General features: G+C 45.2%; 3 protein-coding genes across 3 annotated transcripts; 2 read left to right on the top strand and 1 right to left on the bottom strand.

Annotated features, from left to right (window-relative positions):
* Window positions 1–4,559: 4,559 nt before the first annotated feature.
* Window positions 4,560–5,465, top strand: TMEM158 (transmembrane protein 158; the record flags this gene model as incomplete). Its single annotated transcript, XM_079538237.1, has 1 exon — window positions 4,560–5,465. The coding sequence occupies one exon, from the start codon at window positions 4,560–4,562 to the stop codon at window positions 5,463–5,465; it is 906 nt and encodes a 301-aa protein (XP_079394363.1).
* A 30,771-nt stretch (window positions 5,466–36,236) lies between these two features.
* Window positions 36,237–57,502, top strand: CDCP1 (CUB domain containing protein 1; the record flags this gene model as incomplete). The annotated part of the gene is made up of 9 exons (XM_079538338.1): window positions 36,237–36,312; window positions 46,799–47,002; window positions 48,398–48,751; window positions 50,047–50,415; window positions 52,371–52,598; window positions 53,399–53,782; window positions 54,202–54,567; window positions 55,801–55,882; window positions 57,055–57,502. The coding sequence occupies 9 exons, from the start codon at window positions 36,237–36,239 to the stop codon at window positions 57,500–57,502; spliced, it is 2,511 nt and encodes an 836-aa protein (XP_079394464.1).
* An 8,140-nt stretch (window positions 57,503–65,642) lies between these two features.
* CLEC3B (C-type lectin domain family 3 member B) lies at window positions 65,643–70,644 on the bottom strand (the record flags this gene model as incomplete). Its single annotated transcript, XM_079538350.1, has 3 exons — window positions 65,643–66,043; window positions 67,220–67,318; window positions 70,539–70,644. 3 exons carry the CDS (start codon window positions 70,642–70,644, stop codon window positions 65,643–65,645), a joined length of 606 nt encoding a protein of 201 aa, XP_079394476.1.
* Window positions 70,645–71,651: the final 1,007 nt, after the last annotated feature.

Raw genomic sequence — 71,651 nt, 5'->3', positions numbered from 1 at the left:
GACAGAAGGAAAAAAAAAAAAGCTTTGGAAGTCTATTAATACATTCCCTTTAGCAATCTCTGCATATATTTCACACCTAGATTTGAAGCAGTCTTTTCAGTCTGTGCTAGTACAACAGTCTACCAGAGCCTGGATATGAGCTCTGAAGTACTCCTGAAAGCTTAGAGAGGCCTCATCCCGCAGCCCCACTATCTTACTGATACCATTTCATGTTCTGAACAATTTTTTCCTGATTTCTAGCAAATGTATTTGCAGCTGGGTTAGACCTTGCAGTAACTGCCATGGCTAACTGGATAACTCTCCATCGTGGATTTGGATTTCTGATGGCAGTTGCTTTCTTTCAGTTCACACATCATCAGCTGTGTGGTTTGCACGGAGCCCCACTAGAGCCCATTTCCACGTATGCTGGCTGAACACCCCTGGTCAGGCCCTCACTGCTGACGCACCGCACTCCCTCTTATGCTGGTACAGGAGTTGAGGGTTATCTGAAAAAAGGGCTTAAGATGGAGCTGAAAATGCTTACCATACTTTGATGAAAAATGGCATGTATTCCGAAAGTACGCAGAAACAGCACCTCCTGGGACAGCTGTGTTTGCTGAGAGAGTGGTGGGGAAGTTTTATCTGCTGCACATAGACATGAGTTTCAGATGGTGAGCATTTCATACAATGAGCATTGCTGAGACTGTGCGTGCTGGCTCCTCTGGAGGGATTATGCCCTTGTTCTCAGCCTGCTTGCCAACTGGCTGCTCCCCCTGTCTGGGCTTCTGATAGCCACGTAAAGAGTGCTACGGAACGCTGGCTTGTTTCATGCAGTGCACAATCTCTGTTTTCTGCAGATAAATCTGACATGATGTAGCAATAACAAGACACTTGTTCATCCAGCTTCTATGATGAGTTTCAGCAGCCTCGTTGCAAATAACTTCTGACAAATCCACAAGAATGCCAAGCGAGCAGAAAATAAATGAAGGTTCCAGTACCGTCCCCACCAAAAAAAGTAACAAGCAGTAAGGAAACGTTCCTTAGCTCCTTGCTCAACAAGCAAGCTATGTTTTCTCAACCATTGTGCAACGAGTATATCCCACAACTATCATAAGATCAGCTCACTCACATTACTCTGAGGTTCTCCCCCCACATTCACTACAAAACTGTTAGCCAACCAAGCCTCCTAAATTATATCACAGAAACATTTTTGCTCTGCTTGGCATCTCTTAAAACAACCTCCAGGATGACTGGATCCTACTTTCACAGAACTGAAACTGCTCTTTTCTGAGAGGAGTCAAGTACCAACTTCTTCCTCCCGACTGCTTCCCTCTTCAGCTGCTGACTGTGAAATTCTCCTTATTTACCTGGCACTTTCACACAGATTGGTAACACACTGCTCCTATATCTACTTGCTCCTAACATCTTTTTTTTCCTATAATTGACAGCACGTGTCTTCCCACTGAAAAATACGCTCAGTAACATTATGTCTGATATCCAAAACCCCTTACTCTCTACTTTCCCATCTTCTCTCCCCTTTCAGAAATGACAGCCTCAAAAGAGCACCCTTTGTCAATAAGAGTTCCAGTTCTTCCTTTTCCTCAGATCAGGGTAAGCGTGTCCAATTGAGGAAGAACACCTGCGATCACAAACTTTCCACTTCAGTGCAATTAGGGATTTGCCACTGGAATCTGTGCCTTCTTGGGGTCAGCTTCTACTAGCTGCAATGAGATCCTCATGAGACACAGTTTTAATGCCACTTGGGCAGAAATGGTCCTGATATCATTTCACAAGCATTGCTTTAACAAAAGTCCTTTGCAAAATCGTTATTAAAATGACTCTCAAAGATTCTGATTGTCCTTTGCTATTAGCCTTCATCCTCCCAACAGCTCTGTGCTATGTCTCATGACACTCCTACTCCCTTATTACTCTACTATTCCCTTCTAAGATTTCATGGTTATAGGCCACTGCACACCCTCTCTACCACACTGACAAATGCTGCGGTGACCTCTGGCACATATTGCCATCATAGTTACATCCACAGCATCAAACCTGCAAGATCTCCATGATCCGTCTCTGACTTGTGGGTCACCTTTGGCCACCCAATTTCTTTATGCTTCTGCCTTCCCAGCCATAAAACAACAGTGTTCTTTGATATTTATGGATGAAAACCACAGAACAGAGTGTACTACTTAGAAAAAGTTTTCAAGAGTGCTGCAACCTCACTGAATGACTGAATCCATGCCAAGATTAATTATATCTGATAGACCTATCAATTAAATATTTGCAAAGGGTCCTGCTGGATGATGGCTATCAATTACTGATCTAACACACTTCATTCTTGTACCTGCTTGCTCAATTATTCCTTGATGAAGAGGAATAGATCTGAAGCACCCATGCATCTCCAACCTCAGGTAAACGGTCTTGTTTTAATTCTTCGCCATTGTAGTCCAAGTGATGCTAAATGGATCTAACATTCCTGGGGCAAGTTATATTTCTTTTCATGAAAAGAAATATAGCTCAACTCTTCCTTCCCAAGCATCCTCTCAAATACCCCTGGCAGCATTCAGTTGGGTGCTGGGAGTTCTGACCAAAAGAGCTGAAGCTCTGCCTGAGAATGTTTCCCACCCACACACTGCAAGTGTTCAGGAGCCAATCTTATTTATGAAGTTTAGTTTGATTTCCAGTCCCTTGTGCCAAAATCCCAATGAGATGTGATTTATACACAGGAGTGGTTGCAGAATTTTGGTATTATTTGCTACAGACCAGTACACTCGTTTCAACTGTTTTGGGATCCGTAGACAAGCTACGACATAAAAACTGGTGGCATAGAACTTTGGATATGACAGAGGGCATCAAGAGACGCAGATACACATTCAAATGACAACAAAAAGTATCAGAGATCTCTTGAATAAAAGACATTGAAACAGAACTGAAAATTGCATTAACTGCATTGCCACAACTGAGCAAGAACCCACTGGAATCAGACAGCTTCCTTTGGATGCTTCATCAGGCACACTGCTCTGCAATAAGCCAAACTAAGAACCCAGACAAACAATAAATATCTCGTAGACAACACCCTTTGGACTGATCTGGAATCAAATATGAATCAATTCTGGTGCTTGGGTCTCTTTTGCATAGAAAGCAAGCAATTCCATGTTTTCTCATGATATATCAGGAATGACTTTGGAGACAGAACTGATTCACTGCATTCATTCATGTTGAACTGCAGCAAATGTAAAATTTACTTGCCAGTCTCATTCACTACCCTTGCTCAGTTGAAATAGTTGGGGCTAATATTGCATTAACTCTTCCTCCACGTAAGAAGGTGCCCGCGTGCCCCCTCACCGTGACTCTGACAGGGGACCAATGCCAGCCTGGAAGGAGTGAGTGCCCTATGGAGTTCAGTTCTGTTGTTTACATCAGTTGTCCCATACATACTCGGAACCTGTTTTCTGTACTGATTCCTCCACTCAGTTTCCATTTCTGTCTAAAAAAAGGGGCTACAAAGGCAAAGAAAAGAGTTGTAGTCCTGAACACTTGCCAGGAAAACGTAACTATCCCCACCTCATAGCCCGAGGTAAAGGCTACGAGCGTTCATCGTTTGTGACAGACCCGTTGTGCCCCTTTCCAAGGCTCTGTGTCAAGAGTAACGCTACAGCAGCACGGAGTGACAAAACAAGCCGGGGTACCGAGACTGACTGCAACCTCCCGATTACAAAGCAGCCTTCCGAACAATGCACACAAGTCCCACAGCTAGCTTAGCTACTCGCTGCCTCTGTGCTCCTCGGGACGCTCTTACACGCTTCAATCCGTGCGGCGGGGCCCGGCAGGGCAACACGCGGTGATGGGAGTGCCACGGCCGCCGGCTGCGGAGCGGCTCCCGGTTCCGAACCTGGATCGCCACAGCAACGCGGCAGGTTCCCGAACACCGCACCGTATCCCACGGGTAAACACCGCGTTTCCTCTGAAGCGAAAAAGAAAACGTGTAAATTCGATTCCTAGATGCGATTCCTTCCCACCTGCTGCTCCCACCCCATCGTTCGCGTAGCAGCCTTTTTCCCCCTCCCCTGGCTCCGGAGCAGGGAAGAAGACGCCAGGCAGGGCAGCTCCCGCGAAGCTGCCCTCGGGGCCGGCAGAGGAGGAACGAAGGGGCCCGCGGGCTCGGGCACGGCGGGCCGCTCGCTCACTCGCCGCGGCCCCGCTCCGTGCCCCGGGCCGGCGGGGCACCGGGAGCCTCGGCCACCCGCAGCGGACGAGAAGGGCCGAGAGCCGCCCCGGTCCGCGGGCGCCGCCCGCGAGGCTCCTCCCGCCCGCCGGGAGCCGCCGGGCCGGGCCGGGGGCGGAGGAGGCGGGGAGGGGGAGCCGCTGCCGTCACCGAGGCTCCCGGCTCGCTCGGCTCGCCGCCGCGGCAGCCCCAGCCCCGCTCCCACCCCCTCGCCTGCCCCCACCCTCCTTCCCTTTCTCTCGCTCTCTCGGCGAGAGCGGCGTGCTTCTTCTCGCAGGTGGCGGCCGGCAGCGCCATGCGACCTCCTGTTCCTCCTGCTCCTCGCCTTCCTCTCCGGCGCTAAGTCAATGCCATGCTGCCGCTGCTCCTGCCGGCGCTGCTGGCCGCCTGCCTGCCGCCCTGCCAGGGCTGGAGCCCCTCGGCGGCCGCCGGCGGGCAGGAGGAGCAGGAGCTCTTCTCGCCGCCTGCCAACTCCTCCTCCCGCTCCCCGGCCGGCCTCGAGATGGACCTCGACGGGGCAGCGAGCAAGGAGGACGGCGGCACCGCCAGCCCGGGCACGCCGGCGACCCCCAGCCGAGAGCCGTCCCCTTCTGCCCCCACCTCCTCGGGGCAGCAGCAGCAGCAGCAGCAGCCGCGGCTTCAGCAGCCTCAGCTCGCCGAGGACCCGCACTGCAATATCAGCGTGCAGCGGCAGATGCTGAGCTCGCTGCTGGTGCGCTGGAGCCGCCCGCTGGGCATCCAGTGCGACCTGCTGCTCTTCTCCACCAACAGCCACGGGCGGGCCTTCTTCTCCGCCGCCTTCCACCGCGTGGGGCCGCCGCTGGTCATCGACCACCTGGGGCTGGCGGCCGGCGGCGCCCAGCAGGACTTGCGGCTGTGCGTGGGCTGCAGCTGGGTGCGGGGCCGCCGCGTCGGGCGGCTGCGGGGCTCGGCGCCCCAAGCGCAGCCTCAGCCCCAGCCCGCCGCCTCCTCGCTGTCCTACCCGCCGGCGGCCGAGCCCGGCCAGTACTGGCTGCAGGGGGAGCCGCTCAATTTCTGTTGCTTGGATTTCAGCCTGGAGGAGCTGAAGGGCGAGCCGGGCTGGCGGATGAACCGTAAGCCCATCGAGTCCACGCTGGTGGCGTGTTTCATGACTCTGGTCATCATCGTGTGGAGCGTGGCCGCCCTCATCTGGCCGGTGCCCATCATCGCCGGCTTCCTGCCCAACGGCATGGAGCAGCGCCGCAGCGCCGGCACGGCCGCCGCCGCCAGCAAGTAGCCGTCCCGGGACCCCCATCGTTCGTCGTGTGCTGTGAGGGACGCGGGCGGGCCGGGCTGTGCGCGCTGCCCCTCCTGCCGCGTTTGTTCTCGTGTGTGAAGCGTGTGAAGGTGCGCTGCGCGAGCGGCCGCCGGAGGGGATCCGCTGCCCCGCGCCCCTCGGCCCCGCCGCCGCCACGACCGCATCCTGTGTGCTCGTTTTGTACCTTTAATAACCGTTTTAAATCAACTTTTTAGAAAAAAAAAAAAAAAAAAGGAGAAAAAAAAAAAAAAAGCGTTCCCCTCCAAAATCTACGCGGAAAATAAAAGACCCTCCCGTTCAACCGCATTTTCTGTAGTCGGCAGCTTTTCTTTGTGTGTATGAGCGCAGTCTGAGCGGGTCTTCTCGTTACTTACAGCAAGGGACGTCTCCTGTTGGCGGGTCTAGAACTGAAGCAGTGTGTCTGTTGTTATTGCTGAAGTTGAACGAACATTTTCCACTGTATTTCCCTGCTGAAGTAGTGTGTGTTTATTACCGTATCTCCACGTTATTTGGCTTTTAATACAGAGGTTTCTTTCAAGAACCTCCTAAGACTTTTGTGAGTCTGTTTCCACCAGGATGGATGTGAGAGTTAAGCCAACCTGTCTCCAACCTGTCCTCAAAGCTCATCTTTCCCCATGAGAGGCTGTTAATGGGGTTGGTGGTGAAAAGGGAAGCTGTAAGCCCTTTCTGAATGGTGTTTATTGTATCTTTGCAGTACGTTAAGGTCGTATAGCTACATCAGGGTGAGGTGGGATGGAGAACGTCTGTTCTGGAGGTCCTCCAAGGGTATTTGCTTGGCTCGGCTCAAGCGCTATGGCTTTCTCACCAGTTAGAGGTTGGGTGGTTTTGGTCCTGGGAAGATCATTGTAAGGTCTTTGAGACATTCTACAAGCAGCACAGTGGAGAATCTCATCACCTCCACCAAGTGCATTCCACAACAGCAGCTCAGACCCAGTGCATGTGCTGAAGGGATTGTGATGTGGTGCTTCTTTCTCAGCTCCAATTCTGTAAGGTTGCTCACGGAAAGTCTGTGGGGTGGAGAGTGAAGAGAAACCACGGGTTCACAGCTAGATTGTGCAAGTGTGTAAGAAAGAAAGGTTTGCAAGATTTCTTCTTCCCTATCCAAGCAGGCAGTTGCATAGTGTGAAGTGTCGCTTGGTGCATGCTTGGAATTCTTCAGCCTTACCAGAAGTTGTTTCACTTGCCTTAGACACAATTAGTCCAGCTGAAGTTTCTGCAATCAATATATAAGCTAAATGAGAAAGACTTGCAATAGGAATTCTCCTTCCTTTGTCAACATCAGTGTCTTTAATTTGTTGGAAACATACAAACTCACTCAGAGGCTAATCTGGTATATTTGTAATGCTTCCTTCCCCACGGTCTGGGTGGAAATGACTGGATGAAAAACCTGGAAGGATTGAATTTTTAGGATTCTCTTGATCAAGGACGTTTTTTTCCTATATTTTTTAATTGAGAACAAAATAACAAAAATGCATGCTCCGTGTTTGCAATATCTGGAAGAAAATGCAGATAAAAAACAGATTGATAAACTGCCTAAATAAATGAAATCAAGATTTTAAAATCTTCCATGTCACTGTGCTACCTCAACACCCACCGTTTCTCCTGTTGATTGCATGTCCCTGGAGTAAATGTAGGCACGGGGTTGTTTGGGAAGCAGAGGGTCTGCTTGCCACGAGAAGTTTGCTTTTGACCTGTTGAAGCAAAGGGCACAATGCACTGTGTGTTCTGTCTGCATCTGAGATGAGATGCACAGAAATGCATCTTGCTGGAGTGCGATTATTTGCCTGCAATGACCTGTGTGAGATACAAGCCTTTTCATAACGAAAGGCAAGGCTACCGAGAGAATCAGGTCATGTTAAACACCTTCCCAAAAGATAAACCCTCTGCATACTCAATAACTATTGGAAACGTGGCCGTGACAGGAAAGCATTTCGTGTTAATGAGGTGCATTTAGTCGGAGTTAACAACTCCTGCTGAAGTTGTGCTGTGGTGCATAGTACTCAAGGTTATAATCTCTTCCTGCTTATCCTGGTTTCACCGGTGATGTGCCGATGTTTTCTTTCTGAATTGCATCAGCATAAGCAAGGGAGTGATGCTGCTGTCAGGAGCAGGCAGCTTCAGTTATTAAAGGCTTTTTATTTGCTGTTCTTATACACCTACTAAGAACTCTAAAATTGGTACTGTGTCTTTGAACATCTGCCAACATCAGCTTGAATACAAACCGCATAAATAGGCACTGCCATTGTGGGAGGCATTCAGGGACTACTGATCTTGGATACAAAGTGTAAAGAGCACGTCTCAGTTAAAGAAAGCATTTTCCTTAGACTGCAGAAGGATTGTGCACATCCCCTTCACAGAGGACAGGTGTTTCTGTCCCTTGTAAGCAAGGACTGCCTGGCACAACAGAGGGCATAGAGTACTGCCTGCACCAGGCGTAGACTGACATCTCCCAGCCTCGGCTGGCAGTGAGGTGGCAGCAGTTTCTCCTGAGGACAGTTGCACAGTTTGGCACCTGCAGCCATTCTGGAATCCTGGTGATCGCTGATGGGCCAGAGTTGACCCGGCAGTGAGTATCAGCAGCCATGGGCTGGAGTGGTTGTTGTGGAAATGCATTACACAGAAAGTCATTTTTTTCTGGGCACTGCTGTGGTGCTCCAGCATCAATCAGTAACCCTGCTTCCCAAGCTGTGGCTGCTGCTGTGCCTCTCGGTAACCACTGCTTTGGGGTAACAACAGATGGTGTCCTTTCTATCACCGCTTTCCTCTGCATCCATGGCAGTTTGGTCTGAATTAAACCTGGAAGATTCAAACCCAAAGTGATGTAAAATGATAGAACGCCATGCCAGCTAGTTTCAGCTTCCAACTCCAGACACTGAAATGTCTATCTATTTTCTCTTTCAGTGGCAGTGGAGTTTTATTGTCACTTTACTGAGGATGATTCTAAGCCCTTTTTATTCATTTGGATTTATTTTTGAAGCCTGTTGTCAGCATGGCCAGCATCAGAGCAGAGCCATCCATATATACCCCTTCATATACTCAGGGTGGACCTATGTGTACATATGTATTCATATGTATAGATCTGAGAATTTATTCAGGTCAGAAAAAGGGTGGTGAGAAACAAATAATACTGAACAAGTTGTACTGGTTTTCCTTTACTATTTGTCTGATCGCGTTCCCTGGTACGTGAGCCTGACTTTATTTATGTATGTGCTTACTGGAAGGTAAGGGATACCTAGAAACAGAGGTAATTTGTCAATTTCCTTTTCATGTAATTCAACTAAATTGGATTATTGTGTTTTCATTCCAAGAACCAGGAATTCCCTCTAGAGAGATCTTCGGCACTTGGAGGTACTCAATGGCTCAAATGCTGCTGTTAAGACTGCCATACTTTTATTTCCTCTGTATTCTGACACCAGAAATATGTTTCTCTTTCTCACATATTTGCTTAGTTCTGTTTTATAGGCATATTAGAAGCATAGAGATGAATATTAGTTTTAACATGGATACAGTTTTGGTGTTATTTGATTTCACACGCATTCCCATGATAAAAAGATGAAGATGTCATGCAGTGCAATTGCAGTTGTATAATATGCAAGTATATTGCAGTTCAATAGGTATTTACTAATCAAGAGCAGTTTCTATATGTCAGGATATATGTGAATATTTGGGGCACTGATATCCATATTTGGGTAAAGACGAGAACTGTCGTTTCTTCAGGGCTCAGTTCATTAGTGCTTTCAGTGATTAACATGCGCTGCAACACTACCATTTGTGCAGTAAATATTACTCAGTGTGAGTAAGGGCTACTGAACCAGGCCCTAAAAATTTTAATTAAATGCCTTGCTTGTCTGAGTAAGTATTATTCATCGTGACCTCAGCTTGCTGAATAGAAGTGTCCTCAGGGCCTACATTACACGATCCCAGGGGCCGAACAAAAGCCCAGTGAAATCAAATGACGAAGTTAATTGAAATTTGCTATGACTAAAGATCAGAGAGTCTATTTTAAAGATGTGTATCTAGATGCAAAAGTAGGCAGTGCCTTGTTGTTCCTCCCTGTTTCTTACACACATCGTTTCTAAGTAAGTCTAAAGCTGGGATTTCTTGGTACAGTGTAAAGTTTTGCTGGTTTGAAAATCAGCTTCTTTCTGAAGCTGGTTTGAAAATGCCAATGGTTTTTCAATGCATTTCATTGAGTAAATGTCACTTTCTTTCACAGCGTATTTCAGGGAAAGGCCTTGATTTTTCAAAGAAATGCTCCACGATTATGGGGAGATATGGAAACATCCAATCACAAACAATCAGATTTAAAAGCATAAATAATCTTTTAAAGCTGTAACTCACGTTTAAAAGCATGTTTTAAGACAAAAACATTGTTTTCCATTTTTCCTTCAAAACTAGAGTATCTCTAGGAAGATCAGAAGTGCATATGAGTCAAAAGTGATTTTGTGAGAAGAAAGATACTTTTGTAATCCTCTATTTGTAAGCTGTTCTAATTACAGCATTCTCTCCAGTGATCAATGACAGATGAAAAACTGAATTTCTTGATGCTCCTTTGTAATAATTCAGGCTTAATAAATGTTCCAAACTTTTGCAAATTAAAAAATAATCATAATCTAGCTTAGCCTGTTTGTTTGGTTCTCTTCTATATGTAAAGGGAGGGAGCAGACAGCAGTAACATTTGGGATTTACTAGAGATGTCTGCATCATGTTTAATTAGATTTGTAGCCAAATTAGATCTCACAAACCAAACATGTTCCAATAGTCATCAGTATAACAACCAGAGGGGTCTGTTGATGTGCTCGTTGGCAAAGCCAGTCACCAAAACCTTACTTCTGATTTTGGCTTTCTTGTTGTGTCAACAAGCTACTGGTGTCAAAATAAAACTGTGAGATTCAAATATCCTGTGAAACTCCCTGTGTTTCTCTGTGTTTGACTTGTTCTTAACTTTCATGGAAAAACACCTGACTAATGAAGCGAATTGTAGATCAATGCTGTTCTGAACCAGTGTATTTACAGGGGGTGTGAAGTTAAATTATGTTTTTTGTTCCTTGTATGATGAGACTTGCTAGAAGCAGTGGGACCTTACCTTGCTGGTGTCATTCTGGGTGTTGCTAAGCAACATGAAGTGGTTAAAATGAAGATGCAGAAGAACACCAAAGAATAAAGGAAACCAAGAAATAGAAGCATAAAAAAATGAGTAAACGTGCCAGTGCATTCTGCAAACAAGTTGAGAAATACCAACTGGGGAAAAACAGCAATTAAGATAATAGTGCAAAAAGGGAATGAAGAGCTTGATTCCGTGCTTTGTATTCTATCAAAATGTTCAGTGTTTTACCTGAAGAATGGACTGCAGTTTTGGCCAAATGACAAAAATGATGGTGAAAGAAAATTGGAACCTGTGAAGAAATGGGAGACTAAAGGAAAATTAGGGGTGGAACCTCCATACTGTAGATAAAAAGAGGAAAGAAATCACTCTAGATATTGCTGGAAACCATACAGCAAAATGGCAAGGCACTCTCTTGCTCACACTCTCCAGTCTAGCATTCTTCAGATGTTCTCTGAAGTTGTAAGGAAAACGTGCTAAATGCTGTTTTTATTGCATATGTAAGTTTCTTGCATCACATCTTGCTTTGATCCATGACAGGCATGTGTTTCTTTTTGTCCAGCACAAGAATGCTCACTAGAATTATATTAAAGTTTTTCACTTGAACTGAAATAGTGCTGGTGTGACTGTATTTCCCAGGCCAGACCGCTGCTGTTGACTAGACTACATGCTGGTATGCTGTTTATGGCGTGTTGATGATCTGTATTGCAAGTATCTCATCACTCATGTATTTGAAAGAATGCTTACTTTATCTTCATTTCTTATAGTCAGTGTACCCTGAGTTTCACTCAGTTTTTTCTTCTGTCATTGAAAATGAACCATTCTCAAGATCTGCTCCTTCTTATTTACTTATTTATTGACTGCAGTGCAGGATGCACCTCATCCTTCTCTCTCTTCTAACCAAGCACAGGTGTCTCCCACCTTGAGAAAGCTCTGCACAGCCAGAGAAACAGTGATCTCACTTAGAAGAGCACCAACAAGAAAAGCTGCACTGAGCTCAGGCACGCACGTACAGTGTCAGAAACATTACGTTTCAGTTGAAGCTTGAATTCTGCAGAAGCGGAAGGCCCTTGCATGGATGGTAGTACATGGAACAATTATACAAACAAAGGGCCTCAGTGAATTCTTCCAGCGCTGGTCCAGCAGCATTCCGGCTTTACTGGTGTGTGACTCCAGCCAGGACAACACGCTGCAGCCCTCCTTTGATGAAGTGATATGTATCTACAATTCAGGCTGATGTCTGTGAGCGCTCAAGCCTTCTGAAAACAGCAAGTCTGTCTGTCTCTGTTTCTCTATCTGTAGAGGAAATAATATTCACCCTTCTCAGACTGGTAGCGAATGGATTAATTTGCTGAATCCCATATGGCATTTTAAGCATGCAAAGGACAATAAAAATGCAAAACATGACCGTGATTTTATTCCTGCCCTGTTCTTTTTCTCACCAAAGAACAATGTTTCAGCCTCAAGTTGTTAAATTAATTCCACACATTTTTATCCACAATTTAGCCAGGCAATAGCTGTGCTCTGGAAATGCTTTTCCCACTGAAAGGTGCTGCTGTGAGATGATATATTAAAAACAAATCATTACTACATGATGAATGTTACTGGAAGAGATTCTCATTAATCCACAAGTATATGAAAGAATCCCCCAGTGTGCGTGAAATACTTTCTAGGAGGTAAATATATGAAAAAAATGGTGTGGAGGTAGCTTGCAGAGATTTAATCATGGGGCTATTTCATTTCTTTTCTTGCACTACTTGTTTCATCAGTTTCTCTGGGGAATGTCAGTTGAGCCTAATTATGCCAGCAATATAGTTGCTTCTAAATGGAAACTGGAAACTGTTTTCTTCAGGCAATACATACCATGAATTCTTCAATTTTTTTCTTTTCCTCCAGGACATATAAAACACTTAACAATGTCAGGACAAATCATTTTCATAACACAGAGAAACCCACTTTTGGAACATGAGCATCTCCAATTCCGTCTTGCAGTACCCTATATTTTCATAGAATGAATCACAGCACAGTAGAATGGCCTGGGTTGAAAAGGAGCACAATGCTCATCCAGTTCCAACCCCCTGCTATGTGCAGGTCACCAACCAGCAGACCAGGCTGCCCAGAGCCACATCCAGCCTGGCCTTGAATGCCTCCAGGGATGGGGCATCCACAGCCTCCTTGGGCAACCTGTTCCAGTGCCTCACCACCCTCTGTGTGTAAAACTGCCTCCTAATATCTAACCTAAACGTCTCCTGTCTCAGTTTAAAACCATTCCCCCTTGTCCTGTCAGTATCAACCCTTGTAAAGAACCCTCGTTCTCCCTCCTGTTTATACGCTCCCTTCAAGTATTGGAAGGCCACAACGAGGTCTTCCCAGCACCTTGCCTTCTGCAAGCTACACAAGCCTAGTTCCCTCAGCCCTTCTTCACAGGAGGGGTGCTCCAGCCCTCTGATCATCTTAGTGGCCCTCCTCTGCTCCAAGAGCTCTGCATCTATCCTGTACTTTCGCCAAGTCTGAGAGTTCAGACACTACCCCTCTAACTGTAAGGAGCACTTAGTAGCTAAGAGCGTGAAGACAGAGGCCTCATTCCTTCTCCAGCCATGCATGGCCTTTCCTTCTCTCCCTGGAAGAACAATTACAGTGGATATTACTGTGAATAAATTTACAGCAGCTCCAAACAACAGTTTCTCACAAAAGCTAGTGCATCTGTGCTGGTCACAGCTTATGGCATCCTGACCTGCATCAGAAATAGTGTGGCCATCAGGTCTAGGACAGTGGTTGTCCCTCTGCATGCAATAAGCACTGTGTTCAGTTTTGGGCTCCTCACTCCAGGAAGGATTTGAGTTGCTCAGGTGTGTGCAGAGAAGAGCAATAAAGCTGATGAAAGGACAAGAAAACAATATATGTGAGGAGCAGCTGAAGGAATTGGGGCTGTTCAGTCTGGAGAAGAGGAGGCTGAAGGGAGACCTCATTGCTCTCTACAGCTGCCTGAAAGGAGTCTATGTTAAGGCGGATATCAGTCTCTTTTCTCAGGTGACAAGTGATAGGATGCGAGGAAGTTCTGAAGTTAGGTCAGAGGAGGTTTAGCTCAGATATCAGGAAGAATTTCTTCATGGAAGGCATTGGAACCTGCTGCCCAGGGAAGTGCCGGAGTCCCTGTTCCTGAATGTACTTGAGAGACGTGGAGATGGTGCCTAGGGACATGGTTTAGTTGTGGAAACTGGCAAGTAACGTTAATGGATGAACTTGATGATCTTGAAAGTCTTTTCCAACATAGTTTATTTCAGGATTCTATGTACTGATATCTTTAATGTGTGAGACAATTTTCTAGGCCCTTTTGGTGTGTTCTATAATTTTTTTTTTCCAGTGTTTTACTATGAAAAGTTGATACTACCTTGGGAATGCTCCTATGCCATGCAGATAGAATATAATTCCATAGGATTTGCTCTAGCTACAGCAGTGTGAGAGTGGATTCCCCTGACAAAAGTGATCACTTACATGCAGTTCTTAATTGGAGACTTACATCCTCTGATCCCGGCATTGCGATCGTAACACTCACATGCACTAGTCCATGCTGCTTTGAAGCAGAGGGATGCTGCTCTCATTTTCTTCCTACGACTGGAATGTTTTTGTGCCTATGGCAGTTTAGCGTTCCTGTCCCTGAGTTCAGCCAGTGAGACTGATAATGGTTCTGCCCAATGCTAACTGAAGTTCAGTGGGTGGAATGGGTCACAGCGATTTACTCTCCTCCCACTGCTAAATCCAGAAAGAAAACAACATTGGCTAATCTTTTTCCCTACATGTGCAGGGCACAGTGAAGCAGACATCAGTGGCTTTGCCATTATAAGAAAAACAAAAGTCCTGAAGCATAAACTGAATGAATTGGTTTTTTAAAAATAAATCTGAGAACTGTGCATGCAGCTCCTGCTGATTGCCATGAGAACAGCCCCAGCATAGCTGTAATTGGAAGGTCTTTTACCATAGTGACAGGAATATGATCACTTTTTGAACATTTCCTAATTAAGTTCATCAGATAATCTATGATTCAGCTGAAAACAGCACTATTTTTAGTATCTTCTTGGCTGTCATATTGTCTCTATTGCTATCTTTCTTCTATCATATAAAAAACGTAGTGAGAAGCCTATGGTAATGAATAACAGAAGTTAAGGTCATTTCCAATTAAAAAGCTGCTTAAATTCCCAGTTAAGTCATTCTAACTCTGATATTCATGGAACTGGTAAGCTGGAAAATATGAAAGAGTTAATCATGTCTGTAATACATTCAAATATCAAAATCCTCAGTGTGGAGGACTGCAGGTTGGCTGTAGCAACAGAGAACATTTACGCCAAGATTCTCAGCAGGTGCTGTCTGCTGTTATTTGGCAAATGATAGTTATTCTTAGCTACTTCCCAATTTTTTCCAGTCCCATATTCACAATAAAACCAAATATTCATGAGAATGTGTATGAATTCCTCAATGATAAAAGCATACTTTATCTATATGCTTGTCTGGAGTATTAGAGTTAAAAAAAGTCCCAAACATTTTCTCCCTTAGCACATCTTTATTTTCTTTCTTTCCTACAGCTGCTCTACTGCCTGTTTTTGCTCAGTATGCTTACAGGTTGTGATTATCTAGGCAGCAGTGTAATATGTGAGCAATCCAGCAAAAACTTGCTACAGGCAATGCTAATCCTTCTAGGCTTGGAGCTCGCACATGGACAAAGAGTGATGAAGGTTTCCTTACACTGACTGCAGTGAGTGAAGTGTGGAGCAAAGGAATGCACAAAAGAATTAAAACTTTGTGTACTGCAGTGATTTGAAGAAATGGATATTTCATCATCAGTTACAAAGCACTGAGTAGTGAGAGTCTGGATGCAGTGTAAGGAAAGGAGGATGCACCAGCTCCTCTGTTTTCAACACAATCTATTTGCCATTCTATTGGCCATTGGCTATTTGGCTTTTAGCCCCTGCCACAACTTCATGGTTCCCTCTTCTCACTGACCAATGCACAGAATTCTCCATGCACAGTGATTTTGAACAAAGGCACGTTCCCATCATGTCTCACTGCATATCTGGAATGCTCTTCTCTCCAGACTTCTGTTGGAAGATGAAAACAAAATAAGCCAGCTATTGCTGTTGTCCTCACAGAAGACCCCATTCCTGGCTGATAAGGCAACTTCACTTAATGCTGTTAGGTGAGAGCTGCTCATGACCAAAGGTCTGAGAGATTAGCACTAATACAACTGATATCTTAATTTAGCAGTGCATTCGGTTATAGTCTTTCTGCACAGATATTTATGCCTCTTGTTATTAATAACCAGTTACTGTATCTGATTAGCTTATGCTTATGCCTAGAATATGCAGAAAATAGTATTTAAAAAACAAGCCACATCTTGTTCTAAAGGCCAAAGTTGCAATCAGATTACCATCTGCATATTAAAGACTGAAAGAAAAAAAGAAGCAAAAACTGCATGAGACATATAGTAAAAGCCTGTGTTTGAATAATAACTAATAACTGCAGACAGTCCTGGTGAAAATTGGATCTCTGCTATGAGCAACAAAATATCTTGATGGTAACATGATTCACACAGAGCTGCTCTCTGAGAAGAAAAAAAAAAGAAAAAAAAAAAAAAGAGGATATTACTATAGATTTTGGAAAAGCTAGCATGAGTGCCCTCTTTTTAGAGCTCAGTCAGCCTGTTCAGATAGGCATGACTCAATATCTACAGCCACGGCCCCAGCAGTGTGCCCTCCACTCTGTCCCATGCCTGCTCACAGTCGGCTGCAGTCAGTCCCTAAACCCTGGACTGTTCTCAGGGCTGCTGGGCTGCCTCTCAGTCTGGTTGGGTTTCACTTCTCTTGGCCCCTCAGCTCTCATGGGCTCAAACTATCTTTTGAGATGGGAGACCTGGAGATGAAAAGATTTGTGTCTTCAGTCCAAATAGCTGAACCTCTGTCCAAACTTGTCAAGACTCTCTGTAGGGATTCATTTTGGGGGTAAATAGTTCACAAAGTTAAAAGGAGCAAGCACAACGTTTAGGCAGGCCGCTACAACTAAAGTGTGTGAGTTCTCTTAAAGTACAGTGAGGAAGAATGGGACTGAATACAACCTGTACTTTTAGGGGACTCAGATCCTCACAGACACGCAGGTATGTGCAGGGTGTATCCGTGTTCGTTGCTCAGAGCTGGGGACTTGCTTTAGCAGCAGTGGATTTATGATATAAACACACTGTCTAATGGTGCTATCAAATTCTGGCCTGTGCAAAATGAACAAGAATGTCTCATTGATAGGTTAGATCACAGAAATGGGATGCATATGCACATTCACTGTCCACCCCATTATTACACAGTACTATAAAGTGCCATTAACATTCAAGCATACCCAGGAAGAGTGGATTTACCCAAAGGAGTGTAGACGTACCTGCTCTTGCTTGTCAACCTGATCACAGTGCCAGCAGTTTCCACTGGAAGCAGAGCCATGTCCTGCCAGAACAGCATGGGTGGTTACGCCAGTATGTCAGCATCCAGAAAGAATCACCTATTCGTCTTTAAGGACTGACTTCTCCATGATTTGTAGTGAATTAAGAAATGATAAATGTTGTGAATGTGTTACAGTGCTACCAGCCTACTAGGATAGATGCTAAAAGTGGCCATACATCATCTGTTATATGGTCTTAGGCTCTAGTACAGTCTGCATTGAACATTTCTTTCTTTAGTGAAATGTCCCTCCTACTCTGTTTAACTCTGCAGCACAGCAAGAAATGAGAAGGAACTGATTCCCCTGTAGCCACTTTGACTCTAATGCTGCCACCCCTTTGGTTTTAGCATCATTTCTCCCAATTTACATTGGGAACATGAAGTCAGGAGCCTTTTTTCTTCTTCTATTTTTTTTTTTTTTTTTTCAGGCAAATATGAGGAAGCTCTTCCAGAAGTAAAATAAACTGGCACTGTCTGTCTCCAGGAATTGCTTAAAAGACGACGGATAAGCCTGCAGAGCAGACCCAGCAGCCTGAGCAGGCCTGGAGGCAGCTCCAGCGAGGAAATCCTCTGAAGAGGAGGCTGTGGGACTCCTGCTGACAGCCGTCCATCACTCTCCTGCTTTAGGAGTTGGCCAGCAGCAACAGGCAGCATGAAGTGGCTCTGAGGTGCAGACAGCCAAGTGACTCCCATGGCTGAGCTGTAAATTCATCTCTGTAGCTCACCAGCATGGTCTGCCTGCTGATAGCTGATAAATAAGTCAGCTGTGGAGGGAGGTTGGTATTTACCTATGTGTCTCAGGCAGGTTGAGTTCTGAAGATGGGAAGTGTTACAAAAGTACATCATTAAGCCTCTATGCTGGCATATTTATTCACCTGTAATACAATTAAACTAGAAGTTATCTATAGCAACTTGTCTCCTGATAACACCTTAACTTCTCAAGTATTGATTTAATGCCTCTGCTGGCGCTGTAGCAAATGTTAGCTGTGTTGTACAAGTAGCAACCTAATTCCTGTGTACTGACCCTGCTCGTTTCTTTGGTTGGTATTTATTTATTGTATCTGATAAAATATACAGGAGCCTGCAGAGTTTCAAAGGCAGGGTGGTTTATCCGTGACTCAATGTTCAACATGCTTTTGTAAGTAAAATGTGCTTCAGGATTGGACTTCCTTGGCCAGTAAAAATGTCCATCATTACATTTCATCAGGAGACCATTAAAGCAGACCTTTATCCATTTTCAGTTCTGTGGTTTAGAGTAGAGGTGTGCATAAGACATCGATTTCCATTTGTTGTGGCCAGAGAGATTTTTTCCTTGTGTTACAGCTGTTGCTATTTATTTTTTTTCTCTAGAGACAATAATAATGCACAAATGTGCTCTTTTTAATACTCCTGCCATTAGCTCTTACCAGCATCCCTGCATTTTTGTTGTACGCTTATCAAAGGAAAAAAAACAACAAGGAACACATAAGGAGAATGTGGAGTGTTGGCTCTCTGCAAGGTACAAGATTTGCTGCTGGCCTTTCACATAGTCAATAACGAAATAAAGCATTACAAAAAAAGAGAAGTGGTGTTTGTGTCTCAGAAATCAACATGGTGAAGGGAAAGAACTGTTTTGAGAAATGTAATCATTTAATTTATTCCCTTCTGACAAACTCACCTAAATTTTGCATATGAATCACGGTCATCACATACTAATGCTTCACATCTCTAAAGCCATGGTGCTCACATGGTGCTCCACAGACACCTGTGCCATGCAGTCAGCTTGGAGAGAAAACCTGTTCTTTAGCACTGTGACATTCCCCCTTCCTTTCTCCTCTTAATGTTCATGGAAAGACACACAGAGAGCATGACATGACACAGGGTCGATTCCCACCAAGTGGCAGCAGGAAACAGAGACTTTTCTGTTCTGCATAGAGTGTGCAGTCTTACTAACCCAGCCGTTAGGGTTCCCAGATACGTGCTGCAACTGCTAAATACAGGCTGGCGGTTGCAGCATTAGTTGGATACAGCAGCTCACCCTGCTCTTTATCTTAGCAAATTAGGATAAGTGGGGTCAGGGACCCCCAGTGAAAAGTTTTGCATGCATGGCAGATTTGCAGACTTGAACAGGTAGGGATGTGAGAGCAGGATGCAGCTCCAGAGGAACGGCGCAGAGGTGATCAGAAGGCTGGAGTGCCGAGCTTATGAAGAAAGGCTGAAGTTCAGCCTAGAGAAGAGAAGGCTCTGGGAGGACCTCATGGTCTTCAAGTACTTGGAGGGAACTTACAAAAAGAAGGGAGACTGACTTTCTTCATGGTCTGATAGTGACAGGACAAGGGGGGGGAGGGGGGTGGCTTTAGACTAAAAAAGAGGAGAATAAGATTAGATATCATGAGGAAATATTGTAATATTTAATCAGAGGGTATTGAGGCACTAGAGCAGGTTGCCCAAGGAAGTTGTGGGTGCCCCACCCCTGGAGATATTCAAGGCCAGGTTAGATGGAATCCTGGACATTCTGATCTAGAGGATGGCAACCCTGCCAATGGCATGGGGGTTGAACTGGGTGGGCTTTAAGGCTACTTCCAACTCATTCTATGATTTTATGATAAGCCTAAGTGGTGTATTTATACAGCTGGTGTCTACATTTGCTTAGATGAATCCCACATCTAAAGCCAAAATCTAAATTTTGCCACCTATAATTTAAACCCGCTACTTCTTGTCATTCTTACAACCTCCTCCCAGCAAAACAGCCCTTTCCTGCTTATATCTATCCTTGAAGCATCTGAAGACCCTTCATACATCACTCCCCCATGCTCTCTTTGGCCAAACAACCACACATCTTTCCATTTCTCATATCTCATTTTATAGACTTTCAAAGTTGCTTCCCTCAGCAAGCTGGCCTTTCCAAGGCAGCCCAGCCTTGGGTGCAACATACCTATACAACTTTGATGTGGGAGCCCTCTGTCCCCACAGGCTTCCTGCAGGGCTGTACTCCACCTCGGTGCAACAGGATTGAGCTGCTGCATCAGTCAGTCTTGTCACTGCTGCTGGTGTTGGAGTACTCAGAGAGATCTCTCAATCTCTACTGCCGAAGGCCTCTTCTCTCTCTCTGTTCTCGTGATATTTGCTTTAATATGGTTCTAGGAAGAATACAGTGGGAGTAGAATGTAACAGGAATTCCTTGAAGAATTAATTGCCTGCTATCAACCCTGGATGGAATTCAGAAGCACACTCGACAGAGATATGTCTTGTTACAGTGAGAGCAGGTTCACAGTCAAAGCCCTGAAATACAGTGTTCTGTTTGCTCAGTATCTAACAAAAGTGTTGAGCAGCATCTTGAATGTCCACGTCATATCTTTTCTGTTCTCAAATAGCCTACAGCAAAGCAATAGGAAACAATTGATTTCATAGGTTTGGTTTCATGCTATATTCAATTCCAGCATTTCCTGGAGAGACTTCAGCTAACTGTATCTTAAATTTATACTGACTGCTTCTTCCAAAAAGGAAGGAGCTGGGATCAGCGGATGTCCTACGTGTGTGACGTCAGGCACGCATCTAATTACCGGGCTGTGGATTTTCATATAGCTGTTTGACCTGAGATGCCGCTGGAAAGCCATCCTTTCCTCTGACAAACTTTGCTGATAGAGGCAGAAGCCTTGCCTGACCCTTGAGGACAGCAGACATCACACCTTTGTTAAGCTAGTTTCCATGGTTACAATTTCTTGCTCATTGAACATCATTAAGGATGTAAGAAATACGAACTTTGCGGTTAGCTTGTCCTCAGGTTTGTGTTGACCTCCTGTTCTGCGCAACTGTTCTCCTGGGAGATATGGCTCATGGCAAAGCAAGGGAGACTGGAGGCAGCCTGCTTCACTGTCACTGTGCTAGCAGCCCTTCCTTTTGGCTTTTCATCTCTGGATTACAGACTAAACTCTGTAAATATGAGTAGGCATGGAAACGTGGCACAGATATTTCTGTCTCTAACACAAAAACAAGGCAACTAAAAATGACTGCAGTTAAGTGTAGCATCTGCCCACAGCAGAGGGTTGGAAGTAGATGATATTTAGGGCCCTGTAATGGTGCACTCCTTGCGCAGCACCCAACCTGGTCGTCATGCCCAAGGCCTGGTGCACATGATGAGATGCAAAAGATCTTGTCCTTGGGACTAATAACAATCAAGGTTTCACCACTGGTGCCCAGACACCTGGTTTAATAGAACCAATTCTAGGTTGTATGACTATAAGTCAATCATCTTACCCCATAGATAGAAAGCAGCCCAAGAACCCCTCTAAGAGTTCCTCCTGCAAGCAGCTGGCTGCAAACCAGAATCTCCCCTTGAGTACGGACACCTCTTGAGGTTACTTAACACGTGCACAGAGATTCACCAGGACGTGGTGAAGCCTTGCAGACAGATCCTCAGTAAGCAATTTATTGTTTTTATTGTCTTAGCTTTGCTATTATTTGATCTTAGATTCATTATGCACCTCCCCACTCTGTGTAGCAAGTAGTCAGGAACATCTAGCCACTTCAAATCTCATTACGTTGCTGTCACCATTATTCAAATTACCATCTTATATCTATTTATATCAATAAATATATTTCTGCCTTTCTCTTAAGAGTGAAGCGTGCAGTACTTCAGTCACCTTCACGACAGGCCCCTTCTAGCCCAAGCCATTCAGTGAGTCTATGATTCTAAGTGTTTTGTCCAGAGGGGAAGAGGGAAGTGTGAGGAAGCCAAGTGAGAAATTATGAGCCATGATGACCTTACTCTCCCATTCAGTGCTTTTGGCAGAACATGGCCACTCCACTCTGTGTTGCAGCTGGGTGAAACTGCGTTCAGCCCCTTTACCAAGGGCCCATAGCAGAAAAGACAAAAATTCTAGCAAATCTCGACATCCATAAGTAGCTGAACTCTTCCTATGAGAAGCTTGAGCAGCAAAAAGAAGAGAGATGTTGCAGCAGAGAAACCCAGCAGCCATCAGTGTCAGCTCTGTGCTGTGGGGCTCTTACACAATTAAGATTTGTTTTGTTATCCAATGATTTCTCACATACCACAGTTTCCTTGCACAGACAATGCTTGCCAATTCTCTGTCAAGGGCATGGCTGCAGCCCTAGAAATGAAAGCAAACAATCAGCTGTAGCTCAAAAATCCTTCTGGCTTTTCTGTAAGGTTTTTCCAGAAGCCTGCAGAAATCCAGCAATGTGTCCCCTGTGGAGACTTGCTCAGCATAAGGCAAAGACCCTTGAAAAAATATAATCACAGAATTGCAGTTTGGGTTGGAAGGGTCCTTAAAGCCCACTCAGTTCCAACCCCCTGCTGTGGGCAGGGCTGCCACCCACTGGGTCATGCTGCCCCATCCAACCTGGCCTTGAGTGCCTCCAGGGATGGGGCACACAGCTTTTTTGGGCAGCTATGCCAGGGCCTCACCGCCCTCTGATTAAAAAAAGAAAAAAAGAGTCTTGCTGAGAAAGCTAGTCCATCAGAGGGACACATCCAGACAGCTCTGCCATGGTGTGCAAGCACTGCGCCTGGCTGAAAGGCCTCGTTGGTGCTTCTCCTTCATCGGACAAGGCCACAGCAAGCCAGGGAGGTCCTGCAGTGTGGAAAGACAGGGAGAAGTGTCAGTGTGTTGAAGGCTGGAGCCAAACCCACAGCTCCTGGTTGGGAAATGCACTCATGCAGGCAGCCACCATTAGTGTCGTGTGTCAGACTGGAGTGCCAGCTCTGTCCTGAAGTTGCGGATCGGAGATGCTTTGGAACATTTCACAGCAACTTTCAGAAGTTTCCACAGGGCTTGGCAGGAGCAAGTGGAACACAGCTGGGGGGGAGTACAAGGAAAGGTGACATTCCAGTTCCTTGAGAAATTCCAGAGTGGCTCATGCCCAGGCACAGCATCACACTTCTAGTTTTGGATACTGAAGAGTGATGTGGTCATACTTCTTCTCCATTCCCATAAAAAGCCTGCATTCCTACTTCAAATGGGACACGTTAATTTGGATGCATTTTCTTTCTGTTTAAAGATTCAGCGTCCCTGTTTAGCCCTAGAAATTACCGTCCATAACCCATCTCCACTCCAAGGCAATTAAAAGCTGTGACCAAGGCTTGTCTCTATCAGTGTCTCAAATCATTCTTTAATGAAGAGAACAAGGATCTTCTCTCCTTGTTTTCACACAGGCTTCAGTTCAAAGCAGATTGCTGGAGGATAGCATTTAATTGACCCCCATGATGGAGCACTTGCAGGACAGCTCCTGCCTAGCAACAACCACCAGATAGCAAAGCTTTAATAACTACTGGAACTTGGAAACAAGAGCATGCTGTAGTGCAGCTATGATACAGCTTCTAGGCAATCCACAAGAGAGCCAGCAGTGCAGGCTGGCTCTCCGGATATGCCCTTGGCTGGTTCGTGGGGCAGCAGCCCTACTGTGAGAAGCTGGCTGCTGCACACAGCAGGAAGCTGCCCTCAACCTCATGACACACCCAGACCAGCTCTCTTGCCTCAAATCATAACAGTGAGTCCAGCCCAGCTCTGTCTTGCAAGCTGCAAGGATGCAGGCAAGGATAATGTGATCACATAGTGCAGGACAGGAGGGCAGATGCCTCATTCCTATAGCGCCCAGCAGTAGTAGGAAGCTGGAAGTTTTGAGGGGTAAACAGACCATGTCTCTTTGGTAGGTAAGCTGCTGTTGCCTGGACACGGTCTGTTCACCCCACAATACATGTAAGTGGTCCACCGACCAAAGCAAAAGACAAATGGCAAAAAGCATATTGCCACTCAAACTGTGTGTATCCAAACCATTTTGACAGAGATGTCCTGCTGTTAGTTTTCTCTGTAGTAGTCCTAAGTTACTCCTTTTCAACTGCTTTGTTCTTTATACCATGTATATGTTTGTGTTTACATGTGTTTATAGTTCCTGTACTATTCTGATGAATTTGGCAGTCCAATCCCCTTTCTACACTTTCTTCCCCCAAATCCATTGTTTTTCTTGGTGTTTTTCTTCAAACCAGCCATATATTTTGCACCGGAGACACAAAACACACTACTGCTGCACTTCCAGCCCTACTTCATCTTCCCAGATCATCACCATCCTAAGCCACTCAGGGCTGTTTTCAGTCCTACAGTAACCTCAAACCAAAACCAAAACAAAAACAAAAACAAATAAAACTTCACCAGAATGCCAACAAAATGTCTTCCAGGTGCCTTGCTGCTCTCTGCAGAACACTTGTCTGTCCCCACCTGCGGGAGTCTGCAGCTTGATGAGGACACTCTGATCTCACAGCCCTGACATCTGTGCCTGTGCTGGTAACAAAGAGGCCATTGGTGTGTTTTTTGGATGTGGAGACAGAAACAAGACCTGAAATGAACCTAGACCACCTGCTTCTTTGCCTTAAAAGCAGTGGAACAAAGAGTGAGAGCCTTTTTATTCCCAATAGGTTTAGCCTGTGAACACAAGTCTCGTTTCTCTGGGGGGTAGGATTATCTCTTCCCATTAATGTCCACACTACTCCCCAATAATCCATGCCCTTGCCTTCCTCTTGCTTGTCTGCATCCCTGCCATTCCCCTCCAGTTCCCTGCTTCTTTTCATCCATCCTTCAGCTCTCCATGTTTTTTCTCAAAGCAGGGCCAGCTTTGCTAAAATCACAGCCTTCTTCCACAGGCTGTGACTCCTGTCTTGTGCTCTCATTTGAACAAACACTGTTTCTTTCCATTCCACCTTTAACAAGCTGAAATGAGCAGAACTCATTAACACCCCAAGAGGGGCATTTTTAATGGGCTGGGGAGGGGGATTAGGGGAAACTAAGAGACGAAGATGGGGATTCAGGGAAATCAAGAGATGGACATTAGGAGAAACAGATAGCTCAAAGGCTCCAAGGGCATTTTCCTTCTTGATTCACAGTCGAGAGTTGTGCTACAGCAATGGGAAATCTGTTCTGCTAAGAGCATCCCTCAGGATCATGAGCTAGAGACCCACTAATCCACACTGTTCACTCAGTACAAGGATGCTCTTCAGAAAAAACAGCATGGCCCCCATGGAGTGTCCTGATGCATGGCAGTGCCTGCAGAACACAACACTTCCCTCTCCTGGCTGAAGAGGCATGGGTTGAGTGCTATGCACAGCATTGCACTGCTGGTGAATTCCTTCTGGTGTGAAGATAGCAATGGGCACGTTACTGCTGTGTTAAACAGCCTCCTGGATTGTTAACCAAACAGAAGAGTTTTATCCAAACTCATCCCAAGTTCTGTTTTCAAAGAGTAAGACTGATGTCTATGATGAACCAATGGTATCCTTTTGTACAAAGTTAAATATTTACATATCATACTTCCATATAATTGTCAAAAAAGTGTCTCTCTTTCTTCACACGGATATTTAAACATCTTATCTGTACTGCTATGGATGGATTTTCCCTGGGCTCATCCAATTATTTCCCTACAGAACAGCGTTACAAAGGGCTTGTCCAGGCTGTGCATTGGGTCTGTCGTGCTCTGTCTCACCTGCCAAGCGATACCTGGATGTTATCACAGAAACTTGGCTGTATTTAGCTGCTTGAGCCAGAGCTTTGACACTAACAACAATCAAGGCAGAAGTGGTACCGATCCAAAACGTGACAGTGGGTGAACAGCAGGCAGGCAGTGGGACTCACTTGGACTTGTAGGGCAGTGCTGCTTATCAGCTGTGATTAATGCTGGGAGATGTGCCAGCCACACTGGATCCCCTTGGAAAGCAGCACAGTGGATTCAGAGGGGCAGGGCTTTATCAAGCGGATGTTCAGTGGTGAGAGATGGAAGGGAAAACAAAGGTTGGGCAGGTGAGTAATGCTTATGGCGAAGCAAAAGGCTGCAGAGAGAGACTGCCCAAGGGGGAAGGTGGGGAGAGAGCCTGCAGAGAGCTGTGCTCCCATATAGGGTTCTGTGAAAGCCAGGCTTCTGCAGGAATCACTTTTCCAAAATCTGTGAGCATTCCTATCTGACAGGGTAGTGCAATGATGGATAAGTCAGTGATGGATAAACGGCCTCTCACTGGCTTTACAGTTAGATGAGTAAGGCTTTCACCTGCCACTAAAAAGTCTACTGACTCCTAATAAAATATTGGTTTTGGAAAAAAAAAGCCACGTGTAAAAGATTCTTACATTTTTCTTCTCAAAGTGTACAATGCCCCTAAACTGCAAGCTGAGAGAATCATAGAATCCCAGAATGGCTTGGGCTGCAAGGGATCTCAAAGCCCATCCAGTCCAACCCCATCCACGGGCAGGGTTGCCAGCCACTGTATCAGACACTGGATGAGGTTGCCCAGGGTCCCTATCCAGTCTGGCTTTGAAAGAGTGTTTTTCTTTGAGAGCTTTTTCTTTGTTTCAATAAAGAAATGATTCCACATCAAAACTGTTTTATGCTGGCATAGGTTTTAAGTTTTATTATATCAATTGTGTTCTTATTGAATTGTTTTATTATATTGGGTTTTGTATAGATTTTAGTAACACTAAGCACCTAATGATTTAAAAACATTAGGAAGTTGAAATTCTCACAATGAACAGGGCTAATGGTAATAATTATGCTTCAGCTTTTAGGAAACCCTAGCCCCTAGGTTCTGAGGCAGTGGTGCTGCAATGACATTGCCAGGAGCTCTGTGTTACGATGAGCTCTTATGAAGGACCAACCCCAAACAAGAATGCAGCTGGCTCCTAAAGGCAGCTGAGCCCCTGGGAGTGGAGGAGTAGAGGCTGCTCACTGCTGCTGGAGGACAGCTGAATTTCAGGGCAAAGTGACCGTCCGCAGGACTGGATGCAGGAGTCACCAAGTATGAGAATTGCTGGTATTAGAGTAGATTGGTGTGGTCTGCCTGCACAGCAGAAGGAAAGTAATTTGTATTTCTCATTTCGTACATCTCGCTACTGTGAACTGGATATGAAAGCTCTCAAATGCCTATCAGCAGTACAAAAGGATGGTGTTTGTCTTCTGGGAGCGTGTTAGAGAAAAGAAGATGTGAGAATTCAGAGAGAATAATGCATTTTATAGCTCGATGCAGAGACCTGCATGCATCAGCTGCATTTGAAGAACCAGAGAAATACGTAGGGATAAACAAACCCTAGCCCAATATCTATCTGAATTTTAAAAACATTCAGTCTAGGCGTGCTCTCACATCTTCTGTGTTCATTTGCTTACAAACATGTGGGAAATCATGCAAGTTCAAATAAACTGGGGAGAGAATTTTCCATGTTTTCCATGTTTGTTCAAGAAAATAAGCATTGTATTCACAGTTACGAATGCTTCTACTGGCAGCGACCACAGATTTATTCAGCTGGGGAATAGAAATGGCATCACTTGATTTATCTGACCAGCCATTCGAAAACAAAGTCATATTAACGAATGTGAATAATTGCTTAAAATTAACAGTCCATCAACCAAAGGGTTGGGTCATTAAGATGTATGAAATAAACTTAACTAAGGAATAAATTCCAAAGAAGTTTGTGATCCTCTGGTAGTTTTTTCATTAATGGAAGCAAATACTACACTAATTATATAAATTATTCGCTTTTAATTGCTTGATTAGGTGCAATGAGTGTTGAGAACATTGTGTCTCAGGGAGGGAAAAACAATGACAAACCAACCAGTGGCTTTTGCTTATTCTCCTTGCAGTGGCAAAGTAAACAATCCTGGGGAACAAACTGGAAGGTCTGGGAGCATTTATAGGTGCATGGAGGAGCTCCTGTTCTCTGCTTTTTCTTCTGTCTGCCTTCTTTTTGCCTTTCTATATGGCACAGTGAGTCTTTCTAATAGACATGTTTTTTTGAAAACCTGACAGATGAAAATGTTGGCTGGAAGAAGGATTGCACATAATAAAGCCAGCTTTGATCCATGGAAAGGTCAGGTGATAAATGGCAAATATACTCTCTATAGAAAGAGCAAGCAGACACGGCTTTGAATGAAACCTGCAATCGGCTGTTTAGACATTCTGATCCTCTGCAATAGGTGCACAGAAACACGTGGTGCTTTGGGGTGCCAGGAGCATGCAGTAGAAGGGAGCTTCTTACACTCCTCAACATGCAACCTGCTGCTTTCAAAACGTAGGTGGCACAGCAAATTTCAGCACAAAGAAAACAATTTTAGAGGGGGAAGCATCAGATGGTATGAAGCAGAGATGCCATTCCCAATCTATGGCAGCTGAACACCGTATATCCCACCAAATGGCATGTATGCTGTACACTGCAGTACCTCCTATGGTACTGAGCTGCTTGCTTGCCCTGTCTCTTTCATGCAGGATTGGCTGAATACATCTTTAGGTGTTCAGCAGGGACTTCTCTAAAGAAGCACCATATGCCCTTGGCAGACCAGTGTTGGTCCATACTGCCTTTATAGGACTGTTTCTTTCTGCGGAGGAACGTATGTGTGATCACTGTGTGGCCAGGCAGTGCTGCTGGCACAGAGGGATGCTGAAAGCTGCGACACCTTGTGTTGCTCACAGAAAATCCATCTCACAGTGCAGAAGACATTCAAGGATATTTCAAGAGGCAATTAGCATCTGTGCACTGAATGCTCTCATGTGGATAATCTTTTGGAACATTCAGCAGGGCTTTCAGCTGTTTGCTTCTAGATTTAGGGAGTTACATTTACTGCATACTGCCAAGGAGGAGGGACAGCAAAAACAACGCATCTCACCCCATCATTTGTCCACACATACCTGCACTGAAGGCCTCTCCTGAATTTATCTGTCTATATGTGGCTACACCACATATAACCAAACAGAGGCAGCCGACATGCGGAGCCCCCCGGCCCGGAGCGACCGTCCGAGAGCCCCTCGGTGATGAAGAAGATGATGATGGTGAACCACGGCATGGACACTGTGCTTATTGCACAGCCCGGTGTGCTTCAGCCACGTTGTCTCAGCAAGACACCAACTGTGCCTGGTTTTTCAATGTTCTGCAAAATCAGAAGTGCAGAAGTTGAAGTCCAGAAGATCTGAGCACCTAAGAAGGGGATAGCTATGATTTGTGTACCAGGATTGGCCCCTTCTGGCTTCACTGAAGGTGAAATGAGCTGATGTAACAGCTCACAGATGTCTTATGGCCTCAGCAGGGAATGGCTTTGTGCATGATCCCTCTGCAGCAGTGACATTTACAATCAGCTGGCTCTACCTGTGAATGGCAGCAGGGATGTCTGACAGCGCAAAGACAAAGTCAAAGGAAACCAAGCACACCCTAAGTGTTCACACTATGTCCTATTGCATAATTATATTGAGTTGTTCTGCACAAACTTTTCTCAAAATGTTTCTTTCACATGGAAGATGTGGACCAATGTTTTGCTAAATATGGAATGAGAGCTGCTGATTTTTGCATTTAATTCTTGCTACAGTCGCAGTATCCTAGAAAATACATTCTCTCTCCTTCTGCCTTACAAGTGGCTCTCACCTGCTCAACCTGCAACGGGATCGTGTGAGAGGGCTCGGTGCCCTCTGCTGAGCTCAAATGTATATGCAGCGAGCAGGAAAAAGTCATTAAGCCTTTACTCAACTCACATGTCCTGCCTTCATCGCACCTTCTCCTTGTCTCACAACTGAGGTATTTGTAAAGTTATTCTCTCTGAGCCTGTGTTACTCCCAGGGATTTGATAAGACTTCCTAGGACAGAGGTGTTCTCTGAAGTCCAGCCGTGGACTGTTGGCTTTCCTGGAAACACAATTTGCTCTTAAAAACAAACAAACAAACACCAAACAATTAAATACAGTTTGATTTGCAGATCCTACACCTCTTTAACAATCACCACAGAAAGTATGTGGCAAATATCTTCTGAGAAGGGCTGACTTTCTAGCAGTGACTGCCATCATGCTGTTCACCTGAGTTTTGCTCTTTAGCATATAAACTTGAGGACTTGCTAATGCCTTGTCTCTGTGGCAGGAACACAGTGGGAGGCATTACTAAGTTAGCACCTGAAATAGCAGCAGATGGTCTGCGGACACAAAAATAGAGCTAGACTTGGCCCCAGGGGCTTGTATTCTCAGGTTTGACAGAAAGTTTCCCTTTCTGCATTCTGCTGACACGTGCTGTTTTTGCAGCCAGGGTGTCTGTCTTCTGCAGTTATCCTGAAACTCAGAGAAAAAAGCAGGCTCTTCTCCAGCGTGTTCTGAACACATGGAGTCGGTAACTTCAACTGACAGTAATACCTCTCACACGCAGTCCCCATTCCACAGCATCTAAACACCACAATCGTGAACTGGATTAAACATCATGGAGTCAGAATCACAGAATATTCCAAGCTGGAAGGGACCCTCAAGGATCATGGAGTCCAACTCCTGACTCCGCACAGGACCACCCAAAAGCCAAACCCAGTGTCTGAGAGCACTGTCCAAATATTCCCTGAGCTCTGGCACTCAGGGCCATGCCCACAGCCCTGGGCAGGCTGTTCCATGCCCACCACCCTCTGGCACAGACCCTGTCCCTCACCCGCAGCTGCCCCTCCCCTGACACAGCTTTGTCCATACAGATATGAATTAGGATGCTGGGCCCACATACCCCAGATTCCTGGAAAGATGAACTCAAATCTAGAGGCAAAACTTCTTCCACAGAGCTACTTGGACAGCTCATGGTATAACAAAAACATAAGTGAAATGCAATGAATTGTCATGCCCAACTTGCCTGGGCTTTGGTGAGAGCTGGATCCAAGTGCCAACTTTTCGGTTCTAACAAAAAACTGCAGCACTTCATATTATCCTGCTGGTAAGAAACTCAAATTTTTGATACAATTTGTAAAATCTAAAATAGCTTCAGCAGATGCTCACTTCTTACTTGTTGAGCATTTCCAGGCAAGCTTTAGCAGTTTTACCTGGAGAATAAGAACTTTAGTTCCAGTTTCCCAGACAACCTGCTGTAATTGCATCTAGATTATACACCTCCACAAAACTCCATCAAAGCCCACAGCTGGTGGTAATCGCTGACCCAGTCCTTTTCTTCTATGCCCACCTGTGATGGCAAATATTTTGCAAGAATGAAATGAGTTATGAGTGACAACAGCAAGCCCTTGGGTGCAGCCCCCCTCCCTGAGATCTTCATGAGTCCTTATCAGGCACAATCTGTGTCTCTGTGAATTGCATCATTTCTGTAGCTAACATAACCCATTTTCAGAGGCAGAACACGATCCAGCAGGCATCTGATTCACTTTCCTAGCAAACCTTTATGAAGGCAAGGGTTGTGTTGGATAACATGTGCACTCGGGGAGGAAATCTCAATGTCTCCAGCTCTGCATGCTTTTATCACAATAGCTGATAGTACAGATACATCGCTAATAATCCCTGTGCACAAAGGACATGCACACGCCTGTCACTGTGACAGCAGGAGTGCCAGTCTCTCCATGGAGTCCATTATGTGACTCAGGCTGTCTTTGCAGAGATTAAGTATACATAAGAGCACGCACATCATTAGGTAGCAATGTCCTCTTCTACAAATTGTTTACCACGCATACTATTTATATCTTTTGTTATCATTGCTTGAGCCTCTGTACCAGATACATCAGGGTAAACTGACAGATACCGATGTATGCAATAAATAACACATCCTTTAAGATGTGTTGAGGAATGCTTCTTCTGCTAAGCTGGTTTGCTGTGATTTCACTTACAGCAAGATAAAAATGATGAAATATTACTTCTCTCTGACAGAAAGTTGGGTTTATTCCTGGAGGCACAGAAGCAGACAAGCCTGGTGCCCCTTCTTCCTACCTGCACTGCTCTGTGATGCATGGCAAGCACTGCCTTCCCAACAAGCCAATGAGTCCTTCCCAGTCAAGGTGCTGTGTGTCCTAAGGTCTTACACTGAACTGCCACCAGCCCTAACCGCTGCTCAGAAGCCCATAGATACACAGCAGTTGGAGATCTACCATTACTCGCTGATGTTTTTTTCTCCCCCTGCATGTTGCTTAGCACAAAAGGTAGGCGGTAAGCAGGCCCTGGTAACATTTTGCATTTCTTTTCCTGGGTAAACTCCCTGTAAAATGTAACCACGAAGAAAACAGTAAGTAAATACCAAAGAAAAATGAGACACTCTGGAGGCAGCATTTTGTCTCCCGTTCTACTGCAACACCACCACATTACTCACACACAGCTTCACAGGAAAATTGTCCTCTGTCTGTTTACCGAAGCGTTCCTGGTGACAAATCCTGCTTGTCTCCAGTACACGAATGAACGGCCCTCCTTTGAACACACAGGACAACCAGGGCAGGGCTGCCGTGCAGTCCCCTTTGCCCTCCATCCAGCCCCAAAGCGAAGGAGCACAGACTGCAGGATAAGAGCTCCGCACATAGTTTGCAGCTTCAAGACAAGCACGACTATCTCATAACCACAGTGTAATTCAGAATTTCCTTGTGGTGCTATGATGAAAAATATGAACAGCCTAACTTACTGACCGAAGGGTAACCCGAGTCAGCCTGAAGGCTGTTTCTATTTTGGCCCCAGATGGCTGAACAAGCTGTATTTCTGCACTCTGCCTGATCTACCTGTCAAGTCAGAGCTGTCATTGGGAGCGTTTTGAAAGTTTTGCCGAAAGAAAACTTTCTTTAAGCTCCTCAGGTGCTTGGTGGGTGTTCAGGTGACAAGCCTCAGAACAAAGCCATGCATATGGGCATTGTTGAATTTCACTTGTATTCAAAATCTACTCAGAACCTGTATTTGACTGCTGCAAGCAGTCCCTCTGCGTGACACAATTCATCTAATCACCATGAATAACTGAGTAGTAATTAAGCTTTTGACCAAAATCATATGCTGCATTACTTCAGACTCTGGAGGACTAATTTGTTGACTCCAAAGTGTTGAAGGCATCATTATTATAGCTGTGCCTAATTTTCCTCCATTTTTTTAAATGATCAATAACATATATGTTGTAACAGATCATGCAGAGCTACGTTCCTTATTTAGTGTTATATGAATTGCCATTAAGCACTGTAATAGATTAACTCCCAAACAGGGCACATGGGTGTTTTGCACCTGCAGCTACTCTGCATCTCAGGGAACTCTTATTTCATGAACAGCCTTAAGCAAATGTCTATCTTGAAAGCAATTGAATTTAAGTACATGGAAATAATTGTATTTTATTGTGACACATCATATATTATCCTATGCAGATAGACTTACCGCTGTGTCCAGACGCTCAAGTAAACTGGTGACAAGCAAGCTGGTGTCAGGAAGGCACAGTCATGTTGATTTTAAACTATCTAAATATGTACTCCAATTTATAAGATGGGGCCTGACCCTAATGCACCTTTCTGTTTATGCCAAACACCTGCGAGAGCTAAAGCTGGGTAGAGTCAGCACAGTAGTTTCCAGCAGCCTCAAGTGGACACTCTCTCACTGGAGCAAAGCACACGTATGTGTCTCATTGTAAGGCTGCTGAATATTTCCTGAGCAGAGTTTTTCCCATGCTAACTGTAGGAAGCTGTGCTCGTGTTTCCTACACAGTCCTTACTTTAACAGTTTCTTCACAGGTGAAAAAAGTGGGGAATGTAGTCTCTCATTAGCAGCTCTATTGGTAGGAACGACACCTGCTCTTCCTTTGATGCATTCACTTAGCAGAGTGAATGTGGGGATAAGAAAGCTGAAGTGGGAGATTTGCTCCTCAAAAGCATGGTTGCACGATTCCTGTACTTCCATTGATAACTTTTCAGTGTTTTCTTGTAACTTGCTCTGTGTAATTAGTATGGAATTTCCGTGAAAAGAATGTGATTCCCAGCAACAAAAGAGAAATACTTATGACTAATCTCATGCATGCTTTTTCATATTATCCCACTATATCTCTTCTTTGCCTTTCCTTGCTAAATTCACATTTTCAAGATGATTAATCCCAACTCTTTCTCAGAAATGCATTGACATTACTGTGTCAGCTGCTTGGGAAACAACACCACTGACCAACGATACATGACCACGTAAATGGGCTTCTGCAGAGCACTTTGACTCTTCTGGAAAATGAATACTGCAAAAGCGACAAATAATGCTCGTGGGGATTTGCCTCAGATTCAACCACAAAATGATTATGCCCTCTGATTTTCTGTGCTGTTTCCAGCTGTACTAAGGCACTGAGCATTAAGCTACTGAATAACAAATGTGAATAACAAATCAGCCATTTTGAGGGAGCACACATTGTTGCTGTTACGACATTCTTTGCAATTATTTTGCAATTTCTGTGAAGCCTGAGCTCCAGTCCATATATTTTCTCCAGTGAGACTGCCTCACAGCTGACCCAGCTGACTCCTGTTTTTTCTGAGGAAATGACAGTAGAAGGGGAGGGAGAAATGCAAGACAACGCACGCTGATTTTTCTCACTCCCAACCCAAGCTGGGAGCTAGAGCTGCCTGCAGGATGGGAGGAACATTGCACAGTTATATATTTTGGCAGGCTATGGTTTTTTTGACTTGAAGTAGGCATTTCTGCATGCTTTCCTATGCCAGATATTTTAAGCATCTTAATACAAATATCTACACTGCTTATGGCACAGCAGATGCACAAATTCCATACCAAATGGCCCCTATATGCAGACAGTCCATTACTACACTGCCCTCTCCATCCTATCGCTCATCACATACAGAAGTGGTAAGGACAGCCTGTTCCTTGGTCTATCATCTCTAAAACGGGGAGGGGGGGGAAATGATTAAGAAACAAAAAGATTAAAAAAAAAAAACAACAACCAAAACTGTAAGGTAACATAAAAAGACATAGGAAATACCTTCAGTAGGAAAGTACTGACCTTAATGAAGATTTAAAAATGATGAGAGAGAACTAACATAAACCAAAATCTGTGAGTTAGCTGAAAGCCTTTTTATTTCCCTAACAGCAGAAAATTAAAGGCCTAGACATTCCTTGCTTCCTTATGTTAACTAATTGGTAGCAGAACTGATTACAGGAAAACAAATCATTATTTTCCTCTTCATATGGCTGTAAAACTTACCCATTCATTTCAGCATTGTCTTATAACCAGTTAACAGCATCCATTTGTGAAGATCCTCAGCAAAGTTTGTGGATAACCAAACTGCGTGGTGCAGATGGCACACAGAAGGGAAGGTGGGAAGGGATGCCATCCAGAGGGATCCTGACAAGCACACATGGAGGAACCACGTGAAATTCAACAAGGCCAGGAGCAAGTCCCTGGACCTAGACTGAGGCAATCCCAGGCACAAATACAGGCTGGAGTGGGGACTGGATTGAGAGCAGCCATGAGGAGAAGGACTTGGAGGTGCTGGTTGATGAGAAGGTCAACATGAGCCAGCAATCTGCACTGCAGACCAGAAAGCCAACTGTGCCCTGGGCTGCATCAAAAGCAGCATGACTAGCCAGGGTGAGGAAGGGGATTGCCTCTGCTACACTCTCTGCTGAGGCCCCATCTGCAACATTTATGACATAAACCTATTGGGATCCAGAGGAGGCCACAAAGATGCTCAGAGGAAAGGAAATCCTCTCCTAAGGAGACAAGCCGAAGGAGCTAAGGCTATTCAGTCTAGGGAAGGTGCTGGGGAGATCTCACTGCGGCCTGCCAGTACTTAAATGGGCCTACAGGAAAGCTGGGGAGGGGCTCTTTATGAGGCAGTGTAGTGATAGGACAAGGAGGGAATGGCTTTAAACTTAAAGAGGTGAGGTTTAGGTTGTATGTTAAGAATATATACTTTACTCGGAGGGTGGTGAGGCACTGGCACAGCTGCCCAGAGAAGCTGTGGTGCCCCATCCCTGGGAGGCACTCAAAGCCAAGTTGGATGGGGCTCGGGGCAGCCTGGTCTGGTGGGTGGCAGGCCTGCCCTACAGGGAGGAGCCAGGCAATCTTTAAGATCTCTTCCAACCCAAATCTTTCTATAATTGTCCTTTTTTTTTTTTTTTTTCTGTTTTTGTTTGTTTGTTTGTTGTGTGCGTTTTGTTTTTTGTGTTTCTTTTGACACGCGACTTCTCTCAATTGCATATGATTAAGATGGGCTGAGTAAAAAGTCCCTCTGGGCAGAGGACTGCGACAGAGAAGCACACAACTCCCGCACAGCCCAGGGCTCCGGAGGCCGGAGGGGAAGAGGCGGGTCGGCAGAGCCCCACCTGCGTGCTGCCGGGCGGGACTGCCGCTGTCCCCTCCTTCCCTCCGTTCCTTCCTCCGTCCAGGTGTGAGAAGGAGGCGGAAGCGTAAGGCGCGGAGGGAGCCAGCGCCCCCTCGGCGCTGGGCCCCTGCGGGTAATGGCGGGGGGCCGCGCGCTGCTCGTGGTGCTCGCTGTCCTCATCGCCGCCTCGGCGCAGCACCTCCAGCGGGAAGGTAGGGATGGTGGGGCTGCGGGGAGGGATGGGAAACGGCGACGGCGACGGTGATGGTGGTGGTGATGGAGGTGGTGATGGAGATGGAGATGAGCGGGCTCGCTCTTTGGCCGGGCTGCGAGTGAAGGTGCGCACAGCCCTGAGCCCGGGCGCTGCCGCCTGCCCGCTTGGTTGGGGGGGCGGTTCCGGTGTTCGGCGGCGTGGCTGGGGAGCGGGAACGGGGCAGGGCGCGGCGCGCGGTCCCGGAACGTGGCTGAGCTGGGGCACCGGGCTGTCTCGGTTAGAAGTTGGTCTTTGTCGTTCAGGTAAGTGCTGACCGGGTGAACTTTGCGATCTCTGTGCCCTCAGTTTCTGGTATTTAGGTTACGGAAGTAAGTTCTCAAAGCCCTTTTCCTTGGATGCAGGGAGAGGGAGTGGGTTACCTGCGAGGAGCGGGAGTTTGAGCTCTGAGCTGGCCTGAGCAGGTCCTATAGTTTGTACAATTTTTAGTTCCGATATAACTTACTGTTCCTTTAAGTTTCCAGCAGACAGAGCGGCACTTGCCCTAGCAGAGCTCTGCAGTGCCCGATGTTCGGGTGTGCTCGCTGCCAGCTGCTCTTCTCACGCTTCCTGGATGCTCCGTGCCGTCCGTGGAGATGGCCCAGGAACAGCCAAATCTCATCTGCAGCCCCATAAGAATTCCAGCTGTGAGCTCAAAAACAGCACAAGGGGCTTTTCCTCAGTTTCAAAAGCTGCTCGGTTGCTGAAAATGCAGGATGGAAACGCAGGCGGTTCACGCTCATCCTTACGTGTAAACAGTCTGCTTTGTAGCTGCGTGTCCTCTGAAAGACCCTGGAAGGATGTATGAAATAAATGCAGTTACTTGCAGTGACTGCGAATGACCCAGACAGCCCAATGTGAGCTTCATGCTAACATTTCTATTGCCTTTAGCTGTGCCCGTCGCACTGATGCATCACGCTTGCGGCCATTGATTGTAAGCTACATAGTTTAAAGCACTGGCTGTGCAATTGGGTGTTCTGAAGGATAAGTTTCAAACTAAATAATCTAGAACTTCAGTGTGTTGCTTTGGAGGCAAACTAATGACAGCCATTTGCTTGTTAAAACACTTCTAAAAATAAAGAATGAATGTTACACTGTGATTGATTATGGGTTGTTTCAAAGAGTGGAAAAGTTGAGACAAACCCATGCTAGAAGGAGACAAACCAGGCTTTCTCCAGCAATAAAGCAGATGTATTTAGAAGCAGATGAAAAAATCCTCGACTGCATCTTTTTTCATACACAGATCTAGCCCTTCCGTGGGAAACGCAACAGCCCATTAATCATGTTCTCCATCTGAACCACCCTTAGACTGTCTGTTCATACATTATTCCTCACTGTCTGGTCAAACGTTCTTATCAAAATCTTATGTTCCTTTTTCCTCCCTACCATAAATCTCCTTGATGCCTCCCATTAAACTTCATGGGCTTGCTTTTGAGGTAAGCTCTGCAGCTCTGTTAGAGCCATGGTCTCTGATTTTTACTGCTTGTTGTTGGCATCTGACCCATCATCTTCTCCTCTGTTATGCTGAAAACATTCAAAGTGCATCCAGGCATGTTGTTCCTGCTTTAACAAAATAAAGAAGTTTATGTTTGCCTTATGCAAGAACACAAAGTCCCTCTTCCTACTTCTTTCTCCTTTCATTTCAGTGTCACACTTCTGTCTGCCTGCCCCTCTCCTGCCCCAGCACTGCAGCTCCTCTGCAATCCTGCTGGATCAGCTAACCCAATGTCCCCACTCTCTAGACCTTCCCCCTCAAAAAGGACATGTCTGAGTTTGGCAGCATGAGTTGAAGGTTGGTGTGGTGTGAGTGGGACAAGAGAGAGAAATCTGTTTCTCAGGCTTGGTGTGCAGATCTTGCATACCTGGTGTGTTCTTCATCATTCTGGGAGTTAGTTATTACGCAACCAAAACTCTACCTGAAAGTTCCCTTAGCAAGGGTTTGGCCTGAAAATCTGATATAGTTCAGGGTAATTTTTTTTGTCTCACATTCCTATGTCTCTCATAGTTTTTGAGGCATTCCCTTTGCCCTGGTGGTGCCATTGGTGCTTTATCGCTGGGTGCAGTTGTGGGTTATGTGTGCAGAACTGCACAGAAAGTGACTGTGAGGCACGTATGTCTGCTCTGGAACTGGCTACACTCTGGTAGGACAGCTGCAAGTCCTGGTGTGCCCATCCTTGCACTGCTGCTCATTGTCATGGGGAAGACCCATCTTCTCCTTCCAACCCTCCCCAGTGTATGAGAGTGTTGTCTCATCTTTGCTTTCCTGTGGGAATGTATATGGTGTGACTGGTCATACTGCCTGCAAATGAGTTTGTGGTTTTTCTTCAGATGCGACTTTGCTCATAATATAAATTATTAAATGAAATGTTGGTTGTCTTATAGATGGAAAACTATTTGGTGCAATCACTGTGGGTAATGTGGGAGTGTGTGCATCAACCATTACGTGCTTGACCTTTCAAAATATGTTTTCCAACTAGAATTTGTCTCTGTAGCAGTGATAATGAAGTTAATCAGACTCATATGAAGTCTATAAAACATATTGCAGATTTGTATTTATAATAAGTGAATTCCCTGGTAAAGATGCGTTCCTTCCTGCTCTGCCCTCAAGGTAACTTTTTCTTCCCAACTGACTGATTCAAGTCATGCATGAATCATAATAAAAACTGCTGTTTTTTTTGTTTTTTTTTTTTTTTTTTGGAAACCGAGCTGCTATCTGGCTATCTATGGTGTTCTGACTTAGTATTGACAGACTATAAGTAGTTGGCCTGTTTGTGCTCCCATGGAAGGCCAGGGAAGCTGGGCTATTTCTGCTTGTAATCGCTGTGTTGCTGCTGGATCTCCTTTTAAGACCATAATTGTTGCACATGAGTATGTTGTAGTCTTGTCTTGTACCAGTATCAGTACAGTGTGCTTAGTTTTCATTCTCTAGAGGATATATGTACAGTAAATTACTGTTTTATTGTATGTCCCAGTTCTGGTGCTACTAGCTTAGTCCTTATCACAGAATCACAGAATCACAGAATTGTAGGGGTTGGAAGGGACCTCCAGAGATCATCGAGTCCAACCCCCCTGCCAAAGCAGGTTCCCTACAGCAGGTCGCACAGGTAGGCATCCAGGCAGGTCTTGAACATCTCCAGAGAAGGAGACTCCACCACCTCCCTGGGCAGCCTGTTCCAGTGCTCCGTCACCTCACTGTAAAGAAGTTCTTGCGCACATTGGTGCAGAACTTCCTATGCTGCAGTTTCCAGCTGTTTTCCCTTGTCCTGTCTCCACTCACCACTGAAAACAGTCCGGCCTCACCATTCTGCCCCCCACACCTTAGATATTTATAGACCTGGATCAGGTCCCCTCTCAGTCTTCTCTTCTCAAGGCTGAACAGACCCAGTTCACTCAGCCTTTCTTCATAGGAGAGATGCTCCAGGCCCCTCACCATCTTTATGGCCCTCCACTGGACTCTTTCCAAGAGATCCCTGTCTTTTTTGTACTGGGGAGCCCAGAACTGGACGCAGTACTCCAGATGAGGCCTTACCAGGGCAGAGTAGAGGGGGAGGATCACCTCCCTCACCTAGCTTAGCTGATGTTTATATATACACATATATATCTTAAATAAGAGGCTTTGAAATTCCAGTGACTAAAATCTCAGTCACTCATAATCTCATAAAGGTTGGACAGCTTTGCATGTAATCTGCTATAGAAACATTTCATGTGAGACCTGGCATGAAGAACCATTCTTCCCTGAGAAAACAGCCATGATACTTTTGGCTTTGCCTGTGCTGAGTGTTGCAGCCATGAAATAGAAGTTAATGTTGGGAAGGAGAGCACCAGGAGGTGTCTGACAAGAGGAGGCTTTACCATGTGCTGGCAGATGGAGGGCATCTGCACTACAGCTGCTGTACATGAGTTAATGGCTTTATTATGGCTGTATGTACTCAAACCAGGCAAAAGGAGAATGACTGGGGTGGGGAACAACCCTTGGTTCTTGGAATTGTGTGTGACAAAACATGGCTTTCCCCAGGTCCTGGGAAGCTTAAGGAAGATGTGGGAAAAGAGCAGATGTGTGTAGAGCTGCATCCTCTAATGTTCAAACTGGTGTGGGCTGTAACCAGTCAGACTGTAGCTGGTGACAGCCTTCGCTTGCTGCCAAAGGGAACTGAACCAATGGGCACTTTCCTTCCTATGTCTGCTGCAATGTCTCTGGGTGCCCCTTGGTGCTCTCTGGCCTCAGCCTCCACTTGAGGGCTCCTGAAAAAACTCAGACTGAGGGTTCCTTTTGTTCCGTGCCTACCTGCGCCACTAGGGTGTGAAGGAAAGGATGTTGGTTGTGCTGTACTTAGCTGCTGGCTGTTACATCAGAGCAAAACCTTTGGTTTCTGTATTAGGTAATGGTAGAGGTGAGCTGAATCTGGCCAATGTATGTAGTATTGGTGGGACCTGCCAGTTGAACAAACCTGGCATAACCTCTGGTAGATGTGTGTTTTCATAGAATCATTAAGACCTCTAAGATCACCTAGTCCAACCCCCAACCCACCCCACCATGCCCACTGCCCACGTCCCTCAGTGCCACATCCACACGGTCCTTCAACACCTCCAGGGACGGTGACTGCACCACCTCCCTGGGCAGCCTGTGCCACTGCCTCACTGCTCTTTCTGAGAAGAGATTTTTCCTAATATCCATTCTGAACCTCCCCTGGGGCAGCTTGAGGCCATTCCCTCTCTCCCTATCGCTGTTACCTGGGAGAAGAGGCCAACCCCCACCTTGCCTCTTTTCAGGAAGCTGAAAGAGTAATAATGTCTCCCCTGAGCTGCTTTTTTTGTCTCACCTGCTTCTGAAAGCCCAGACTGCCAGTCCTGTGGGATGACAGATTTTCTTGATTTGTCTCATCATGGATAGAGAAGTCCCACTTGTGTCTGTTCTGTTGGCTGCCTCTGAATGACTGTGTCCCTCATGCTCTCCCAAGGAGAGCACGAGACGGTTTGCTTGAAGCTGTGCCTTTTGATTTCTTGGGGGATAAAGGGAGTGTGGTCAGAAGGAGAGAGCGGCTACTCAAAGTTGGAGCAAGGACTTATTTTGAGCAGCATGATGATGCCAGTGTTTCAGAGCTGCTCCTGACTGTCCTGTGTCCATGAATGGAACTGGGCGATTCGCGTATGAGGATGGGTAAATGGTGAGTGGAAACGTGACCTACAGTTCCACAGCAGAGAGACAAAGATGTTGGTGGGTTGTTTGGAATGGGAGGAACCACAGATTGTGAAATGTGCTTCTCCATGTTGGTTAACCTGTGCCAAGGCTGGAGAACTGCACAGACACGCTCCAAGATGTCATCCTCTCACTGCCTTACGTTAACGCAGGGATAAGCTGTGTAAGCAAACATCCCTTTGATCAGAGGAGGCTCCTGCAGTGACTTGTATGGTGCCTTTGTGTTTCTGGTGCCAGGGTGGTAGTGTCTTGTCCAGACCCACGTCTCTTAGTTTTATGCATTGTACAGGGGCTCACATCCAGTTTGCAAAGAGGACTTGCTGAGTTTCACTTCCTACCTCAATTGAAACAACAGAAGTTAAATAACCAAAAAAGAAAAAAAAACAAACAAGCAGCCCAGAGTCAATGTTCTGTCTTCTGTAATTACAGACAAACTTGCCAAATCCCAAAGTGTCTTTTTTTCCACTTCTGGTGAAAAAAGCTTCTTGTAAAAATGTCTTTCACACATGAGTTATGAGTGCCTCAGTGAGCCATCTGAAAAGGTTCTATAGAAAGGAATAGAAGTACTGAAGCTTGAGTAATGACATAGTTATTTTTGAAGTCAAGATACTTTATTCCTGTGAGGTGCTGCAAATTAACTTACTTAACCACTTCTGAGTGAGCAGTCTTACTGCCCTTGGGGACTGGCAGAGCTCAGCTGAACTGTGCTAAGATGGATCAAGACACTGCCACCTTTTTCCCTGGTAAGAGGGCAGTAGGGTGCATGACATCTCAACTGCTGTGTCCTCACCCTGCACTGGTGCCAGTGCAGCCCCCTGTGAGGTGAAGGGACTGTGTCATGCTGGAAGAGGAATGGGGGCCAGGTGCCATCTCTAGGCTGGAGATCCTGCCGCAACACTTAGCAGCAGCCCCTACGTGTGTATAAGTTTTGCAGCTTTCAGCTTTAACTTCCTGGGTGATTCCATGAAAACAATTCCTTACAAAAAATGGACCTCATATCTTGCGTTGGAGGATGGGTGATCATTAAGCAATAAGCAAAGTAGGTAGTTTGCATTTTAAATGTAAACAAAATCCTATTTGCTTTAGAAGGTTGAGCTCACAGCAACAGGGCTGGCTGCACTTTGTGCTGGTGATCTCCATTTGCTGCTTACAGCTCTGTCCAGTAGTTGAGTAGAGTTCAACAGAGTGTGCTTTGTAGAATCACAGAATCACAGAGTGGCTTGGGTTGGAAGGGATCTTAAAGACCATTTGATTCCAGCCCCCCTACCATGAGCAGGGTCTGTGGCTAACTTGAAGCACTTAAAGAAGGCAACTGCATGGGTAGGCATCTCAGTTGGGTTTGGAGCAGCTGACCGTGGCCGCTCAGGTGCAGTAGATGAACTGGACATCTGGACCAAAACCTAGAAGTATTCAGTAAGGCAGCTAGAATATGGCTCAAGTCATCAAATTGAGGAGATATTTGCCCTTCAAAGTATTTTATGACCCATTTTTGACAAGTTGGAGTTGACAGTGCAATGAAAATTGTCAGGGGCTCCAGGGAAATGGCTGTGAGAGGTAGCACCTCCTCGCTGAGCCATAAGGGCATTGAGTTGGGATGCAGGAGCTGTCCCCATCATGTCCCTGTGCTGTCCTCCTGTCACGGAGCACCGGGTTGGTTGAGGCCATCCTCAAGGAAGTGAGTGGAGAGCATTCAGAGCCCTGGGTAGAGCAGGGGCTGGGATCCAGATGCTTCATATCCACAAAGAGCCATGCAGTTGCTCGCCTCCCTCAGCTGCCTCTGGTAGTGAGTTGTATCTGAGTCAGCCGGATCCAGCTGTTTGTCTTGTTAAGAATGGCTGAAGTTGGTGACTTCTGTCAGTTCTGGTTTTTTTGGTCTGTCTGGTTGGTTTTAGTTGTCTTTTTTTTGTTTTGATTGTTTGACTCCGTAAATTGAAGTCACACAAAACAATCATCCATAGATCCTTATGGATAAATAGCTGCCATAAAGCTCAATCATTCAGATCTCAAGAGGTGACTACTGGTTGGACTCTGTTCTTCTGTTCTGTTTGGCAAGGTGCTGTGCACAGCTATAAATCACTGTTCTGCCAAGTCCTTTCCTTGTACATACACTCATGCACATGCTCTCTGTGAGCACCACTGGCTCTGCTACCCTCCAGCTTATCTTCTGCATTGCACAGGAAAAATATTTGAGACTTCCAAAATAAATGGGTAATTAGTGTTTATTACAGCTAAGCTGAATTCTGCAGAATAATCTCACTTGTTTTACACTACACAGTTTGTTTCTAAATCGAAAAATCATACTGTTGAGTAAAATCTGACTGGGATGCATTGATAGGGAGATGAGCATTATGGAGTGATAAAGGGATGCTGTGATGAGACAACTGTGGAGACACAGTCCAAAATGAGGATAAGCAGTAGTGGTGTCTGACTGCAGTGGGACAATGCAGATTAATATTTGGTCAGCTGAAGAAATAGTCAAGGAAGGCCACAGAGCTGTGATCGTGTAGAGGAAAATATTTTCAGACAGGCATCAGCCTGTGAACAACCTCCATCCAGGGCAGCTCAGAGCTGGAGGCTTCACCTCTGACATCTTCTAGCCCAACAATTTCGTCACTGTGCAGAGTGGACCTAGCCTTGGTAATGCTTTTCCTTTTTGCAAATATCCTGTGTGTCATCTGTGCAGAATTAACAAGGTGTGGAAATTCCTTTGTTACGAGAAGTGTGGATGGTTGCTGGTAATACAAATAGGAAGCATGTAGTGGGAATCATAGAGACAGATCAGGGTGAGTCATGAGGAGACTCACCAATGCTTATAAAAGCTTTGCTGTAGTCTCTATTCTGTTGTGTATGTGGCTGTACTTTGGGGTTTTAGCCATTAAATTTTTTTCTTTTTAATTTTAGTGACCTTTGAGATCGCCGGATGTATTTTCTTCCTGCATGATTCTTTTTCCCCGGTTTGCCTACAAAAATGAGATCTGATAGCTTGATGTAACTTAGCACATCACTAGTAGCTGAATGCTGTTGATATTACAGCACAATGCTCTCAGTTCTCTGACCAAATGGATTACTGTGGGGTTTTGTTTTAGCAAGCTGTTTGTGCAGTTACCTGGCATAGTGCCTGGCCATGTGTGCATCCCCAGCAGGTAGCTCCACTGAACCTAATGGGGTGTACAGCCTGCACGAGTGTGCCAGAGAGAAGACACTTTTGTCCATAGGTATTAACTACTGGTAATGGGCTATTAGCACTTCATATCTGAATGGCATAAACATCCATAAAATGGATGACTCTCATGATCAATAAGTGCAGTAAAATACAAACAAACGTACAGTGCTATGGAAAAATACTCAGGACTAGTCTGGAAGTAGTCATTTCTGTTCTGGAAGCTGTTTTGCCTTGAAGAGAGAGGAGGAACAGCAGCTGTTTTCTTTACCTCACCTCTAGGAAGCTACCTCTGCGATTGCTGCGTGTGTGTTGGGACTTCATTGCACAAGGGAAATTTCTGTCTCCTGGGTCCCCTTTACCTGCTGCACGCCAGGCTCTGCATTGTGCTGGGGTGCACAGCACTGCTCATGGTTCAGCTGGTGCATCACAGCAGCCTTCTGCATGATCCCCTCTTTATTTTCCCTCATATCGTCTCATCTTTTTATGACTGTTAATATTATTTTTTCCACAGGAAAATTCAGATTGAGAAGTGCTCTGAAAGCATTTCTAAAGCAGGAACGCAAGTGTCACTTGTTCTTACCTTTGGCTGGGGAGTTGGTGTAAGCTATCAGGTCAGAGCTTAAAAGCTGTAGGAAGGTTAATAAGTGACCTGATTTTTCACTAGTGGTATAGAGGGCTGATAAAGTAATTGCTACAGGTAAGTGCAGAAATTTGGCAAGCCTCTTTACTTGTGTCCTTTTTTGTTTAAAACCTTTGATCCTGACAGCAGATAACATGGGTTGTTTCTGGAGCTTGACTCCAAAAAGGCCTACAAGTCCAGAAGAGGCTCAAGGCACCAAAACTCAAATAAAAGCACGACTGGGTATCATTTTGAGCACCTTCTTTTTGTCTTGCACTCCCTAGCCATAGGGCTTTGACACGTGCAGACCTAAAGCTGCAGTGGCAGCACAGGAGAGCCCACAATGAAGGCCAGGCCGTGCAAAACCAAATAGCTGGCTGTAAAAATCCAGAGGTGCTAAAAGGGAGATTTAAAAGCACAATAGATTGTTTAGCAGGAACTCAAATTTTAGTCTCCACAGTTTGCTGAGAGGAGTGATTTGAGTCTGCCTGAATATCTAGTCAGTGCCCCTTAGTGCCTTGCACTCTGTGTGTGTGTATTTGGTAGGTAGTCATACCTGGGCCACGTGCTGCTAAACCACTTCCCATGCAGTGCTTATCCTGTGGCTCCAGTGCTTTGTGTGAGAGTTGCTCCTGCGTTCAGCAACGATTGAAGATGGCCTGAGGTCTCTGAGCACTACTGGGTTCTTCATGTGCTCCCCAAAGCTGTGGGATGTGCTTCCCAAAGCTGTGGGATGTGCTCCCCAGAGCTGTGGGATGTGCTCCCCAGAGCCGATAGCTGTGTCAGGTGTGAAGAGGTATCTGGGCACACACAGCCAACCCAAGGCCTCAGGTGCTGTATTCACTGCTAAGGGCCTTCAGGGAATGAACTGGAGGGCAGGAGAGAACCATGCTCACATGCACCCATTGGCCAGCGTTCTCATACCCAAAACTGTTTTGTGGGGGCAGATATTCCTCACGTTAGTGCTTCTTCCTTGCCTAGAGGATCAGAAGGCTTTCCAGCAGGGCAAGCAAAGCTGTATAGTAGCTAATGAGGTTTTAAAAACTAGGAATGATTGAACATCTTAACAGGTGGCCATTGGTCTGGGCACTTGGTTTGTTTTGGTGTCATCAGAGTACCTCGTCCGACCTGCAGGAGTTGTTGAGGTTGACCTGGTACCCTACAGTGCAATTCAAGCTGAGGCTGAAAGCCTGAGTCTGGAAAGCAGAAATTTGAAAGGAATATTGTGAAACCCATGACACTGGAGCAGAAGTGATCCTCCACAAATTGCATTCATGCCTCTCTGGGCACATGCAGCAGGTGGATTTCTGTGCTGGGGGAGCTGCAGATATTTTATAGAGATCCAGCACTCAAGACTTAGGAGACAGGTGTAAATGCTCCCTGTGATAGCGTGGTGTCTCTGTAGATGTGTGGTGATGCTTGTACGTGCCAGTAACACAGCACTTCTATCCTTTTTTTTTCTTCCTTAGCTTCCTTCACAATCTCCCTTCGTGCAGTGGACAACATCACAGTTACAATTAAATTGAAACCTGGTGTTTTACCTGTCTGTCTAATTCGTGTAAAAAATGGACCCAGGTTTGAATTGAAGATAAGACCAGGGGAAAATGTGACTTTAACCTTCTCTTGTAACACTCCTGAGAAATATTTCATGATGGAAATTCAGAAGAATATTGGTAAGACATGTTTCTATTTTGTTTTCCTCAGAGGTGATTTTCTTCCAGTAAAACTATGCTTTTTTTTTTTTCCCCCCTCCCTGTTACTGTATCAAGGTATTGCCTACGTTCTTGGCTAGGAAAAGAACTTTGGATGCTGATAGACAGCCTTGAATTACTGAAACTACTTGAGTTTGAGTCTGTATTTCTGTCTGGCAAAATGAATGTTAGCTCATTGGTTTTTGAAAACGAGACTTCATTGCATCGGTTGCTTTCTGACATCCCTTCTCTTGCAGTTTCTAACCTTTCAAAGGACTGCTCTGTCCAAAACCTTTGAGCATTGATAATAATGTCATGCGTCTTATTCAGTGAATGTCTTGATTGTGTCTGTATGGACAAGACAAACATTATTAAGTTATGTATTATAGGAGTTATCTTGTGTTTCCTTATATTAAATGAATGGTTCTGAGGACAAGAATCTGAAAATTTGAAATTCTTGGAAGTAAACCTGTATTTGTTTTGAATATAATAGCTATTCTATGTCTGTGTGGTAATATATTCTTTAGTGGCATGAGCATGTACTATTTATCAACTAGACCCCAAACTTCATTTGGCAGTCAGGTTTTGATTATATCTTCTTTATTTTTTAGTTGATGTTCAGGCCTTGTTATAAAGACAGTTCTTTTCACGCTTGGGGGTTTTATTCATGCAAATAGTAATATTCATAATATTTTATGATACATATTGGTAATATATGGTTGTTTTGTGTTTTCTTTTAAGGTTAGATATAAAATATGATTCATTTTCCAGCTTAAAGTACTGCGAAGTTGGATTTTTCTGATGAAAGTTCTCTAGGTTCTCTTTGAAGTATTTTGTTGACAGTTCTTAATCACTTTTGCATAATCTAGGCCCCAGGTTCTTATCAGTGCACCAAGGAAATGAAGGTACTGTTCACAGCAAGTAATGGAAAACATAATGATTTGACAGACATTGTATCACTATTCTGAGTACAGTGGCTTAAAATCAGCTCTCTCGATTCATTATTTCCATCTCTCATAATGTTGAATTCCTCCCTTTTGTTTATTTAGTTCTCTGTTAACTACATACCTTCTAAATTCTTCAGCAAACAATGAAGAATGAAATGCCCTCTGTTAGTCAAGCTGGCTCATTTGTAAAAGCAAGTTTATCCTGTCTACTCAAAGGGACAGGAGTCCTGTTTGAAGACAGGACTTATAGGAGCGGTATGCCTTTGAATCTGTGTAGAATAAAAGTTAAGTGCAACTTAAAAAAAAATAATATATATATATATATAAATACTGAAGAAGTTTAAAGAAACAATGAAACGGAAAGTAACATACCTCGTTTACTTGCTGATTTTCTACAGTGTATCATGGCTGTTCTCTTCCTGCATTTCAGACTGTGTATCAGGCCCGTGTCCCTTTGGAGATGTTCATCTTTACCCACCAGGGCTACCTCGCCTTAACAGGACTTTCATCTGGGACGTGAAAGCGAGTACAAAAGCTGGACTTGAGCTGAAATTTTCTGCCCCATTAAGACAGATTCAACCAGGAGAGGTGTGTCCAGATTTAGTTAGCTACAGCATCAACAGCTGTATCGATGCAGCCACGGTCAACATTGGCACCTTCTGCAGAAATGGCTCGGTGTCTCGTGTCAAACTGCTTGGAGGAGTCATCTTGTCTCTGCACCTCCCTTGGAACTTGACTCTCACAACCTCAGGCTTTAACATTGCCAACAGATCTTCCATAAAACGTAAGCATGGAGGAGTTTATTGTCCTGTTTCCTTCCCCATGCAGTCCTCTTTTAGAAAAGGTGGTGGTGGTTAGTTTGTGTTCAGTAGCTATTCCTCTTCTAGGATCGAAGTGTCTCAGTAGTTTGGCTGTTCAGTGGTTATGCAAACTGTTGTGTTGCTGCTTTTGGTGCAATCTCTTTAAACTTCCTAAAACTTAAACGTAACAGCTTTCTTGCTTCATGTGAGACTAGATAGCATAACTAGAGTGATTCAGGAGACTTATTTGCTAGTTGCACTGTGTAATTATGTTTCTTTATTTTTAAATAAAGCCTCCTTGACTTGCTTGTGTCTCTAATGTCTCTCTTCAGGAGAGGAAGGTGGGAAAAGGGGAGCCAATGCCTGGAGGGCACATGAGTGCCTAAATGCAGATATCTGTTTCAACCTGTGCAGTAACATAACAGGTTGTGTAATAATCTTTTAAAAATACCTCAAATGTGTGTAGTAGTTAATGGATTACTCTGTGATCCGATGACAAACCTTCATTCACGGTTTTTCTTGAGCTTTAATTGAATTGTGTGATTGCCATCAGCTGTAGGCCAGATCTAGGTTTGTGTTTGTAGAACGCAATAACAAAAAATAAGATTTGTCACTGCTGCTCTGGTGTGGCACTGTTGAGACATTCAGAAAGGTAAGGGGTGGCACTCCTTGCAGTTGCTCGTAGTTACTGGCTAGAGCAAGGTTGTAATCTTTGCATACATAGCTCTGCTCTGCCAAGTGCTGGGATTCATCCAAGTCCAAGTTATGTCACACCATCTCTGCGGTTCTCATTCATGTTTTATCATGCATATTTGAGGCTCTGTGCTGGAGCGCTCTTTTTGGAACTCCAAAGTTTTTGGACTGAGAGCTCTCTGCTAATTTAAAAGCTGTTGTATTTGTTTCATGAAATGTGGTGAAGCAGTACTAGCGGAAGCAGTAGTCAAGCTTCATGATTGCTCCCGTTAAGCCAGGACTGGAAGTGATGACTAGGATCTTTCCTTTTCAAAAAATATAGGCCCATCCGTGTGTTTGATAGGTAAACCCACTACACTGAAAATGCAGCACATTGTGAGCACATCCCTTTCCTCTTCTGTAATTGAAGGTAATACCATTAACTCCAGTATGTGTTTTAGTCTGGCATTTTTGTAATAACCTAACCTGTAACTGCAGTGGATGAGCTCGCTGTCAAATAAGAGTATTCAGCTGCTGCAGTGCTACATATGCTGGTGTGTTGTCTCCAATTGCTAATAGTTTTCATGATTCTTTTCTTCCATCTTAGGGTTATGCATTATTGAATCCACTCTGAAGGGGGAGTCTTCCATCATGTTGATGTCCCCAAACTATCCCCTGGGCTTTCCAGAAGATGAGCTCATGACATGGCAGTTTGTAGTCCCTTCCAACATGAGAGCGAGTGTGTTTTTCCACGATTACAGCCTTTCCAATTGCGAAAGGAAGGAGGAGAGGGTGGAGTATTACATACCTGGCTCTGTCAGTAATCCTGAGGTGTTTAAGCTGAGTGACAGCCAGCCTGCCAATATTGCTGGCAGCTTCAACCTGTCTCTGCAGGGCTGTGATCAGGATGCCCAGAACCCAGGCATCCTTCGCTTGCTCTTCCAAGTCGTCGTTCAGCACCCTCAGATTGATGAGAGTGAGTACTGGTTTGTTCCTTCAGCCTCTCTCTGCATTCATTACTTTTTCCTTCTGCAGGCACAACCTGGCTCTGTTGCTTTTGTTCATAGACATTTAGTCTGAGCTCCACGAGGAAGAGAAGAGTGCTTTCGTCATTCCTTTTTTTGAACTTTGAGCCCTCCTTTAGTTAAGGAGGTGGCTTGCTGAGCAGAACTGAGGCCTGCATTACTTTATTTGCCACTGGCTACTGTAACAGGAAGATGAATGGCAATACTGAGCTTTGCAATTTGCAGCAGGGTCAAAATGTCTATTGTAGGTTTTATACTGTATCTTGTAAATGGAGATTCCTTTCCTTTTCCAGCATGTACACCATGTAACTGAGAAATGCCTTTAAGATCTGTGATATCAGACCTTGCACTCTTAATAAACAAAATTAAACATAGGGCAGCATTTCCTTGAGGCTGTGTTCTCTCCATAGGGATCCGATCCAATTATCTTGCAAGAACCTTCTTGATTAAATTGTCCAGGCCTGTGTGTCACCTCACAGTCTCCCTGTCAAAGGTTCTGCAGCATCCCAACACTCTCATCCTCCGTCCTTTATCTGTCTAGTCTGTCTCTGTTCACAAACAGCAAATCCTCCTTTGTGTACATTTATTGTGTTACATCTCGGAAGCCAGGCAGAGAGAAAACATTGCATTCAGTTAATCACCTTTATCTCTGCTCTACTCTGGAAAGCAAAGAATCATTTTAATGTATTTATAGCCAAGATAATAACCATCTAAAAAATAAATTTTAAAAAAAGGTTGTTGTTTATTTAATGAAGTGCAAGCAATAAACTTCTTGGATTTGAGAAAGAGCAGTGGCTTCTCTAGGGATTTCATGAGTTATTTTAGTTATGTAAGTTCCATCAAAGATTCAAATTCAGCCCTCAGGACCATATTGAAACTTATCTTGTGTGTCGTGTGCAAGTTAAGCATGGTTCTTATTAAAAATGCATCAGTATCTACACATTCTCAAAGCTTCTCAAACATTTTGGTATTCCACAGCTGTCTGTGATGCTTGTTGTTAAGGGGAAAATTCAGCTATTTTCCAATCAAAATAACTTTTCAGTCTCATTTTGAGTTTAGCTGCTGAAAACACCTGAAGAATGAATAACCCTGTGGTGAAAATCCCAGGTTGTTTGCTTGATTGTGGCAATGGCCTGAACATTTCTAACTTGCTGAGGGGTGTGTTCTATCTTCTCATCTGTCAGTAATGAAGTTCTGGTCTCAGTACTTACCCAGTAGGGTAGACCACTAATGAGTGTCCTCCAGACAGACTTTATGCTGCTGATCACAAACCTTTCAAGCTCAGCAGTTGAGCAGTTTGTAGTCCGCATCACTGTCCACTTAGCTAGTCTATATCAGTGTGTTTGGGAATATATATAATGGGAGATGTTCAACTCAACTTTTGCAAGGCTTTTGAGACCAATAGCCACTGCTCTTGCCTCATCCACCAAGCCAGCCCTGTCGATCTGTCGCATTGCCTAAGTGTGGCTTCCTTTTCCTAAATGCATGCTGACTAGACCTGATCACTTTCTTGTCTTCTGTGTGTCTGGAAGTTGTTTCTGTACTATTGCCTTCTCAAGATTTGTGATGAAAATATCAAGGCACTTTCTGAGAAATCTAGCAAATCTAACATAGCTACTATGGAGCTCCACTATTTGTATTACAGCCTCACCTGTTCAAAAGGGACGAGCTTACATCACCCCATTACAACTGAAAAGTAGTCAGGGAATAATGTAAAGGCTTAAACTTAATTGGAAGAGTAATATGATACTATCTGAGTTTTTATTCCATGGATAGAAAGAAGTAAATAATGTTTTCTTAGTTAATATAGAAATAGCTTTATCAGCTCCTTGCCTAATGGTGTGAGAAGAGATGGAGGCAATTCTCCTTCACGCCAGCAATTGCTCTGAGATGTTTGTCGTTGCAGATGTCACTCACGTGGTTGACCTCAGCAAAGAACGGAATATGACTGTAACAATACACTTTGAAGGGTGGCCCAGGCGAACCCCGCTCGTATCGGAACCGATGTGCCTGATCTGCAAGGATCCTCGCACTTGTGACCGAGTTCTGACCTTGGCCTCTGGCGCCACCTACAAGATTTCCTTTCTGTGCAAGGACTTATCCCACCTGAGGATCACGGCTGAGAAGGGCATAAGTATGACAAAAGTGGCTTAATCTTGTTTCCTAGAGAATGTTGCTGTGTGCTTTTCCCCGCTGCTCAGCTAAACCTCGTCTCTCGCTTTCTGAGAGACAACGGTGTGTGTTGAAAATCAGGCGTTGGCCGGATGGAGATGGGCACAGTGAATGTGGAGATGACCTTGTTACTCACTGCAGCGTCCTGCTTTTAAAAATAGGAGCTGCATTGCTATTAGTAGAAGGGAAATGACAAAGATGTGGAAGAATCTTCTTACTGAAAGCTGCGAAATATGGAAACAAAGCAGGAGAAGCCATAAATCAGTCCAGAACGTGTGGGAGCAAGGCAACCATCAGGAATGCATCTTGTGCTGTTTATATATTCTGGAAAGTCCTGTACCAAATGGATGCTTTTTACTGCTAGTAGAAAAAGTTTTAAGGTGTTGGTCTGTACCTTAGCTAGTTTGCAACTGTGTCCCAATAAGCAAGCAATATAGCAGACGTGATTTCCCATTTTGCATATGTTTGTATCTGTACATGTCTTTGGTGCACCCTTTAAAGGAATCCTCTTAAACTACAAGCCATACATATATTTGGTAAAGTTTAATAAGAGAAGATGTCTATTCGGGTAAATTCTTATCTGGATCGGTAACACAGATGTAATAGGACTCTGTGGTTACTCTGGTATGTCAGAATCTCTGGTATATCATTGGTATATACACTATACATTGGTATATATACTCTGGTATATTATTGCTTTTCCTAAGTACATCCTCTGCTAGAAAACAATGCAACTGTTTTGACTTGTCTTTGTGATTACAGGCTGTGTGGGGAGTATTCGGTGGTGTGGGAGCAGGATCTATTCCCTTTCAGTGCCCAAGACTATCACCCAATTGCCAGTCCAACTGCATAAATTTATTTGGAGGCTCATAGCTCCCGAACTGATCAATATAGAAATCACATCTCCGTCCTTGAAACTGCGGCAACACCTCCCAGAGCAGAGCTGCAACACAAGCTACAGCTATAGCATTTTTAGTGCCACCCCGGAGACAGAGATGAATGTTGGTATATTCTGCCCTGGTGGAGCCATTGAAAAGATTCAGTTGAGGAATAATATCACCATATCTTTAAAAACATTTGGTAAAGGTTTCGTCAATGAGTCTAATCATCAAGATCTGAAAATGTCTTTCGTGCCACATATTAAAGGTAACGTTTTGTGCATCTTTACCCCATTGCTGGATCTTTCAGTACATTTATTAGAACACATATGGACAAATAGAAATAAGAATTCAATTATTTAGAGTCTAGGCCTGGAGTCATTACTTGAACTGATCTTTATCTGAATGAGTGAGGTGGCTTATTTCTGCAGGAAGGAAAGATTTGTGCTGTAGATGGTTGAGGGGAAATTCTGCAGATATGTCTGTATCATTACTGATACAGAGGAGATGATAGGTGAATTGTATTGCTGGTAATGACATAGAATATGGAAATATACTTTATAAGTGATGGCTTTTTGTTACAGAGAAGAAAGTCTATATAGTTTTACATGTTGGAAGATAAAGCTTTAAAAACATACAATGAAACTAACCAAGTTTTCATGCCTGTATACATTTGCTTTCTTACAGACGAGTGTACTTTTACTGTGAGTCCAAATTCAAAAGCTAAAACCTACTTACAGACTCCCAACTCACTTTATGGTCTACCCCCTTACGTCTCCATCTCCTGGTACATCATTGTGCCCAGTCAGCAAGTTGCCCGCCTGGGGTTCTCCACAGACCGCATGGGCATTGCTTGTGAGACAGGGCGTGCCTACCTCAACATAAAGGAACAGATGCCTGGGGCAGAGGAAACTGTGCGCCGTGAGGATGAGCTGCTGCCTCAGCCCCGAAATATGCATCACAACTTCTGGGTAAACGTCTCCAATTGTAAGCCTGTGGACCCCATGCAACTGACCTTCAAGTTCTGGGTGACTTTTGTTGAAAAGCAGATAGGTGAGTCCTGTAATTTATCGTGGCTTGCTTTCCACTTTTTTTCATTTCCTTTCCACTGGGGAAACAGTACTGTATGCTGCTCTGCGTGCCTTGGGTTTTATAAGATTCCTGCTTCCTGAAATGCCTGTCCCTCATAAGCCTCTGAGAGTTACAGGTGAGCACTTGTAGAGGCTGAGCAGAAAGGAGAGTTCCTTATGTGGTGGGGGTTTGGCTTTTGTGGCTTGAGCATTGCAAGGCTGGAAGGCAGTGTGTTCTATTTATTTTATCTTTTTAAATTGGAGATCACAGCTGGAAGGTATAAGAAGATCAAGTGATGTTTTTTCCTCTCCCAAGGTCAAAGACCTAGTGAGCAACTTGGGATGTGATTATGCAAATCTACTAATCTGAGTAGTCTTTTCACATGAGTAACAAATAATCCTTGGAGGAGATCTCACTGTTGTGTTGAGACTGCCTTGACTAATAACAGCAAAATCTGCTTTTTGTTATCTTTCATCTCTCTGAAACGCACGGCACTAAAAAAAAAACATTTTTAGGGTAGGTTTTTCTCAGATACACGTAAATTTGTTTCGTGTTTGCATTTCTGCATAATCTGTGGGAGACTGCTGCTACTTGTAGAAGTGTTGTTACATGGACATTTGACACAGTTTCTGGTCTAGAAATGTTAGAAATGTTTGTTCTTTTTTTCTTCTTCTCTTCCTCTTTCCTTTTATTTTCTATAATGAATACTTCTGTAATATACCATTTTTCCATTTTTGCTCACATATGGATTTTCCTGATCAATTTAATGACTCTCTGAAAACTCCAAGTCAACATAACTCTTGTAGTTTAGGGGAAAGGATTGCACTGAGAGGGATTTGGTGAAAAAATAACTATTTTGTTTGTTGATTACTGACCTGTCTCTTTCCATGCTTTCTTCTCTATACTACATGTTCAGCCAGAGGCTTGTGAGACATTGCAAGTAAGTTCAGCAGCACGTGAGCTGTCTTGAATCCTTGCACCAAGAGCTAAGTCTGAGTGTTGGTTGGGGAGTGTTGGTTGTTTTAAAGTCTGTGATCCACTGCTAGCAGCTGGAGCTTGTCCTTGCTTGACTGCCAACCTCTTGGAATTGTCTTATGTTACCCCAAGGCATGCACAGCTTGGAGACTCCTTCTTTGCATGCAACAGATGCACTTAAAAACTGCTGAGGAGGTTTTAGGAAAATGCTCAGTGTTCTTGTATCTTGTCTGCTTTCAGATCTAGCAGTGATACTTGGTGTACTGGCTGCGGCTGGAGTTGTTGCGGCTATTGGACTCACTGTGTGCTGTGTTAAGAAGAAGTAAGTTCCTAATTTAGCATGTGTGTAGGTTAGCAGTTCAAGAAAACAAGATGGGAGAGGTGGCGGGCCTTGTATTCCATTTGTTGATGTAGTTCCCTTAAACAAAGGCGTGGAGCGTAGTGCAGGCAATGCACTGGGCATTGGAGTGATGTTGCTCCAAGAATGTTGCTTTATTCTGAATTGATTTTCTTAAAAGTAGAGCAGCATTCCTGGGGTCACTTTACTTCAGCTCCCAGTGCATTGCCTATCCTTGCTTTTGGCACAACCTTCTGTCTGTACTAGAAGTAAAGGTATTGCTTGGATTCATCAGTGCTTCGTGTGAAATGATACCGTGATGAATGTGGGCTGCATGTGACTCTAGACAAGTCTTTCTTAAGACAAACTGTGAAGTCATTTAGGGCATTTAAAGACTTGTCTTTCATCTACAGACCCTCTAGCAATTTCTTCCACAGTTTATAAACCAAGTAAGAACACTTTTCTGTGAGATGAGCCCTTTGGGAGAGAACTCGTTTTGTGCAAAGCCAACACACCCAAATCATGCAATGGGAGTATGGGAGTCTGAAGCTATCAGTATCTTAGGGGGTTCTAGTGTGTGTGTACTCAGGGTTGTTTGGTCCTGAAGCTGTAAAGCTGGAATGATTTGTGTAATATAATGATTAGAGCAGTTATGAGTGCAATTCTCTGTTGCACAGGGAAAGTTTTAAGAATATAGGCTTTAAAAGCCTTTACTTCAGCCTTAGGTCTTTCTGCCTGGAGGACAGTTGCACCAGAACCAGGGAAAGTTCATTTGACTTTTAGAGTGGATCTGCTATTTCACTCAGCCTTGTTGGCCCTTAGGTCCTCTTAATGCCTGTGGAAGTTTAGAGGGTCAGTACACTGCATAACTGAAGTGGAACCTCTGTACTTGGATGGCTGATGGTGTTAATCTTGCAAACTTACTCAGTTTGCAACTGAATAAATAGCTTAAAAAACAAAACAAAACAAAAAAAACCACTTGTCTTAACTCAATAATTATTTTTCATAAGATTACAAGTACAGTCTTTGATCCAGGTAGATTAGACTGTCTGACACAGGGTAGGTGGAATTTGTAAACAGCAGCTGCCATTACTGAGCTCAGATGCACTGAGCTATGCGCTGTTTCTGACCTGTGAATCATTTCAACTCTGTAACAGGAAGAAGAAAAACCAGAATCCCATGGTGGGTGTATACAATGCAAATGTCAATACCCAGATGCCTGGAAAGCAACGCTTATTCCAAAAAGATAGGAAAACCAACGAGTCCCACGTCTACGCAGTTATCGATGATGCTATGGTCTATGGGCACCTGCTGAAGGAATCCAATGGCTCAGTCACTCCAGAAGTTGATGTGTACCAGCCTTTTGATGGGCCCATGGGTAGCTTGCCACCTTCTCCACCTCCATTCTCCTTTAGAAAAGACATAAAACACTCTCCTAACACAGAGGAACCTCCACTTCTGGCAGAAACAGACCGTGACACTTACACATTTGCTCATCAGAAATCAGGGGACCTGGAGGACAGTGGAGACGAAAATGAAAACAGTAATGGCGATACAAGCATGTCCTTGCTGGAGAATAAGGAACAGAACAGCTTAGAAGAGTAATTTTATGCCAGGCATGGTAGTTTCCTGTGGAAATCCAGACAGCCTGCAAGGACAAATGTCCAGGGAAAAGATAGCAGAAAAGGAGTGTTATTTTTAAGTATGTTTTGATATTTTTGCTTTGTTGTTTGTGTTGTTGTTGTTTGTGTCGTTTTAATTCAGCTGTTGGTAGCTTCCAGTTTTAGAGTGAATATCTGGTAAATTCAAGCATTGGAGCACTCTGAAAACATCTGAGTTGTGAGATCGATGTGGGATGGATGGCAGAGGTATGCTCTTGCTTTCTGTTATCAAGACATCATGAAAAGGAATTCATAACAATAGCAATTTAAAACTGTGCTAAGGAATCAAGTGGAAAGTGTGTTTTGTGCAGTATTCCCTCCTTTCTCACAAGTCATTTAACCTGAGTGTTGGCTGGTGACTTTCTGAAGGCATAGGCCACCTCAAGGACTCAAGGCAGCTCCAGATTGCACAGGTATGGATTCCTTCTCCTAATGTCTAAGCAAAGTAGGAGAGGCTGTCATGTCTACTACTTGCTGCTTGAAAATTCATTTGTATTGAATGTAGTGATTGCAGTGTAAATGTACTGAAAGACCACATGTATGCAGCCTGGAAGAGCTCCGTGCAAGTTAATCAGTGTGTGTACTAGAGCTTGGGCTTGCCTAGCTCAGAAGTACAGTTCTGTTTTTTCTCTGATTTCCAACTGATATTCTAGTACTTCAGCAGCGCTGTGTAAGCCTATACCAAAAACTGTATTTTCTTTTGCTTTTTTTTACAAAACAATCTCAAAATTCCGAAACAGTGTGCACTTGTTTTCAGGTGCCCTGCAGCATTCACCTTTTGTTAGTTTCTTGACCTTTTTGTCCTAGAGGTACAGGTTTGGTGAGGACGTGACATTGTAGCCATCCAGCTGCTTACTAACGCATTTCACTTCAACTCATAAATGCTTGTTTATCTAATAAGGTTAAAAAGGGGGATAAAGAAAATAGATTATATTCCACAGCCTGTTTCTCTGAAGTGTCAAGCATATGAGTGAATCCTTAAGAGAGGCCTGTGTTTTGGTTTTTTGGCCGTCAGTCTAAATTTAACAATCACACTGAAACAATGTTGGACACAACTCTTGATTTCTCCTGGTACTTTGCTTCAGTCACCTGGCTCCTCTGAAATACACCTCTTGCAATAATAATTTTCATTTTTGAGTGCTGTATTTAGCTTCCCCCTCAGTTCCTGTGCCTTCTAAAACTTGAGGGTCATGTCCTCACTCACTCACTACACTCGCAGCCCTACAGGTATTTGAATCGAGTTGCTTTTTATACACAAACATCTGGCTTGTCCAGGTGTGCAGTTACTGAGGATGTTTGCAATTTTGCATGCAAAGCTAGATTCAACTTGAGAATTACTCTCAATTGTTCTGAAGCCTGCTTGTCTCATGATGCTCAAAGGTGCCACGTGGTTTATAGGAGGTGTTGCATGCATGACATTATGTTTGTATTAATGTCTAAAATGAAAACATCTTTACTAGGAACATTACAAAAGAAATGTGGATTTCTTCCTCCGTTAACTATGCTGGCATTGCAAATGACTGTGTAAACAATCAAGTGTGCCTGCTTAACAGTGTATACCAATATGCAATTAATTATATGTGATCTGACTCAATTTTCTGTGGCATATAGGAAAACGTATGCCAGCTGGAAGTGCCTTTTTATCGCTTCGTGTACTTTTTATGCTTATGTTTTGCACTTTTAATACAGAAATATGTATTCCTAGATCTGTGGCTGGTCGCTGGGGTCACATATTTCTAAGTGTACTGGGAGTGTTTGGATGCCATTTGACAACTTTAAAAGATTTCTCCAGTAACATTAGCTACTTTTTCTCAGGTAACTGAATGGCCACTGGATGTTTTATCAGGGTAGCCCATCTGTTCATTCAGGTGGTCAATGCTTCTTCCTTTTCTTTTGTTCTTTCTTTTTTTCTTTCTTTCTTTCTTCCTTTCTTCCTTTCTTCCTTTCTTTCTTTCTTTCTTTGAAAAGAAATGTGTTTCTGAGAGCAACTCAAGGCTGTCTCATCCCTCCGGCTCAGTTTCTGCAGCTGCTTAGGTGAAATCTTCTAGTTCATGTTCTTTCTAAACAACTGATGGAAAGGGAACAGAGGTCAGGCTTTTGTTTACAACATCTCGAAATTTGAAGGAGGAATATGATGCTTGTTCACTGTTGTGCTTTTTTCCTTTTGTTCTATTTTAACTCAGCTTTTGGTACGGTGATATAAATGTCAGTTTACAGTTGTTTTCACTCTAAGATTGACTTCTACTGTGCTTACTTCATGTTTTGAATAAGAGTACAGACGCAAATTCAAGTTTACTTTTCCCTCAGATGAAGTTGTGACTTAATTTTTTTTTAATAAATAAAACATAACTATATTACCAGTTGAAGGAGTCAGTGTACAGCTTTCTCATGTGTGTAAATACCTGGTTTGCTATGAAACGAGTGCTTCTTATTTATTTATTTATTTCGGTGGGAACTACAACAGACACAAAGAGCACAATAATACTATTGGATAGAGAAAATTCTCAGCTACAAAGCACTATTTTTCAACATAGTCTCTGCCATTAGCCATGCTTTTTCACCAGCAAGAAAAAAAAACCCTGCATGGTTTGTCTCTTAGGTCACTCACCACTGTGAAATGCACAACCCACTGTGCTCACATCCACTGTTTGGTCTCCATAAACATTCAGCAAGTGATGATGATTATCAATGGGTGCCATTCCTGCATGCAGGAATGGAATGGCATACCTTTGCTTCATACACACTTCCATGGCAGGTACCATTCTGGCAGACTGCCCCTCTGCTGCCATCTGCTGCATGGCTACAGAATGTAATGGAAATACTGCAGAGAGGGTTCATCCCCTACCCCCATCCATCTGCCTCTGACGTTGTGGGACAACATAACACTGGGAACTTCTGAAGATTTGAACATCACTCTGAAAGGCTAAGTGTCATCCTTCAGAGGTCTCTGCAGCCCCACCAACTCGATTTGGCTTTCTGCACGGGAACAGCCTCCACTGGAGTGATTGGGAGAAGATCCAGAAGCAGAAGACCTTCTTGATGCTTCTCTGATCCACAAGCACCCCTCGGCAATGCTGTGGAGCTGAGAAGCCTCCCGCAGGATTTCAGGAGCAAGTATTCTTGCAGGGAAGAGAGGGAGGGATAATCTTACTAGCTAGTATGTAGATATTCAATACTGTGGATTTCACACTGGGAAAACCTGCATGGACTTTGGTGAGTGTTGCAGCTGTGTGGAGTACAAGGTCAGCCTGAAGTATGTTGATATGTCAGTAGCTTCGTCTCCTTAGTCAATAGCAGTGAGTTTCTAGAGAAGCTGCTTTGCTGTTGGGAGCTTAGCCAGTGATGTGCTCTTATGTGCATGTTTGGGTCACTGGTGAGAAGTGCAAGCCACAACAGTAAGTGGTTCAATGGTTTCTTGTTGGGGTTGTGGTGTTTATAACAGGAAAATTTCCCTGCTACCATGATGTCAATATAAATGAAGATAATGTATCACCTCACTTCTGAAGTATTATTATTTGATGCTCAGACACAGCTTGCTCCATCACATGAGACCACACATGGTCAAGTGAGAGCTGAAGTGGGAGATGTCCCAGGAGATCCTGACGGCTCTCTCATTCTTCCCCAAAGAGGAAAAGAGCCACAAAGCTGCCCTTGATGCAGCCACATCCCAGGCCTCACAATCAGGACTTTCCATGTACCTCTCAGGTCGTCGAGGCTCCCTGATCCTCGTGGGAACCAAAGATTTGCTTTTGGATGCACACACTGCTCACTGCAGTTTTTCCTCCACAGATGTGTGCTCTCTATTCGGAGTGAATTTATCACTTGACAGAAGTTGTGAAGTGGTTTTACTTCTGACTGTGGATGTTACTTATACTTGCAGTTCCAGCAGGTTTGAAAGCGGACTATTCTCCCTCTAGGCCAACAAAACAATTCAGGTAAATATTTAAGAGAAGGAAGAAATCTGAATGACTATTTTTGCTTGTTTTCATGCTTTTCACATTTGCTACGTAGGAGTTTTTTTCCTCATTTGCATGCTTTCAGGTTTGACTCCCTTTCTTGGGGGACGTGCTACAATGACATGCTGTGCTTTCCTTTCCAGAGGGTATGTTTTCATTTATCATTAAGAAGCACTGCCTGTTGCTCTGCCTCCTTCTTGAAAGCACATAGTTTCTAGGCAGTGTAGAAAATTGTCAGTCAACAGCTGTAGGTACATGGCACCACACCCACACAGCTCCTCCCAAGTCCTCATTTTTCAATGGAGACAATTGTTTCACCATGTTTCTAACGGATGCTATTTCTGGACCATTTCCTAAAAGTTGCCTGTTTTAAGGCATATTTGAGCATTTGGCTTTCTGTTCTGACATATTACAGAATGAATACAGGAGCCAGTTTCCCTGTGTGTGTTCTGCACCAGCTGGTGCACAGGCAAGTGGAGAAGTTGGAGAACAGGAGACACAGGGGAGACCTTATTGCTCTTTTCAACTGCCTAAAAAGGAGGTTGCGGTGAGGTAGGGCTCAGACTCTTCTTCCATGTAAAAGTGGTAAGACAAGAGGGGATGGCCTCAAGCTGCCCCAGGGGAGGCTCAGGTTTGATTTTAGGAAGAATTTCTGCTCAGAAAGAGCAGTGAGGCAGTGGCACAGGCTGCCCAGGAAGGTGGTACAGTCACCATGCCTGGAGGTGTTGCAGGACCGTGTGGATGTGGCACTGAGGGACGTGGGCAGTGGGCATGGTGGGGTGGGTTGGCAGCTGGACAATGTGATCTCAGTGGTCTTTTGCAACCCGAATGGTTCTCTTGCAGCCTGGGGCTCAGACCCCTGTCTTGAGGGGTTTTGGAACTCAAGGGGTTCGAAAGCAGACCCAAATCTTCCCCACAATGGAGGCGACGTCCAGGCTGCGCATGGATGGAGATGAAATTTAGTCTGCTTCTGGACAATCCTGCTCTAAACGCAAAACAGTGTGACACTGCTGTTAGGCTGATTCACTACATCCACCCACTTGTTAGTTGTGTTTAGGGATTGATCATCTAATATACGATGTATCTTGTTTTCTCCAGGGGGATTTGGTGGAGTTTTTTCTCAGTTTTGATTTGGCTGAATCGCCACATGAAGCTTCAGCTTTCATCTTCTGGTCACACTTGGCGAAGCAGCAGCAGAACTCCTTGCTCAGTATGTGTGTCAGAGCTGGAAGGCTGAGATGGACGTTCTCTTTTATAAGACAGTGCTTCTAAAGTAGTGCTTTTGTAAGCATTGCTCCTTCAGACCTGCTTGTCATTGCCAGCCCATAGGGCTGCCAAGCAGTGGGTTCACAGCCTGATGAGTGACAAAGGTCTTACCACACACTGCTATTTTAATGGGGTTTATCTGGCCTTGCTGTAAGGTTTGGAGACATAAGAGCAGCCTCGATGCCCCAGTCCTGTGACAGAAGGAGGTGGAGCCAGGACAGAGGAAAGATGTGGATTCTGGCCTTCGGAACAAAAAGAAGTACTGTGGATAAGGAATCTGGCAGAGAGTCTGCCACCAAGAAACTGCTGATGCAAAATCTCAGCTCCTCCCTGTGTTAAGAATAGCACATCTTTAGCTTTTAAAAGAAAATCCATAGTTCATATTGTAAAGAGCAGCATGTAGAGAACTTTTAAACTCTTAAGTGTACCCCTAAGTGTACAAGGTGAGGCACGGTGTCCCAGGTCCAGCAAGATGGCAGGAGTCATGTCACCTTTCCCCATGCTCATCTCAACTCCAGAAGAGCCAACTATCTGGGAAGGACAGTGCCTGGTGGCAGCAGAATGCTGTGAAAACAGGCAGCAAGAGAGAGATAGGAGAGCAACTAGTTTTTGACAGATTGACTCCTTAATGTTCCCATGGGGAATATCCTTTGGCATTGTTCTCTAGGGCTGTTTTTAAGGTTCACACTCCGTGCACCTGCATCTTCCCCAAAGCCCAGCACTGCCAAGACCTGTGGCTTTCACACTGTCCCTCTTGTTCCTAAGCTATTATGAAAGACTTCTCTTTATTTCTCTGACTGCGCATTTGCATTTTAAGACCTTGCAGTTTACGAGCAATCAAGATCAAAGCCAGCAAGGCTTTGGGCTTTGCTACTTTGCCTTCATACACATGACATCTCAGAAATTTTCTATGACATCTCAGCAATGGAGAGATCGTCTGCCTAGGGAGCCAGAGAGTATGCATGGAGATGAGCTGGCTCATAAGATGCTGCCTTGGCCTGCTGGCAAGCTCTGCCTTCCACAGCTCTGCGCGGTCTTTGGGGGACACTGAGGGGAAGGAGGAGGAGGGAGAAACTCTCACCACCTCAGCAAGGGAAGGAGGGGGATGCTTAGTGCTGCCACAGCTCTGCTGGCTACAAAGGAGGAGGTAGGTAAGTGTGGAAGGGCCACCTCCCCAGCATTGCCACTGCTGCCGGGCATGGGCAAGGGAAAGACCTTTCTTCTGGGCTGGCTCCTGAAAATTCCCAGCAGCAAGAGGAGGGAGGAAATGTTATTTTCCTGTAAAAGGATTCCCTGCCTCTGACTGGAATGGTAAGAGGAGGGACAATCCTACAAATGAGGTCACAGAACAGTGGACCCTTGCTTCCTGCTTTTGCCCTCTGCCTCTGATGTCCCCTGCCCTCAGACAGATCCCTGGTGCTGTTTTGAAGAGAAGGGCGAAGGAGAAGGAAGCAGTCCGACCACACTGACTCAACTCCATTCCTTCAGCAAGCTATATATATTTTTATTTCGTATTCATCTGAACAGCAGAAAGTTTGGCAATAATGACAGCCTGGGAAGTATGCACTGTGTGTGTGTGTGTGTGTTTTGACCCTCCAGCTTGGCTCTCCCACATGAAATTCTGGAAGCCCCACCACCATGCTGGTTTTAGGCAAAGCAGCAAATAGAAACACTTCTCCTAAGGGCTCCCCATGAACACATGATTCCCAGTGGGCTGCCCTCTGCCCAGCCATGCTAGGGATGTGTAACCCAAAGAACTGGGCTGGCACCAAGCACTGGGCATCAAAGAGCCACTGGTGTGCTTTGGCCAGCAGTCAGCAAATCAGTGTCAGCAAGACTGTGATTGCCTTTCCATCATTCCAATTTATATTTCAATTTTTTCAACCCTTTTCTCAGCAGAAAGTTACCAAGGCCAGGTCTTCAGCTTTACCAGCGCACGTGGTACTCAGCACATTTGTGTTTGCTGAGGACAGGGCCTTGACCAACAAGGACTGGAGTAATTCATCACTAATGCAGGCCCTAAAACTCCTGAAGTGGCTAAAGTCAGACTTGTTGGGATTTACTTTTGGTAGCTAGCTGCCTTCTATAGAGTAGCATATTACCAGATAGTGTTGCAGATTTTTTGTTTACCTAAAACCTTCACCTGCTCCCAAGAATATATTTGACTGAGTATACTGCAAGTGATCATTGCTTCCTGCGTGGTACAGGAGGATAAATAAAGCTTATGGCAGGAATTTTGAAAGATCTGACGCTGGGGCTAGCTCCCTCACTGAGATAAATGAAGCACTTTCTTCTGACTGATGAGAAAAGGATCAAAAAAAGGGGAATGCCTGTGGGAAAGACACTTTTCCTCTCAGCATGCCAGCCCCTTGAGCAGCGTGACACTGGGCCAACAGCTCCAACAGTGCTTGGGTACAAGGCCAACGGCTCTAAGCACAAAGCAGAAATAACACGCTCTGCTCTCTGAGACAAGATCCCGATCCCTGTGCCAGGGCCTGCAGGGGAGCAAAGCCAGAGGAGAAGGCACAGGCTGGCACTGCCGTGTCCCAGCAAGGTTCAGCAAAGTGGCAATGGAGGCTGCGGAGAGGCAGCCCAGGCAGCCTATGTGGCCATTGATGAGGCTGGGCTGTCACACCGGGTCTTCATCGAAACCACCTCATCAGTTCCCCGTGTACAAAAATATATCTATACATCATGCCATAGGGAGAGGGATGCAAATGGGGCTGGATGCAGCCAAGTGAAAGGCAGCGCAGCTCCGACCTGATACCAGGCCATGGCGGCTGCCCCGGTCGCGGCGCTACGTGGAGGTGCGTGCGGGTGTGTGGCGTGCACGGAGCCATCCTACAGCTCGACAGAGCCCCGCTACACGATCATGAACTGGCAGACGTAGGGCAGCTGCTCCTTGCACCGCTTGTCAAACCACTTGCCCACCGCCACCCCTGACAAGGCCGCGCAGTTTTCCAGCTTGCCGCCATCGGGCTGGGTGGTGATCTCGGTCTCCCAGTTCTTGTAGCGGATGGGGCCACCCGTCATGTCAACCCACTTGCCCTCGGCTGCCATGTCGTTGAGGCCCAACCAGATCTCTGCCTCGTTCCCGATGCTCTTTCGCATGTAGTCGTAGAGCGCGTCGTTCTCCTCTCCACCCTGCGGCGTGCCCAGCGTGCCGCCCTGCAAGATGCAGTGCTCGCTGGCTTCGTGGTATGTCTTGCTCTCAGAGAACGCCAGGAAGCACTTCAGGTGAATTTTGGTGCCTTTCAGGCAGACTGAGAAGTTGCCACGTGAACGGAACAGAGAGACAACAAGAGAATTGGGTTTAAAATGGACATCCAGCAAGCACAGCATGTGCATCCCTCAGGGCCCCTCGTTGTCACGGGAACAACATGGCCTCCCTATTTGGAAACAGCCTCCCAGAAAGATCCCAGGGGTGATCCCATCCTTAGTGTGCTCAAGTTGAGGCTACGCTCTCTGGATTGAGCTCCTTGGGGTACAACGTATCTGTGCTGGGGGCTGGAGCATTTATGGAAAAGCAGCCAGCAGCCTGCAATTGCAGTTCAACCATCTTGATTACACAAGAGTGAAGAAAATGTCTTTTTTAATAGGTTTTGATCAGAAGTGTTGTGTTTGCAGAGGTGGAGGTACTTGCCTCTGATTTCATTGTTAAGAATAGCAACTTTTTAATTTTTAAGCTTTAAGCCCTGAGAATGCAGGGTACTCCATCCAAAGAATAGCTAATCAGAGCTATGCATTAATATCCAGACTGCTTACATTTCAATGACTGAGCTTGGATCTAAAGCCTTGATTTTGCTTGTGTTTCTTTTCTTTTAGGGAGAAAATTCTCCTTAACTTGCACTTTTAGTGCATTTCTGTTTCGTGTTCTGCACATCCTACTGGTGTCATGGAATTTGCACAGGATAACCATGGAGCACATCTGGAAAAAGAAATTTTGGGTCCTGTACTCCATGCCTGTCACATAAGGCATAGGGGGATCAACCCCCATCAAGGTTGCCTGGGCATGGAATGTATGAGGGATTAGGTAACCAGCTCCCCAGGCTTCAGACAAAAGCCTGAGGCAAAGAATAAAGCTCATTTGACTGAAGTGGAGCATAATCTATCAGCTGTCTTGCTGATTCGTGATGGAAAATGAACATCTGGCTTAGAATCACAGAAATATCAATAGCTCTGCAAATGGGAAGCTGTAAGGCATAAAGGGGCCATATGCTGCACGCTTGTCATTAACTGCCTGAGGCACTTCCTGTGCCTGGAGGAGCTGCAGAGAGACCACGCTGTGCTTTGATCCCCAGTTTGCTCCATGTGACGGACACATCATCATGGCCTGCTTGGGTATCCCTTGTCAACATCACACGGAACAATGGTAACTGCTTTAAAAGCACCTCTTACTCTATAAGAAAAAGCCAAGCCTTCTTCAAGGAGTCCTTTACCTGTCTGAAGTGCTTGCTTCTCCTTCAGTAGAGCAACCTCCTGAGAGATGTTGTCAATCATGGCCTTCAGGTCTTCAATCATTTTGAGGCTCACACCATCTGTTGGAGAAATCCAGAGAGAGCATAAACATCCACCACAGCCCCAAAGGAGGCAGCTGGAGGCAGCTGTTCCTATCATCAAAAGTCCCCAGTTCCCTGCCCACAAAGAAAGGCAAAAATGATTCCCACAGTCCATCAGATAGCATTTAATCACTAGTCTGATTGCACCATCAGCCCACGTCCCTCAGCCTGATTTTGGGGCATTGCTCTCCTCACTCGTTAACCACCAATTCCTGGATTCAAGTATGGGCAGTGGTGGCACCAGTTCTGGGACTGCTGGCTCTGGGTGAATGACATGGCTGATCCAAGCACCATGGCTTAATGTTCCTGATGTTTCCAGCAGGGGAGTTGTGGTGACAGCAGCACCACTGCAGCCAGCTGCTCAAGCTAAAGCATTTGGGCTGCTATACATTAGTATTGCATGGGGAGTCCTGCCCAAAATTATTCTGGGAAGCACACTGATATTGCCTGGTGAAAAGTGTCATCTGTGGCTTTTTTAGGTGAGAAGTGCAGCACATTTTCATCGCAGCCTCTTTTGTCAAGTTAGTCTTTCCTCTACTGCAAACCACAGTGATATCTGCTAAGACACAGTGAGGTGAATGAGCTGCAAGAAACTCGACCCTTTAGAAAGATTTTGCTAGCATTAAATGGAGTCCTGTATCATGGATCATGCTGTTACCAGAAAGGTCACCAACATATAGCTTAGCACCAGCCCTTCCCTCTCTGGTTTCTCCTGCACAGAAGGACTGGCATGGGATGGAGGAAGTGGAAGATGGGACATAAAGGCATTTGTGGTCATTGCACTATACCTGTCACTCCTCAGTTTGCCCACAAAGCTTCAAGAGAGGCTTCCTTTGGGGTCAGGAATCTGGGGAGCTGAGCCATCAAGTGAGGCAAGTGGGGAAGGAACTTGGATGCTCACCAAAACCACCAGCTTGAAGATCACATGTGGCATGAACACAAAAGCACAGACAGACCAGGAGAGCCTTCAGCTGCTTTCCTCCTTGCTCAATTAACTTTAATGGGTTCAGTTGCAATTCAGGCACTAGGTATTATTTTGGTGCCTTGATGAAAATACTTTGTGGGAAACAGCTAATTAGCACAGTTGTTTATCCACATAAGCCTCTTTTCCAGCAGAACAAATGTCCCTCAGGTTTAAGTAACATCCAAAGGCCATGGTGAGGCACTCAGTGAGTCTTGCCAGGGCAGTTCCATTTGTTGCTCTGCCTGGGAGCAAGAGTAGTATTTGTCTCTGCCCCTTTATTTCCTGAAAGCTCATCTCTGTAAGCTGTGATCAAAGCTGTTGCAGTTGGTTTTGGGGCTGCTGAAGCCAACAGCGTGGCAATGCTGTACCTGGGAGCCAGAGCAAGTCCTGGGGTGGCCACCCCTGAGCAGAAAGGCTGAGAACAGGGACAAGAAGAGAAGGGAATTGCAGAAAGAGATGGGCTGTGATGCTCTGGTTATGAAAGCTTCATGCTTATGTGTCTGAGGCTGCAAATGGGGGCTCAGGGCTGATTTTACTTGTTGCAAAGGCATGTTGCGTAAGCTGTGCCTCAGCCCAGCATGTTCCTGGAGCACAGGAGGGGATGGAGAACCTCTGCATGGGGTTTGTGTTGCTGGAAATGTCTGCAGGCACTTTCTGAAGTCTCTTCCTTACTGACATTGAGGCTCTGAGATCACACGGGAATTGGGGTAGAGTCAGGAGCAGAGCCCATGTCAGCCTCTACATGCTGATTTGCAAGTACCTGCATCTGGACTCCAAATACCTTACAAATATGTGCTGGAGCTACACAGAGGTGCTCCTCCATGCCCTCATAGACTCTGCCTGGCTGCGATCAGGGGAGGCCCCCAATGCCAAGGGTCCCTAGCCTGGACCTGTCCCAGTGGCATCACCCCTGCAGCTGTGGCCAACCCCCACCCCACTGGGGTTTGGAGAGGATTTGCTGAAGTGCTGCAGCTGGAGCAATTACTGGGAGCAATTTGAGAGGGGAATAAAACAACAAGCAAAGTGAATGTGTTATTTCAGCATTTTTGAAATGGTAGTTTTGGGTTTTTCTTGGTGAAACGGCACCGTTTTTGCTCTGAAGGAGATCCAAATGTAAGCAATAATTACATCATGAGGAAAGAAAAGAAATAGCGCAAAGAAAGAAAAGAGAAAAAAGAGCTGAAAAAGCTTAAGCTCAAAGCATTGATTTCTTCTGTTTGTGGCGTGGCCACACAGATTAAGAAACACAAACCCAACAAAATGCCCCAACACTCCCATGACTTTGCCCTGTCCAAGCCACCCCAGTGAAGGGCAGGGGGAGTGCAAGGTGGTTGCTGGTGGTTTTCATTCCCTTCATCTGGCGGCCAAACAGGACAGGAGCAAGGATGGGGGACAGGAGGGTGACATCCCATCCTTACCATGAGCAGGGCTTGGAGGTGGCAAGCGATGAAGAGGAGTCCCAAGAGATGGGGCTCCCATCACTTCCAGTGATAGATAAGATCTCCCTAAGAAATGAGATTCCCTCCTGCTACACTCCAGAAATGCAAGGTGGTATTTTTGCTATACAACACAGGACGAAACCACTGCTGTGGACTAAACAGATCTGCACCAATTTCATAGAGAGCTCCACTGGGAGAAAAAGTTTCTCAAGGATGGGATCTGACAAAAATAGCTGCTGGGAGAGCAGGGCCAAACAAATTCCTGGGATGCTTCCTTCCCACTCTCGTTTGCTCCTAAGAGAGCAAAGTGCCTGCAGAGCAGCTCACCGCTTGCTCTGTGCTCTGGGTGTCTGTTCTGGGCTGCGGAGAGCAGGGATGAGAAGGAAAGCACTTGAAAATGATGAGCCGTGCTGCCTGTAATAGCTGATGTACCACTGCCTGCTCCTGGCTGCAGCCCTGCCACAGCTGCCACTTAGCTTCTGGAAAATGAATGAGCAGAGGTAGGGGCTGGAGGAAGGGAGACCGCAGCAGAGGGGAGTTTTGGGGAGAGCCTTACAGAAGACACAGAAAACACGGTGCCCTCTGACCCTCAGGCTGCCCCACCGCATGCATTCAGTACAGCAACCCACCCAAACCACTTCTCCATCCTTTCTAAATTATGAAAGCATCCCTACAGGCGTTAAAAGAAAAAGAGAGACTTCCTTGGGTTTTTAAAAGCTAAAAGCTCCATTAGAGCACCCCTAACTGTGCCGACCGCCCCCCACGCCAGGCAGGATCCCGCAGACCCGGCCCTTACCTTTCTTGGAGGCCGCCGGCTTCTGCCTGCCCTTGCCGTTCTGCTGGACGGAGACGTGGGCGAGGGAGACGAGGCAGAGCAGCAAGCAGGCTGCCCGCAGCGCCATGCCGAGCGCTGAGCTGAGCGGGACTGACTGACTCGGCCCGACACCCGGCTTTAATCAGCAGCGTCTGGCCAAGAAGCCGGCCCCGGGCTGCTCGCGGCTTCCAGCGGCCGCAGGGAGGGCCCAAGCGGCTCCGGCCAATGCTGAGAGCAGCCCAGCCAGCTTTCGTCGCTTGTTTTTGTTAAAAAGTGATTAAAAAAACCACACACGCACATGAAAAAAAAAAACCCCACAAGCGTACCGAGAGACAATTCAGCTGAACCTAAGGGAACGGCTGGGCGTACAGCTGGAATGACTCCCTATGACTCTCAGCACAACGCCAAGAGCTTGGTCTCACGTTTCAGTGATGGCAGTGGCACTGTGAATCGCAAAGCCCCCAACATTTCTCCCCTCGTTTCACTCAGAATCTGGGTTACTTCAGTCAGGGTGACTTCAGGGCAGTTCTGTGGCCTAAGCCCAAATTACTGCAGGGTTTTTGGGGAGCTGCAGTTGTTCTGGAGTCCTTTCTGTGGGAGGAACAGGAATATCCCAGCAAGTGGAATGAATTCACATATGGAGAGAAGGACAAGTGCTTTGTGCAGCTATCATTAACTGAAATCCTTTCAGAAAAACAAAAACAAAAAGCAAGATGCTGCCCAACACACTGGGAACCACTAGAGTTGTATGCACATAAAAGATCTGAGATAAAAAGGGCTGTGTATGGAAAAAGACCTGCTGTTGATTTAGTTTGGCTGAGCTCTTACACTGCCTAGCTCCTGTGCTGAGCAGGCAAAGCCCTCACTCCTACCTGAACAGAGCTCAGCAGCAGCCCAAACTTCAAAGCCAAGGAAATGGGTTTGATCTTCACTCCCTGTTACTGCAAACACACACGCACACAATCCCACTCAGACTCAAGCAAGAGAACAAATATTTGGGGGTATTTCTCCTTCCTGGCCTCTCCCAAAGGAGGATGGAGCCCCGGAGGTGCCAAACATCTTCACACCCACGTGTGTTCCCTTCTCTTGACACTC

This window comes from Tetrao urogallus (assembly GCF_951394365.1).
Source record: "Tetrao urogallus genome assembly, chromosome: 7".
Classification (NCBI taxonomy): domain Eukaryota; kingdom Metazoa; phylum Chordata; class Aves; order Galliformes; family Phasianidae; genus Tetrao; species Tetrao urogallus.
Note: the sequence above shows the minus strand (reverse complement) of the source record. Positions and strands in the feature narration are given on the sequence as shown.